At 32.1% G+C, this 64,129-nt stretch overlaps 5 protein-coding genes across 9 annotated transcripts; 3 read left to right on the plus strand and 2 right to left on the minus strand.

Annotated features, from left to right (window-relative positions):
• Nucleotides 1-1,376: 1,376 nt before the first annotated feature.
• On the minus strand, nucleotides 1,377-7,002 carry LOC110708712 (lipoyl synthase, chloroplastic-like). Of its 3 annotated transcripts, none has more exons than XR_002508791.1 (9): nucleotides 6,674-7,002; nucleotides 5,641-6,022; nucleotides 5,022-5,185; nucleotides 3,871-3,961; nucleotides 3,597-3,754; nucleotides 2,898-3,069; nucleotides 2,624-2,734; nucleotides 2,040-2,185; nucleotides 1,377-1,909 (listed from the first exon to the last, which is right to left on the minus strand). XR_002508791.1 is itself a non-coding variant. In XM_021886913.1 (8 exons), the coding sequence occupies exons 2-8, from the start codon at nucleotides 6,004-6,006 to the stop codon at nucleotides 2,093-2,095; spliced, it is 1,155 nt and encodes a 384-aa protein (XP_021742605.1). In that variant the 5' UTR covers nucleotides 6,007-6,022; nucleotides 6,674-7,001; the 3' UTR covers nucleotides 1,377-2,092. The 3 variants fall into 3 exon arrangements, 1 of the variants encoding a protein (XP_021742605.1); XR_002508790.1 differs by having other exon boundaries at nucleotides 1,377-1,916; nucleotides 6,674-7,001; XM_021886913.1 differs by having other exon boundaries at nucleotides 1,377-2,185; nucleotides 6,674-7,001.
• Nucleotides 7,003-11,082: 4,080 nt separating this feature from the next.
• On the minus strand, nucleotides 11,083-15,127 carry LOC110708713 (F-box protein PP2-B15-like). Of its 3 annotated transcripts, none has more exons than XM_021886916.1 (4): nucleotides 14,969-15,127; nucleotides 13,200-13,460; nucleotides 11,777-11,895; nucleotides 11,083-11,676 (listed from the first exon to the last, which is right to left on the minus strand). In XM_021886916.1, exons 2-4 carry the CDS (start codon nucleotides 13,458-13,460, stop codon nucleotides 11,184-11,186), a joined length of 873 nt encoding a protein of 290 aa, XP_021742608.1. In that variant the 5' UTR covers nucleotides 14,969-15,127; the 3' UTR covers nucleotides 11,083-11,183. The 3 variants fall into 3 exon arrangements, with proteins under 3 accessions (XP_021742608.1, XP_021742607.1, XP_021742606.1); XM_021886915.1 differs by having other exon boundaries at nucleotides 13,200-13,481; XM_021886914.1 differs by lacking the exon at nucleotides 14,969-15,127 and having other exon boundaries at nucleotides 13,200-14,100.
• Nucleotides 15,128-19,657: 4,530 nt separating this feature from the next.
• Nucleotides 19,658-23,877, plus strand: LOC110708714 (60S ribosomal protein L19-1-like). The gene is made up of 5 exons (XM_021886917.1): nucleotides 19,658-19,930; nucleotides 22,119-22,241; nucleotides 22,456-22,769; nucleotides 23,423-23,478; nucleotides 23,570-23,877. The coding sequence occupies exons 1-5, from the start codon at nucleotides 19,819-19,821 to the stop codon at nucleotides 23,592-23,594; spliced, it is 630 nt and encodes a 209-aa protein (XP_021742609.1). The 5' UTR covers nucleotides 19,658-19,818; the 3' UTR covers nucleotides 23,595-23,877.
• A 1,389-nt stretch (nucleotides 23,878-25,266) lies between these two features.
• Nucleotides 25,267-28,823, plus strand: LOC110708715 (lipoprotein NlpI-like). The gene is made up of 8 exons (XM_021886918.1): nucleotides 25,267-26,079; nucleotides 26,447-26,513; nucleotides 26,609-26,648; nucleotides 26,957-27,089; nucleotides 27,226-27,297; nucleotides 27,782-27,862; nucleotides 28,072-28,133; nucleotides 28,219-28,823. The coding sequence occupies exons 1-8, from the start codon at nucleotides 25,804-25,806 to the stop codon at nucleotides 28,295-28,297; spliced, it is 810 nt and encodes a 269-aa protein (XP_021742610.1). The 5' UTR covers nucleotides 25,267-25,803; the 3' UTR covers nucleotides 28,298-28,823.
• Nucleotides 28,824-30,699: 1,876 nt separating this feature from the next.
• On the plus strand, nucleotides 30,700-42,855 carry LOC110708716 (phospholipase D zeta 1-like). Its single transcript, XM_021886919.1, has 20 exons — nucleotides 30,700-31,377; nucleotides 33,006-33,107; nucleotides 33,312-33,427; nucleotides 33,523-33,664; nucleotides 34,326-34,490; nucleotides 34,567-34,731; nucleotides 35,730-35,969; nucleotides 36,048-36,164; nucleotides 37,032-37,171; nucleotides 37,260-37,409; nucleotides 37,561-37,717; nucleotides 37,810-38,307; nucleotides 39,273-39,383; nucleotides 39,747-39,893; nucleotides 40,023-40,220; nucleotides 40,785-40,886; nucleotides 41,581-41,712; nucleotides 41,818-41,883; nucleotides 42,128-42,189; nucleotides 42,276-42,855. Exons 1-20 carry the CDS (start codon nucleotides 31,135-31,137, stop codon nucleotides 42,523-42,525), a joined length of 3,303 nt encoding a protein of 1,100 aa, XP_021742611.1. The 5' UTR covers nucleotides 30,700-31,134; the 3' UTR covers nucleotides 42,526-42,855.
• The last annotated feature ends 21,274 nt before the right edge of the window (nucleotides 42,856-64,129 follow it).

Genomic DNA, 64,129 nt, shown 5'->3' on the forward strand with positions numbered 1-64,129 from the left:
ATTTAAGTGCTAGAGGCAGGTTGCAACGTGGCGTGGGTTAGGGGCTGGCTGGTGGTGTGGGTTAGGGGCTGGCTGGTGGTGTGGTGTTTGGGGCTGGGGCGGCTAGTGGCGTGGGGTGGTGGTGTGAGGCAGTGATTTGTTTGATCAGGGGTTACTAGGTAGGGGTCGTTACTAAGGGTTACTAGGTCGGTTAGGGGTTACTAGGGGTTGTTACTAAGGGTTACTAGGTCGGTTAGGAGTTACTAGCTAGGTTGGTCAAAGGGTTAGTAGGTCAGTTAGGGGTTACTAGGTCGGTTAGGGGTTACTAGGTTGGTCAAGGGTTACTAGGTCGGTTAGGGGTTACTAGGTTGGTCAAGGGTTACTAGGTCGATCAGGGGTTACTAAGGGTTACTTGGGGTTACTAGGTCGGTTAGAGGTTACTAGGTCGGGGTTACTAGGGGTTACTTTGTCAGGGGTTACTAAGTCAGTCAAGGGTTACTTTGTTTGGGAGGTTACTAGAGGGGTTACTTGGTCAGAAGTTACTAAGTCAGTCAAGGGTTACTTTGTCTGGGAGGTTACTAGAGGGGTTACTTAAGTGTGGTTACTAGAGGGGTTACTGATATGACACCTTGCCGCACCGTGTGGCCAGCCACACCAGAAACGCACTGTTATGACTTTAATACGGAGTAGAAGAAATGAACATAATTTACTGTAAGAAAAAATATTCATATTTTTCCCCTAATAAAAATAGGGGGTATATTTATTAATTAGAATTCACATTAAAGTAGTGTGTATATTTATTAATTTTTTTTTTTGTGTGTGTGTAAAATAACAATTTATATTGAAAAGTTGCTACTATTTTTTTAAAATAATCGTGCATGGCACGGGACTTAAACTAGTATGGCTTTAAAGTTGAAACTATGGGTCTGTTCTCTTACGTTTAAATTCAGTTCAGCTTAGTTCAGTTCAGCTCCTAATTTTCTTCTCTTATAAAATATTCAGTTCAGCTCAGATCAGCTCAATTCAGTTCAGCTGAGTTCAGTCAATGAGAACAGGCCCGTTGTAATATATTGGAGAAGGAGGCGAAAATCTCCACGTTATAGAATAGTTTTTTTGGTGTTTAAAGAGCCACAAGGGCGGGGTGAGAATCTTCTCAGAATCTTTTCAAAATCTCATGGGATCGACAGGGAAGTTCTAATCACTTGAGCTAACCCTTACTCTCCCACATTATAGAATAGTGATTCTTATAATTACTAGTTTAACCAAAATGTGACCGCAAGACAAGATTTGATGCAAGCTTACAAAATATACGTATATGGCTTTAAAAAGGTGACAATGTTGAATGGCATGATAAGAATTGTTCTTTATATACACAATAATTTATGTATATGTTTAAATTAACAAATTTAGATTGTCAATTTTCAATTATAAACTGAATCATAAATGTTAGTACATAGCAACATATGTTTTTTTTGTTTTTTTTTTTTTTTTTTTTGAAAGCATTATTCTGTACTTAGTACATAGCAACATACTAGTATTCGACTTTACTCATACTTTAACTATCAACGAAATCTATTATCTTTCCTTAAAAAAACAAAAGGAAACTATTATAGGGTAGGAATGTTACTTAACGCATAGACAGGCACCACTGGTCTTTATCCGCCAAGATCCATCAGCTTTACCATGAAATCAAGATCTAAATTGTCATCAATGGGGTAATATGAGCTGCGTGGGATAATTCAATGTATCATAACCATCAACACCTAGAAATAAATTGGATGTCGAAGGAGACGTTACTTTTGCCAAACATAACTTTGCAAATGGCTTGAAACGGGTTCCCTTAACGTTTTCAAACAGTGTTATAAGTCATAGAAATGACTCGAATGAGTAAGCAGCTGATGGAGCAAGTAGATGAGCTGGCGAAATGTACCTGTTCACTTAAAATTCGAAAAGACCACTAGATTGACATTTCCGATAATAGATCAACTAAGACTAGCTAGATACGGAGTATATTAATAAATCAAATGAATTCAATAAATCTATTGCATAGTAGTTCACACCTGCTATAAGCATGTTTTGGCCTTATCCGTGATTCCTAACTTAAACTTATGAGCTACTCGTATAACTTTTTGCTCAACGTGTCTTTAGCTCTTTCTTTCACCATAGTCTGCACAAAGAGCTCTCCTGCTCGATATGATGAGCGTACCTACAAGGGAGGAAATAAAGAGAATCAAAATTCGTACACTCCAGGTGCCGCCCCCATAACATTCATTATCAGCATAATAATAATATTAGGTCAGATAAAAAATATTACACTTAGAAAAATGGATGGAGCATGTTTATGGTTCAAATGTTCAATAGATAAGAGTCTAAAATGACAGAATGACCAAGTAATCAAAGTGTTATCTCTAATAGATCTCTTATATTTTATTTATTATAAATATCATGATGGAAACATAATTAATTTAAGTTTCAAAGGGCGTTCAGAAATTCCATGAGGTTGTGGAGGCACATGACTAGCTTGAACACTACAGATTTTAGCAGTCCAAACAATTTAAGAACTCTTCGAACTTTCAGCAATATATGAGATAGAACTCAAAAGTACTCATCTTAATATTCAAATAAAACAGGGTAATATGCTTACAAGTGGGCCACTAGCAACATAGCGAAAACCTAAAGCTTCTCCATATTCCTTCCAAAAAGCAAATTTCTGAGGAGTAACATACTCTTTAACTGTGAGGTGCAATGGTGTTGGCTGCAAGGAAAAAAAAAAAGTTGAATAGCTTAAGTTCTCAAAGAACTGGTATAGCAGATAAAATTTCATGAAGGTAAGTAAAATTGGGATAAATATAACGTTTAAGTTGAACTTGGTGAGTACAAAAAATCAAAGCACAACACAAAGCCAATAAATTCGGAACCTGTAAATATTGTCCAAGTGTCAGAATGTCAACATCAATGGCTCGAAGATCAGCCATGGCTTCCTTTAATTCCTCATCTGTTTCCCCAAGCCCTAGCATGATAGAAGTTTTTGTGATCATCCCATCCTTGCTAAATTTTGCATGTTTGAGTACAGACATGCTCTGCTGGTACCTGCACATCAACTAAAAATCTAAAATCACTATAACAAGGTATATCACATATGTATGTGCCATGGACAAACATTTTGGTTTAAGGTATGACCATAACAAAATGTTCTCTTACAAAATCAATTAGATCATTAAAAATTGAAGAATCACACCATACTACCTACAACACAGATAATTCTGCTATTAGAAAACAGTGAGACTATGAGGAGTCCAAACTTGTTGGTTTAAGCTAGGTTTTTATAAGCCATTTCTCCAAGATTTCAAGTCTATTGGTTTGACACTTAAAAGAAAACCATGTTTGGTCTCATCACATTATCGGAAAAGGCAAACTATAGTTCCTGTACTTGCAGCAGGTCTGTTGCCAATCAGGTTCATTTTCCAATAGTCACATCCAATAAGTTTAAAGCAAAATGATTTAAAGGCCCACCATACTACGGTACTACCCATACAATTATGCAAGATATGCATTTAAAAGAGAGGCAATACTAGTATGTTGATACTAAATTGCAACAAAGAAATAAAAAAACTGACCCTGCTCGAGGATCTCTAACTATTCTCTGAAGCCGCTTGACAGTTTCAATGTTGTGAGCAAAAACATCTAATCCCGAGTGCACCAAAGTATCCACAGCCTTCAAGTCTCCCCTAAAATCAGAAGTCAAACATTCAACCATGATTTCAGGCTTGAGTGTCTGCACAATCAAATGTTTCCTCATCAAGCATCTTTTCTCTCTTGGTAATTGACATGGTTATAATTTAAGAGAACTGAAGAAAGGTCCACAATAAGCTACTAAAAAGTTCCACCTACCTTCATGGCTTTGACTGTTTGAGCAAAATGGCCACTTCCACCATCAAGCAAATCATCCCGATCAACACTAGTTAGAACGATGTAATCAACACTACAATGTAAATGCCCAAAGGATATCAGTACATAGATCAAAACATTTAGAGCTCAGATATGAATATATATAAGCAAACTGAAATCAATGTTCTTAAAATGAGCCTACTCTTTACCAAAGCATAAATTTTTTCCATGAAAAGGTTCTAAAGTGATTCAGACGTTGGCATCCTTACTCCAGACCAGCTGATCTATATTTACAGAGGGGCAATTGTCCTACAACACATCATACATCTTCCTCCTTATATATAAACCCAAATTTGATAGGTATGAGAAACATATGTTTTAAAAAAATCAAGCATCAGGCTGCACTGCTTATGAGAGATTTTCATGGAATGATCTTACAGTGCCAATATGCTAAGAGCTCCAAGCTAAAGATGTGGTGTTTAAAAATAATAATTATAAAAAAAAATAAAAAAAATAAACAGTTAAGGCACTTTTAGAGAGATCTTCAATGGGAGATGGCAAAAAGAGAGTTTGACAAAAAGCATACAAAAATACATACTTCTCTACATTGATGGAGCTTCTACAAGTGCATGTCAATCAGAAGAGCCCTAATTTAATGAAGACGTTGATGCTTTAAATGTCATTCAAAATCCTAATATACTTTAGACAAATCAACAAGTTTCCAAATCCTAAGTCTTCTAACCTTAATCTTATATTCTTTCATTGCTATAATCGTTAATGAGAACTAATTAAAGCTTGTTGGAATTCCTTGAACTTTATTGGTAACTTCTACTCTTAGGTTTGGATTTCCAACTGAAAAAAGGACTAACTCTACATATAGTGAGGGTTCCTTCAGGTATGCATTACTAGGCTTTAAATTTTGCCTTTTGTAAGCCCTATATTGTCAAGGGCTATTTAATCAAGCACCCCAAGGAACACTTTTTTTGGTGAAACATTTACCTTCAAATCATAATAATTAATAAATGAAACAATAACAATTTTTAGTGCTTACATATACCAAAAGGCACAATGTAATGCAAAAAGAAAGTAAGGGGACAGGAATTGAATAAACTAATAAGAAATTTACCACACAAAAAAAAGTGTATTATACATACCCCCAGCTTACAACAGCGGAAGCAGTATTCTCTGGTTCCATTGGATCAGGTGGCGCAGGATTTTTGCTAGTTTTAACAGCACAAAATCTACAACCACGAGTGCAGGTATCACCAAGAACCATGATTGTGGCAGTTGCAATTCCATCTCCACCTCCATTCCAACACTGTAATGTAAATTTCAGATAGATGGTAAATGATCTTAATACTTCATGTGCTAATAAACCCCTGGAGAAATTTAAAGACTATACTTCTAACTACACTCATCATTCCCTAAGCAACATTATTTCCCAATTTTATAAAGTAAATTCTAGTAGGATTAGTTTTTAAATTAGATCTTCGTATGCCATGAATATATAAATAATTTAATGCAACAACAAACAATTTGGCATGAAGCAACAATATCCTACAGTTCTTGGACTCATCGTTTAAACTTAAGAACCCATGTCGGATCCTCCAGACATCGACAGGAGCAGGACACTTCAACCCTTTATTTTCAGCCAAAATAATGAAAAATTTTCAAATAGCAAACACTTGGACATGTTACCTGAGCCAAACTCTCCTTTCCCAAGATTACCATACAGTCACAGATAATCATCGAAAAAGTAACAAAAAAAACTACCTCTCCAATGTTGGGGCACTGGGCTTCCTCACAAACAGTGTGGAGATTTAAGCGAGAAAGAGACTCTTTCACCTCCTTGAATTTCTTCCCCTGAGGAGCTTTCTGCCTCAACCAATTCGGTTTCGATACATTTGGGTCTCTCCCTGTGTAGGATCCCATTCCTCCTGTATAAGGACCCAATTTCAACTTTGTCGTCTCCTCAGATTCTGGCAAGTCTGCACTTATGGCCATTCCAGATGAAGTACTCAGCTTCGACGTAACTTTGCACCTTATTTTAGATGGTTTGTAACAGGCCCGTCCCTGAGCCAGGCCAGGAGGGGCAATCGCCCTCGGCCTAGAGAGAAAATGTCTAATTTCTAGTTCCATCAGAAAATTAATGACTCTGCAACTCATTAGCAACCAAATATGATTCAATTATCAAATTAAGCTCAAAAAATCACATAAAAAATTTTAGGAATAAAATGTCTAATTTCTAGTTACATCACAACATTAATTAGTTCTGCAACACATCAGCAATCAAATATGATTCAATTATCAATTTATGCTCAAAAAATCACATACTACGTAATAAATTTTAGGAATAAAATGTCTAATTTCTAGTTACATCACAACATCAATTAATTCTGCAACACATCATCAACTTTCTAGTTACATCACGACATCAATTAGTTCTGCAACACATCATCAACCAAATATGATTCAATTATCAAATTATGTTCGAAAATTCACATAGTAATTTCAGGGATAAAATGTCTAATTTCTAGTTGCATCACAACACTAATTAGTTCAGCAACACATTAGCATCCAAATATGATTCAAGTATCAAATAAAGCTCGAAAAATCACATAATTTTAGGGATAAAATGTGTAATTTCATAACAACATAAACGAGTTCTGAAATACATTAGCAACAAAATATGATTCAATTATCAAATTACGGTCGAAATATCACATAATTTCTACCCTAAGTGTGTAATTAATTACATTACATAACAGAAATAAGATTGGTTAAAACATGTAATACTCGTTATTACCTTAGTAAATTGAAGTAATGAGTGTTCCTGTCAAAAAAAAAAAAAAAAAAAAAAAAAAAAAAGAGTAATGAGTATTGCCGAAAGCTTCAGGTGATGAAGGTGCTGAGTTTTGCTGGAGGAAGACGGTAAATATGGCTGTGTAGAAGAATACAAGTAGTTTTTATTATTGTTTGTCAAAAAAAAAAAAAGTAGTTTTTATTATTATTATTATTATTTTGGGTTTTTTACATTATACCCTTTTAAATCCAAAGTTCTACAAGGTGCCCTTGAAACTTGAGTATTTGGGTTTTTCTACATGGTACCCTTGAGACTTGAGTTATAAAATAAATAACTCTAACATAATTTGACTCAAATCGACACTATCTAAATGATCTACTTATCACTTCTATATTTATAATAGACGGAGGAATCACCAATCTTCATTATTCGCTATTTAGTGAAACTTTTGTATGATTATTTGAGATGAAAGATAGGAACTCTTTTTTGCTCCTACTTAACTAAAAGAGCTTGTTATAGAGGGGACTCAAGCTGTTAGTCCTTTTTTTTTGCAATAAACATGCTATTGGTGTCTTTGAGGCAGCTAAATAAGTAATTTAGATGGTGTTGGTTTGAGTGAAATTAATTTAGAGTCATTTATTTTACTACTCAAGGGTACCATATAGAAAAATCCAAAAACTCAAGGGTATAATACAAAATAAACTACTCGTAATAACTTAAGGTCACCTTATAGAAAGTTGAATTTAGGAGGGTACCATGTAGAAAAACCCTTTTTTTTTTTACTACTCCCTTTGTTTTTAAATATTTGCTTCACTTTTCATTTGCGAAGTTGTGGAAGAAGAATAGGAATTATTTTTTAAAAAAAAAAATATTAATTTGCGCATTGAAAAATGTTCTATTTAAGGTTTTGGGGGCTATTTTAATTAGTCTTTAAGGGTCCAAATTGAGTTCAAATTTGGCAAAAATATAACTTAACTTTTTCAAATACACCATATACTCATGAGTTATTACTAAAATGTACTATATACCCTTAATACAACAAGATAAATGGAGTTTGATTAATTATGCCGCCACAAAATCACCCCAAACCCTTCCCCTACCATCGAAATCATCCCTTCTCTTCCCTAACCCTTGAAACCACCCCAAATATCCAGAATCTGAGAATCATATATATCCATATGATTGGTTTTGGGGTGGGGAAAGGAGATCTAGGGTGGTTTATTTTGTGGGTAGGGCAAGGAAAGGTAGTTTGTTTCGAGCTGAGGGTGGGGGAAGGAGTCTGGGATGGTTTCAAGGCATAAGTAATTCTAAAAACTAAAAGAGCTTACATTTTTTAGTCGCTAAGGATAACATTTGGTGCATTTATGAGAAAAATCAGAGATACATGGTGTATTTTAAAAAGTCCAAGGGTATGTACATGGTTAATAAACAAAAAAAACTCGGGGATATATGATGAAAACATCGTATTTTATATAAGAGAGAATTAATAAGGTGTTATATATATGGATATCATCTCTATATGTAACACCTTGCTAATAATTCTCTTTTAGTTGAGGATCCACTTCATCATATATGGCCAAGTTCTCCACCATTATGGACCTGGAACCTTAGTGGGAATAATTGTATGTGCCTCGGTGAATCTTAGCAAACCAAGCTCTTCATCATCATTAGTCATAATTCAACGTACATAATTACAAGTAACATACATTTTTACAAAATTTACAGAAACGTCAACAACATCTGAAAGCCCCCTAATGATTTACACCATGCTTCACTTTTGATTGCTGCAATTTTTTGTATGTACCATAATCCTAGACGTATTCATAAGATGGTTTGCTAAGGTAGGAGGAAAAAAAAAAAAAAAAAGGACAACACATTACATATATAGAACTAGTAATATGTCCCTCAAAAAAAAAAAAAATCCCTAGTAATATGTACTACTACGTACATACTATCTATGCAACCTTAAGAATTTGATGTTGGTTAGGATCGATAGTGATCACCTGGCTACACATGGTCTGACCACCCTTGTAGAGGCAAGCAACCGTAACATTACTAACATGGTCGATGTACTTGCCTTGTCCATCAAGAGGTCCGTCTTGTGACGAAGGTCGTAGCCTCCACAACCCAAACCCCTTTCTTCCTTGGCTCGCCGGTGCTGGCATTCTCAACTAATAACGCTAACTCTTTAGCTCTTTAATTTGTGTGTGTTTTCTTCCAAAGTGCCAAGATATACCAAGGTTTAGAGCATTTTACTCCTTTTATAGTAGGTGAAGATTATTCCATGGACTAGACTAGACTAGACTTGCTTGATTCTTACAAAAGTATAAATAAGATATGCTAATAATTTTAGATTCCAGAAAATGAAATAAATAATTATTATGAAGTTTCTAATATTGATTTATCTTGATTTGAACTACTCACTCCCTTACTTTTTGCAAATTCGTAATATGCTCTTGAGATTACCCAAATCAACACTTTTGTTCATTAAATTGTTGACTGTTTAAAGACGACATTTGGCCATCATCCATTGACGTAATGGTGTAGGAGTAAGAGCATCATAAGTATCATTAATTTTATTTATTTAGATATTTTCATGTAGCACCAAGCTAATTAAGGGTCTGTTTGCATTACTAAATTGAGTTGAACTGAACTGATTGGAGCTGAAATGAACTGAACTGAACTGAGCTGAAATGAATATTTTATGAGAGAGGGAAATTAGAAACTGAACTGAACTGATTGTAGCTGAATTACTGAACTGGACTGATTATAGCTGAACTGAATTGAAATTAAGTAAATGTGAACGAGACCTGAGTTAATCTTAATCCAAGAGTATTTTATAATATGTCATGCACTCATGCATCATTGTTGTGTTATGTGTCCAAGCAACAATGCAACGGGCCAAGAAAAAAATCTTGGACTAAGATAGAATTTTTCAATAGGATCAAAGTGCAACACAATAACTCATAACAATAAAATAGTATTCATAAAGGGATTCCAAATTCGGAATGAAAGAATTTTGATGTCTCCTTAATCTTACTTTCATGGCCAATTCACTCCCGAAGGGCTACAAAAGCTTACTCAAGTTGTAAAACTTTGGACCAATTGTCAATTTAAGCATCTTTTTTCTCTAGAACTCTTTGGCTTAAATTTTACCTAGTAGTCCATTAGATATTGGAGAATATATTCTTGTACATCGACTTCTGACTTTAGGCTGGATAAACACGTATGTTATAGCATATGTTCTCCTAGTAATTAATGTCTTAATCATCAACTACAAATTTACAAACGATTAGTACAGTTTATTTACCAAGCTTGGATTGCTTTAATATTGCCACATCTTGGAGATATGGTTGGTTGGTTGATTATTGTTATTGATAGAGTATAAAATAAATTATGTTATTTCGATCACTCCCCCTCAAACAAATTATACTCTATCAGTTATATCCTCACAAATACTACGAATTATTTATATTATTAGTGACTGTTTTACAAATTATTAAAATAAAAATGTTCAATGCCTATAAAGTCCCGTTAGTAAGAATAATTTTAATTCAACATAAATAATTTCATTTCAGTAAAAATAATTTTAATTCAGTTAAAAATAATTATAATAAAAATCGCTAAAAATAAATTCAGAAAAAATAATTTTAATTAAACAAAATTAATTTAAATTTAGTATCGTAAAAAATAAGGTGATTTGAACGGAACCTAATGTATTCACACTCAATAAAGGCCAAAGGGCAATCTTGAGATGAGACAAATTATGAAATGAATAATGAATTTGGAAACGGTAGGGGAGTAGGTTAAGATGCTTTGCTTTTCCTAAAGATTTGGTACCAACATTACAACTTTCTAAAATGAATCAAGGTCTTCAAGGCCTAATACAGTAATACGATTATTCTTGATCATGTCGATTTATTATTATCGAAAGCGTTAGTATAGATCGAAAGATTCGAAACTATTGAACAGCACTTTGTTTACTAAAAAAACACTTGAATGGAATTAAAAATTCCTATAAAGGTGAATATGATCTAGCTATTTAATTAATGCAAATTTAATTATTATACTATGGATATTTCCTGCTGCATGCTAGTAGAGAATGAATTCGAAGCAAACTAAGAGAATCACAAGTGAATTTTTGAGTTGAGAGTAAATGGAGAAGGTAAGGGAATTCACTACTTCCAAGCAACTGCAGGATAATGGAGTTTGAAATTGTGATATCAAAGTCACAAAGTGAGTTACTCACCACTTTCAGTCCTCCACCAAGCATGTTTGGTTATTTAATTTATTACTAGTTATATGCATACTTCGTATATAATTAACCCTCATAATTTAAACTATATGTAAGAGATGTTCTACTTATGATAAGTATTAACAACTTATTTTTTTTATATGTTAGTAGAATGTTATTGTGTGAAGTAAAAATTCATAAAATCATTAACTTCTTTTATAGATTGTACAAAAGAAAATTCTAATAGCTTCAAGAAAAAAATTGAAACCTATCTATAGACTATAGTAAAGGCCTTATTTCAATCCCTTCAACAATAAGGCCACCCATCAAATGATGCCCTTTAATCTCCTTCATACTCATCTTCACAACCTTACCATCTCTACAAGAGTCACCAGACTCACCATAAAAGAAGTGTCCTAACTCGATTTCCATCCATCCATCACCGCGTGCACCTGGAAGTTTTAAATTACTATCCTCCGACCCATGATTGACCCTTGATGCAAGAATTTCCGTTCGATTATAGTATATTAACCATTGCATTTGATGCTTCTTTCCTTCATCTTGGCGAAGATACACAGTATTATGGCTCACCACATCACTACCCACTTCAATTGATACTTCCATAGGCATTATTTCCAACCCATATGCACGTTTAGACACTTTGAAAATTAGATATGCTCCATAAGTTGTGTTTGGTGATAGCATATTAAGTTTCAAATAACCTTGGATATCTAACCATGATGTGGTTCTTAGTTCCGCGCTTTCCTTGAACCTGAAATTAAGAAAACACATAAGCAAGATATAAGATTAAATCTCGTTTACAACTCTATTTCATTAAAACTTTTGACGAGAATGGACTAGAGATAATAAACCTTGATTGAGGAGTGTGTTTCCAGGCCCAATAAATTGGGTCATCAGCCCATGCAATTGACAGATCTCTTGCTGATAATACATAAGATTTGAGTCCAGTAATCTTGTCTAAATTAAAAATCTGCATGGCAGCTTGTCATATGTTAGCTAGACATATTATAAAAAACAATAATTTACTTTTGGTTAAAATTAATTTGAATTCACAAATATTTTTTACATAAACTGATAAGATGAATTGACGTTACATAACATGCATTAGTGCTTGACATTTTGACAAACCATTTACAAGTTTACAGCTGCCTAAATATTATAATCACGAAAGTGTCATAAATTATGATTGATAACTAATTATATGAACATATGACAATATGGCAAATTTTCAGAAGCATATAGGGTATATGTAAAAAATAGATTTATAGGAACAAACAAACATGAAGGCTTTATTATCTTCCCTTTATTCACTTTTTGAGTTTTTCAGATAACTCATATCAGATAAATGGACTAAACTAATAAATTGGGCTAAAATAAAGGCTAATAAGAAGTTCAAAACCATTAAGGTAAGTGAATTTTGGATGAAAATAACATTAAGGTTCTTTTATTTAAAATAAATGAAGCACATTAACTTAACAATATGGCCATTAAAAAAACAAAAACAATATGGGCCATATGTACCGGCCACTCTTGCTTGTCCACAAATAGGCCGACTATATTTCTTTGGTTATTTAATGGTAAAGAGAAGGCCCAACTTAAGAGTAGTGATTCTAGAAAAAACCTAACTAAAATGAGTTTGGTGAAATTCGACTCTTGACCTCATGCTTAAAAGTCGAAAAACTAGCCAATTAGTCTAGTTATTTATCTCATCCATTCTATATTGTACTTGAGATATATAGAAAATATATATTCCTATGATATTATATTATTATACTTCATCCGTTTTCTCTTACTTAATCTAGTTTGACTTTTACACTATTCATAAATATACCTTTGACTTTCTTTTTGTGATTATAGAGTATGAAAGAAATATATAAAAATATTGTCATCATATAGGATTTGTTTGAATCATCTCAAAATCCTTGCCTAACACATTATCTAATTGGTACGGAGTATGATTTTACTTATGATGGATTGAAAATGTTAATGATTAAATTTATATATTAACAAGTGTAATAAACAGACGTAGTATAAAATCCATCATATAAAGGTATATCCAGCTCTAAGTGAGCAACTTATATTATGAGTAAAAAAAACAAGTAAACCGAGAATAATCATGTACTAGTACTTATCATTTATCATGTATATGATGTATGCACCTAAATAGGCTAAATTAAGGCACATTTTAACCATAGAATGTATTTAAAATAGACACTCAAATGTAGGTAGGGTTAACAAGTAAGATATGGATAAGGTAATTGTTTCTTAACTGACCTTGTTACCACCATCTATGAGAAGAGAGTTGCAAAGCAAAAAGAACAACTCTTTTTTTGAATCCCACTTAAGCAATTCCGGACCAGCCCTTGAAACTATCTCATGGTAATCTGATGGTAGGAAGCTCTCCCATACACAATCCAACTGAGCCACTGACCGGAGCTCGGAACACACCGCCGTAGACCGGCAAACATCCCATGGAGAGGAAAGGGAAAGAATTGTAGAGACACAATCTTCAGGCAGCTCATTTAAGCTCATCATCTTCATATTATGTTACACAATCTATTATATATCCAAAAACTATGAATTATATACAAAATAATAATGTAACTATATACTATAGTTTAATTTGTGCATTATTCAATTTATGTGTGCCTAAGCTATTTGATTCAAATAAATCTGCTTGCCTTAGCTTGTTTAAGACAAGCTGATTTTATTTTATATAATTTTTTTTTCAGTTTTCTCCATGTGCATAAAATGTAAAGTGGGGTAGTTTGATAGAAACTTGAGTGGCCAACTTGCATCATGCAGCTAAGTTTTGATGATATATTTGCATGGAGTATAAAAGTATTGTACAACGTAAATAATACGATTGCGAAGTTTTCCTCTAGCTAGACATCGACCCTTGTTGATTTATTATGACACATGCCTACGTGTACAAACGCATAAAGTTATTGACTTTTGTTTTAGGTGATCATATACATATAAATTATACCAAATTACGAGTATCAATTAAGCAATAAGGTGTTGGTTCATTTGGTAGACCTTTTACCTTAGATCTTCAAAATACGTTATTTGTTCCAAAAAAAATAAAAATAAAAATAAATTAGAGTTTAATTAAAGGAGTATTTAGTTAATTAACCTTAAGCATTTTCCTCTCCCAAATAATAAATAATAATGATAATAAATTGATTGGAAAATAAAGAAAAAAAATCTGGTAGTTAGTTTTATACTTTTGACTCATAAAGCCATAAAGGCCTATTGTATCTATATGACAAACTTTAAGTCATTTTCATTTAAATTTATGTACTTGGACTAGTTTATTATTCTCATACTAATGCACGTAATAATGTAATAATAATAAAATTATATATAATAACGATGTGTATTTAATTCTTGCACATACTTCCTTCCAATCTTTACCTTAAGATATCAAGATTTAAACAATTTGTTTGATTAGAAATACATAAATACTTTTAATTTGTAGCACCTTGCTTACATATGAGCAACTCCAATCATATCGTAAACAACTAAACAACGACAATTAGTTGTAATTAAAATTAAAGAGACCTCAATTGAAGAGTTTGAGAGTTTGATTACAATCAAGCCGATCAGTAATAGTATTTTCTTTACCCATTGGCAAACTAAAATCACAATTTAATTTGTCTATAAACATAACAATAGAAAGTAGTATGTGTAAAGCAATTTGCAACTAATCAAACCACAAAATAATTTTGTAGTAATATTAAATATGGAGTGCAAAGTATATTATGCAATTCTTTAAATACATGTGAAAAAAACCTGATTAAAGAATTTCTCTATTAAATAATAAAATCTTGCGTTTATGAATTTTATGACGAATTTTGCAAGTAACAACATCTAAATATTATTTTAAACGTTAATATGTATATATAAAATAAAATATATATATATATATATATATATATATATATATATATGTACGTACAAATACATTTTATAAATTACTCCACATGAAATGAAAAAAAAAAAGGAAAGTAAATATGAGTAATGTTAATGAACAAGCTTACCTATGATTATTATTCTTCAAGCCTTCCCTTTTGCTTGTACTCGTAGATCATGCATGAATGACTTGATTATTGATTATTGTTAGTTGTAGGAATTGCAGCCGTTGACAATTTAACAAATAATAATGGATGTTTGAATGTTTGAAACACGCAACATATTGTACTTAATTGATAATAATGTTGTATTAGTTTGAATGTTTAACGGAACCTAAATATAAAATAATTGCCTAATTTTTTTTATATGGGTAGATGGTACATCTTATGATGAGCTCTTTTGGTATACATTTGATGAAATCATGTTGTCATATGACGACATTGATTTTTAAGTACCATTACTACCATGCATCACAAATTCACAATGGATGATAATTACGCAATCAATCATGCCCATTCAAACTCAAAACTTTTTTTAAATCATATGAGATCCCACTACCGGGCAATATCTTTGTTTTTTACAAGATTTAGGATATGTTCACATTTACTTAATTTCATTTCAATTCAGTTCAGCTCCGATCAGTTCAGTTCAATTTAACTCCTAATTTCCCTCTCTCATAAAATATTCATTTCAGCTCAGTTCAATTCATTTCAACTCCAAGCAGTTCAGTTTAGCTCTAATCAGTTTAGTTTAATTCAGTTTAGTAAATGTGAACAGACTCTTATTATCTCATAGATCTACCAAATTAAATGCACAATTTTTTGATAAATACTCCCTCCGTCCTTTTATTATAGTTGTTTACTGTTCCTTTTTTGGCAAATCAAAATTAAACTTCCATTGTTAGAATCATTTCTTTTTTAATAAGTGATTTTTTACAAATTTAACCTCATTCTCCTCATTTAATCTCAAAATTATCCTCAATTCTTACTGATTTTTTGTGCCAGCAAATATTAATCCACCAACATGTACTCTCTCCCCTCATTCTTCTTCTTCTTCTTTTTGGAATTTATTAACCTCTTTTTTCTTTTTCCACTTGTTATTTAATGCACTTAATATATTTTGATACTTTCAATCACAGGGTTTAAGAAATATAAAAAAAATCTTAATTCACGTGAAAAATGAGAGATGAGATTCTAATAAAGGATGGAGGGAGTATTACGCAAAGTGTGTAAGAACCTTCAAATTAAATTTAAATTTATTGAGATTATACATTACTCCCTCCGTCCCTTATGGTCAAATTTAAGATCCAAAATGATAGTCCTATAACTCCCGTTTGCCTTTTCCAAGTACTATTAATACGAAATATTAATTTATTTATTTATTTTAGCAAAATACCCTTCAATTTGCAATAATTTTTGTGCAAATTTAGCTTCCCTATGTAAAATTTGAATTTTTATAGTACATTTATTATGTTATCTCTCTACTTTTTTGCATGTAAATTTACCTTTTCATTGTACTTTTACTACTTCTTCTTTAAGTTTTTTAATTCTCGTGAAATTTTAAACAAAAACACTCAAAATTAAGGAGAGTGCTCACGTTAATTTGCCACATAAACGTAATTTGTTTATCTTATAGCATTCTTGTAAACAACTGAAAGTATATGAATAAAAAGTAATTTCTACGATGCAAGTGAGATACAGCTGAAACGGAATGGAGAATCGGAGACATCCATTTCTTAATGACGTCAAAATCGAAAGAATTGTAAATACGGAGTACGAGTAACAAAGAAGAAGGGTTGAGATAAGTAGCAATATTGTTCACGTTAATAATTGCTAAAACCACTTGAAAATGCTCATTAGTCATTATCTATTTATTTGTACAAAACATTCAAATACGAAATAGTTGGTTTTTACATGAGGAGGCCCAAGGCCATTAGTTGTTCAATTAAGGCATCTTATAGGCCACTCCATAATTAAGAATTACTTGTTTTATGCACTTACTGCGTGCCAAATTGGCTCTTTCCATTTCCAAATGATAAAGATAGATGTTGGCCAAATTGGGCAAGTAGTGCAAAAAAATAAGATATTTAATTGTGATTTGTGACTACATATATTGCCACCAGTTGCTTGGACGCAATTGCTATCCATTGTTTTGCTATCAAGTCCAATGGAAAAATTTGTCAAATACAACTATCAAAAATATCCATTTTATGGGTTTTAGTCTTTTTAGTTTATGTTTGCAAAACACAACCTAAAAATACACCCAACTTTAAAACTAAATTTTGTCAAACACTTTAAAATAAACTATAACTTTAATAATTTTCCCTAGCATTTACTCATCGATAGCAACACATGTACTGTCGCTAAAGCTGTTAATTCGGGTAAACGGGTCGGATTTTGGTCAGGTAAGAATGGGTCGGGTCAATTCGGGTTAATGTCGTACGCTATGCGGGTCGGGTTCGGGTTGGGTCATGCTTGTGTCGGGTCACATCGGGTCATACATCTTGTCGGGTTCGGGTCGGGTCATGCTTGTGTCGGTCACATCGGATCATACATCTTATCGGGTTTGGGTCGGGTTATATTTGGGTCGGGTGAACAATATGTCGGGTTTAATTTGGGTTAAAACGGGTTAGGGTAATTCTCGGGTTTGAGTTGAGTTCGGTTCAAGTTAATAATTTGCGGGTTAGAATCAGGTTGAGTCATTCTCGGGTTAGAGTCGAATTCGGTTCAAATCAATAATTTGCGGGTTATAATCAGGTCGAGTCATTTTCAAATCGGGTCATTCTCGAGTTCATGTCGGGTTCAGTTCAAGTCAATAATTTGCGGGTTATAATCAGATTGGGTCATTTCCAAGTCGGGTCATTCTCGAGTTCAAGTCAATAATTTGTGGGTTACAATCAGGTTGGGTCATATTCGGGTTCAACTAACTATAAATAGATAATTATCATTTTTATCAAGCTAATTATTTCCTTTGACTATAATATATATGGCAACATACTAGGGAACTATAGTCTATAATTTAGGAAGATAATTATCTCCTTTGACCATACAACAAATATATACTGTATTTAACTCTTAAATTTGGAGATGATGCTCCTTTCTTTTGCTGGCTTGGACCGACTTGGTCTCCCTAGAAAAAATGCTTTGATCAAAAATAATAAGGTGGTTTAAATTGAATTTAAGGTGATTTGAAATCGGGTTAGGAACAATTTAGGTTGAATTTAGGTCGGATCAATAGCAAGTTGTGTTAAATTCGAGTCGGGTTAGTAACAGATCGGGTTGAATTTTTGGGTCGGGCTAGTAATAGGTCAGGTAAAATTCGGTCGGGTCAATAACAAGTCGGGTTGAATTTGGGTCGGGTCAATAACAAGTCGGGTTGATTTCGGGTAGGGTTTGTAATAGGCCAGGTCGTGTTAAATTCGGATTGGGTTAGGAACGGGTCAGGTTGAATTCAGGTTGGGTTAATAACAAGTCGGGTTAAATTCGGGTTTTGAGGGGTTAAATCGGGTTTGGGTCAATTTCGGTTCAAGTCGGGTTCGGTTCAGGTCGGGTTCGGTTCAGGTCAATAATTTACAAGTTACATTCAGGTCAAGTCATCTCCAGGTTAGTTCATGTTCGGGTTCGAGTCTCACATACTCAAGTCAACTCGGGTCTAGGGTTGGTTTCAGGTCGGGTTTGGGTCACCATTTTTTTGGGTTTAGATGGGTCGGTTAATAATCGGGTTTAGGTCGGTACTTCGGGTTGGGTCAGCTTTTGACAGCTCTAACTGTCGCAGTCAGTCAGCCACAACCCACATGCTCACATGGTTGCATCAAATATTAAATGACTATTAGCTACCACAACAAACTAAAATTACAAATTGAACATTGAGATACAAAGTCATAATATTTGGACATCAAAGTTTAATGTCTTTTCTCTTTTCATTAAAGTCTCCAACATATTTAAGCCTTTTAGTTTTCAATAAGGACGAATTTAAAAATCTTAATGTTAAAATTTTGCATCAACCTACACACTTGCGTCACCATTGCTCCAAATTGAAATAACTAAACAAAAGTTTTAGAATCTAAGGGTTCGTTTGGCATCGTTGTGGTTTTCTGTTTTTTGGTTTTCAAACTCATACGATATATGTTATATAATAAAACAAAAATTAGACAAACCCATTAAAATCATGATAATATTGAAAACTGACAACAGAAAAGTATAAACACCTTTTTCTTGTTTCCTTTTTTGGTTTTTTGTTTTCGAAAAAACAGAAAACTTAAAACAAAAAATAATGCCAAATAAGCCCTAAAATTTTAGTTTTTGATAGAATAAATAACCTTAGGTCAATATCAACACAAAGATAAACCATAAAAGTCACACAAGGTTAAGGGGCATCAAGATAAGAAATTGCTACCCATTAGAAACCATAAACAATTAATTTCACTTTTCATTAAAACATACAAATCAAACACTGCATAATATATTTATTTAAAATAACATTACGCGTAAATATAAATATAGCTTAAAAAGCTTTTCACGGATTGTGTCTCAATCAGTTTCATAATTCAATCTGTCCAAAAAGAATCCAAATATACGAATCATTTTGGTTCCAATTTTCAAAGATGCAAACACGAGTAATACAAAACGAATATGAATCTATTGATTCCAAATCGGTTCTAGGATCCATTGCCTACACCCGTTTCTCTTATACGAAGTATAAGTATATAACCCATGTTAGGATACCAATTCCATGACAAATAACAAACTTAAAAAAAAAACCCTTCATTTAAAACAAAACCCCAAAGCCCATATTAGAAAACACAACCAATAACAAAACCTAAAAAAGGCCCATTGCTTGAATCTGAATCCATAATTAGGGTTTCACTACAATTTGGGTTAAAACTTGTGAACCACCACTCTATAATTCCTCCAATCTTCGCCGCATTCATCTTCATCACAAAAAAAAAAAAAAAAAAAAAAGGAGTGAAGTTGCAGAAATGGTGTCACTCAAGCTGCAGAAGCGGCTCTCTGCTAGCGAACTCAAATGCGGGAAGAAGAAGACTTGGCTTGACCCCAATGAGACTAATGAGATCTCCATGGCTAACTCTCGTAATTTTCTTATCTTTCTCTTTTCTTATTTCGATTATCATTGTTATTTTTTTCATTTTCTGTGTTTTTGGTTTGTAATTTGTGATGATAATTTGTTGGTTTTGATGTGATGGATGATTAATTGGGTATTTTTTTGTTTTTTCTGGGGTTTTAGTGTTAAAGGGTTTGTTTGTTAATCTGTGTTGTATTGTAATGTACCTTGTTCGAGTGATTTTTGTTAAGGGTAGATTCTATATACTTCAAATTTTTAGTGAAATGCGATTAGTAGTTGTAATTTCTGGGTTTGGATTTCCTGTTTAAAGCGAAGAGGTTTCAGTTATATGATGAAATGATATTGATTGAGCATTTTGAGTGGATACATTTGAATAACTAGGTTGAAATTAGTGAGGAAAGAGTTTTTTTTAATTGGGTGCAATGTGATTTTTAGGGTTTGGTTAGGTTATTTATTTGGAGGAAAATTAGGGTTTATGTATTGCACTTAGTTCTTCCTGGAATCATTATTGATGATTTTGAGGATTTTATCTGTGCGTAAATGAAAATTTATCCGTCATATCTTCAATGAGCATTCTCCTTCTCGGTTTAAAATTGAGATGAAGGTTTGCTCTTGTTTCTGATAGATAAGACATTTTTGTGTGGACTTATGTGTACTGAGATTGGTGAGGTCTTTGATCATTGCATTTGGCAAGGAAAGTCTGTTATTTCATATGAAGTTTAACACTGTTAATTGAAGTTCTCGAGTTAAAAGAGCTATTAAGGACCAGAAATTGCGTTTTGGTTGATATGTTGTGAAACCCTTGACATTAATGTAAAAAGATTTTATCTTGGCTAGCACAATGCGAGCGCAAATTCATTCAAAACTATAATTTCACACCTCTATTAGTATGTGCATCAGTGCAAAACTGTTTATGATATAATGATTATATATCTGTGTTTATGAGTTGCTTTATGATTTACCGGTTCTTAGTTTTGTAAGATACACATTATACACTATAACGTGATTGAATGTAACTTTTCTTTAGTTAGCTCTTTAAAAATGCATGTTGTTATGTTCATTGCACTTAACTATACTTGAAATTGTTTAAAAATGTGATTTCTGGGATGTTAATAGTGCGTATAATGAAAAATATCCTTTCTGCTTGAGCCATCTCTTTTTGGCAATGGAGATGTTCTCCAATGATATTGGATGATAATGTGATAGTGAACATCAGTAAAATAGCTGTTACTTGTCTGGAATTTCTGCCTTCTGATTGTATGTACTGTACTTTTATCATTGGTTATTTTGTTTCGGAAAACAATTCTGTCATTTTCTCCGCACTTAGTTATTCTTGGAATCCTAATTATGATTTCTGAGATGTTTTAGTGCGTATAAAAATCTATCCTTTCTGCTTGAGCCATCTCTTTGGGCAATGGACATGTGCTCCAATGTAAATGGATGACATTTTAGCTAGTGAACATCAGGAATATCATCTTTGCTTGTCAGTTGTTTCCCTCACTTATTCACTAGAGGGTCTTTATAGAACTAGTGGTTATGGCTGTTATGAAAATAAATAGATATTGAGATGAAATCCTTTCTGCTGGAGCCTTCTACTCTTTTGAGCATTGGGGTGTATTTATCTTTGTATACGTTATTTCAGTTCTTTTTTGGGGTATGACTTCATATGAATCAAATTGTCATTCTTTGTAGTATTGCTTATTAGCGTATCTTTATAAATATTGATTTATTATTTTCTCGCCCTAAGTTATTCTTGGATTTCTTTTGAATTATGGTTTCTGAGATGTTTTAGTGCGTAAATAAATTTATCCTTTCTGCTTGAGCCATCTCTTTGGTCAATGGACATGTGCTCCAATGTAACTGGATAACATTTTCACTAGTGAACATGCTATTGCTCATATACATAAATGTTAGGCGAATGTTGTAGGTTGGATTGGAAATTTTAATGCAAAAACCATTTATGTATATAACTTGTTGTAATTTCATGATATTTGCTACTTTTATATGTTGATCTGTCTAGTATTGGTAAACTTATATTGATGTAACCTGTGATATGTGACTCCTTACAAGCATAATTTAACAGATCTTCCTATATGTTTGGGGGGGGGGGTTGTTTTCTTGCTGTGAGGATAATTTTTATTATGTGGTCTGTTGCCCTACTTAAGGTGTGTTTGACTTAAAGCTGATTCATTTCAGGACAAAACATAAGGAAGCTAATCAAAGATGGATTTATCATCAAAAAGCCATCAAACATCCATTCCCGTTCCCGTGCCCGCCGAATGCTAGTAGCAAAGAGAAAAGGGCGTCACTCTGGCTATGGTATGTGTCGATACAGTACATGGCTACCATGTTGATTCTTATATGTGTTCCATCTTATTAATTCCATTTATTAATATTTTGCACAGTAGTTTTCTGGCTTTCTACAGCTGCAAAGCATTTCTGTAAAATGCTTTCCATAAATATGTAACATGCACTAATTGCCCACCTTGGTTATTATTGGTCTTCTTTGACAGTTATGCTATTCTTATTATAGGTAAACGTAAGGGTACCAGGGAGGCAAGGTTGCCTACAAAAATCCTTTGGATGAGGAGAATGCGTGTACTAAGGCGTCTGCTCCGCAAATACAGGGAGTCCAAGAAAATTGACAAGCACATGTATCACGACATGTACATGAAGGTCAAGGGCAACGTCTTTAAAAACAAACGTGTGCTGATGGAGAACATCCACAAGTCAAAGGCTGAAAAGGCAAGAGAAAAGAATCTCTCTGATCAGTTTGAGGCTAGGCGTGCGAAGAACAAGGCTAGCAGGGAGAGAAAGATTGCAAGGAGGGATGAACGTCTTGCATTGGTGAGTCCTTTCACTTGAAACTAACTTGATTTCCCCAACTCAATGTTATTGGCCTTTCTATTATTTTAGTGAGGTGGGGAGAGCATGGAAATGTCCCCTAATATGATATAGGTTTGCTTTGTGAAATCTATTTTGAGGGGGTTATGAGTCATATGACTATGTGATTATCGTTGGGCAAAATTTTGGGATTTTAACTTGTGATGACTAACATTCAAGATCCTTTAAATCATGAAACTTACAAATATAGCATGTTGATCTAGCATCTAGGTTATGAACTTATGATTAGCTTCTGAATTTCAGAAAATGTGGAGGAAAATATTCTCCCATGGGGTTATGGTAGTTGGACAAGTTGTACGGACTTATGGGAGGTGTAGATAGACAGAGTTAGTAGGGGGGTTCATCAACCTAGGTTAAACGTGCGATTAGGAAAAGTGCATACTACTATGTGTGTATATGGCCCATCTCAAAATCTTTTCCCTTGGGTCATCACGGTATTGTCACCTTGTCTAGCCGGTGGTCATCCTCATTTACCTTGCACCTCAGCAATGTTGTACTTAATTTAATGCACTGATATGAATTGTATTTTATCATTCGTTGCAATTTTTTACTATGTTGTTTCATCTTCTGAAAGTTAAATTTGATGTTTTATGCAGGGGCCTGTAGAGAAAGCTCCAGCACCAACACCAGCAGCTGCTCCTAAGCCAGCAGAGTATGTTTTCCCCTTGTACCTGTGATTAATATAGCCTTTGATTTTTTAAATTCATGTCAATTATTAATTTTTGCAAATGATCACTGTGCAGGCCAATTAAAAAATCCAAGAAGTGAAGCAGATATTGAAGTAGGTTCTTAAAATTCTGTTTTTATTGGAGCAATTGTGAAAAGACTTGATTAATTTGGATCACAAATTTTGGCCTCTGAAGAAAGTTTTCCGCTTTTTTTCATTTTATTTATTGCAAGACAAACTATTATGTTTGCAATGGTTGATGTAGTTGCCAAAGACACGAACTACTGCACAGTTTTGGTAAATTTGATAATCAATTGGAATTTTTGTAATGTGCTATGAGCTACATGAGTGTTGGTTACATAATGCATTCTATTGGCGTTTCTTTTTCTAGCTGTGCTGGTAAATCACTAATTGACCAGCTTGTTTTCGATAAGGATTTGTGTTTTTGTTGTCTGGTCAGGCTTGATGACAATTGGTAGGTGTAGCCCTGAGGCAGTGTCTATGGTGTTCTTACGTGCTGATAGTATACTGTTTTGTGTGGCAGAAGAGTTGCATTTTTCATTTCAATTGAGTTTGAAAATTCCTGGACATCTATGAATGATTGAAGTGATAAGCATGTTTATTACGGAGTATTTATACAAGTCATACTTATTATAGAGCGATGAAAGATTTCAGGTTATTAAAACATTTGGTTGTATATTGAAGTAATTAATTTATACAACTGTACAAGTGAAGGGAACGATGAATCTGTGAGTCCCGCATTAATAAAATTTGGATGTGGTTTTGGTTTAGTTATGTTTTTGTAAAGTGGTGGCAAAAATTTCGGGAGTTAAAAGTTGCAACTTACATAATGTACGAATTGCTGTTTTAGCTGACTCTAACAACCCTGAATAGGCCCTGGGCTGTTATTTTTAATCGCAACATTTGGGGATCTTATTAGATTACAAAATAATTTGATCACAAAATAAAATTTAAGTTAAAAATGTATATTAGCAAAGGTGAAAAAGAAGAGGTGATATAAATATATAATCCTAATTGTTATCTACTTGTCTTTATTAAGACAAGGCAGACTCGTAATTTTTAGGGGTGTAAATGAACCAAGCCGATCAATAAACTAATCGGGTACGAGCTCGGTGAGCTCATTTATGTTCGTTTATTTAATAAAATGAGCTGAATTTGAACAAATTTTGAAGCTCGTTTAATAAATGAGCTTGGACGCGAACATAGATAAGCTCGTTCAAATATGTTCATAGATAAGCTCGTTCAAATATGTTCATGAACAACTCGTTTATTTTTTTTTACGAACTACTGGTTTATTTATGTTCATGAATTATTGATTTATTCACATTTGTTGATTTAATTCTTAAGTTTATACGGTGTGATTAAGATTTAATTATTATGTTACTTTTGATATTTTCAATTGTCAAAAGTACGAAGCTCGTTTATTATAAAAGCTCATTTATTATTAAGCTCGTTAATGAATCACTCATTTATCAACTCGTTTAATAAACGAGCTGTTCATGAACATACATTGTACTAAATGAGCTGAGCTTGAACATATTTTTGAACTCGCTTGAAAGCTCGGGATCGTGCTCGAACTCGCCTGAGTTAAATGAATTGAACATGAACAAGATAGTACTCGGCTCGGCTCATTTACACCCCTAGTAATTTTCAATCTATATAATAATCAACATTTGTTGTTATGATTAGAAATAGCTTATCATCAATATCTTAAAATGCAAAAATAATACTTGATCGTTTTCTTATAATAGACAACAAAGTTATTAAATCACAACTTTTCAAACTCAACTTCAACAGTTCGGTTCGTAACAGCCCAACTCAGCAGCAGCAAATCTGCAGATGTTATCATCAGAGATAGTAGCGGAGCCCACATCAAGGCAACTATGTTCAACCTCAACAACGCCAAATTATTTATAGCGGAAGGTATGGCTCTTCATAAAGGAGTCCAACTATCTTTTCAATGTGGCATTCAAGACAATGAAATTGGAGGTGATAATATATTAGTCATCAACTCAATAAAAGGAATTCAGGCAATATCTTTTTTTTTAAAAAAAATAAAAAAAATCACAACCTCGTTCTGTAAATAAACTGAGCATATTTGGGCTTGGATTGAAAGATGAGCAATTGAATAACAAAACTTTTGACAGCCCAAAGTTAGGTATTGTAGTTACAGCTTAGCCTTACGCGCCTTATCTTTCTTCCCTACCCAATTTCTCTCTCTTCCTCTGCCTTCAAAAAAACTCAACAACAATAACAAAAACCTTCAAATATTTCACAAATTCAAATAAAATGAGCATAAATAATACACTCAATCCAACAATCAAAACTATTTCAATCTTCTCCCCCAAAACATCATCCAACCTTCAACAATTACCATTTCCAATCACATTTACTTCCAAACCACCCACTAATTATTCACAACTTTCTCTCTCCTCAATCTCTCTCACAAGGAGGACCTTTCTTCCTTCAGTTTCAGGCATTTGGGATGCTCTGACCGGAGGCTCCAACAATAATCCCCGCGAAGCTGCTCTTGCCATTCGCCGCGGTATGCAGCTGTTTAGACAGGTAATTTATTTTTTTTACGCGAACAAAGTTGTCCCACATTGAAAAAAAAAAGAATAATTTCCGGCAATGGCAAAGTTGTCCCGTATTGAAGAAAGATAATTGTTGTGACATGGTTGATTTAGTTTGTTGATTTACATAAACTCTAGGAAGGTAGTAGAATGGTGAGATAATACTCTCTCCATTCTACATTAATTAATTAACATTAGATGTTTCTAATGTATTGATTACTATAGGATGGAGAGAGTGTTATAATTCTGCTCCTTTTTAGATTTTCTCTTGATATAATTCATCTTAATAAATTTATTTATCTATTTGAAGAAGTTTTTTTTATTTATTATTGTTTTTACTATTATTTTAATTTATGAAGGGTGATGTAATGGGGTCTGTTGTGGAGTTTGATAAAACAATTGAGCTTGATCCTCGTCAAAAGGCATGTATGTTTTATAATTTAAGAAAGGAAAACGGTTAGTTTGTAACGAGTTATAAATAAAACGTTCATTAATTATTTGGCGATGTGGGTGTATTTCAGATCTTTGGCAAAGAGGATTGTCTCTTTACTATCTAGACAGGTATTATCTGCTTACATAAATCCTTATTTTTCCTGGAAAAATATGCTTCTAATGTAATCAACTAATTACTCAATATGAATATATGATAGCTAAATAATGATGAACAATGTCTGTTAGCCATAAGCTTTGCAGTTGTAGAGCATATATACGAAGTATATCGATAACACCAAATAGTTGATGCAATCCTCTTTCAAACACTTGACTTTTAGAGACAAAATGTGGCAATTTTGAACATTTGGTGTTTGAAAAGTACATGAAACTGTCTTTTTCTTGGAGTAATTTTGAGAGAAATTAAATGCTTTTGATAGATTTGAAGAAGGCGCGGAGCAATTCAGGTTGGATGTAGCTCAGAACCCAAATGATACAGAGGAGTCAATTTGGTGCTTCCTTTGTGAAGCTCGACTTTATGGGGTTGATGAAGCTAGGAAACGATACCTTGAGGTTAGTTTGTTAAAACTTCAGCACTGAATTCTTGCAATTGAATGCTTAAATGTCTATGAACACTGGTGTTACAGATTACCACCAGTTCTGTTTTCTGTGTCTGATTAACCATGACTGATTTCAACCATTTTCTTAGGTTGGTAGAGATCCAAGACCGGTGATGCGCCAAGTCTACGACATGTTCAAAGATGGTGGTGATCCTCAGAAGGTACTAGTTACAAATATAATTGATTCAGTTTTTCTATCCTTTTGTTTTCCTAGAAGATTAACTTGACTGATAACCAACTGTCATAACTGGAATAAAATGGTTTTTGTAATTTCTTCTAGCTAATTTGTTTATAGACATTGCAGTATGGCTTGCTAAGAATTCTTGTATGTGGGAGTGGGACAAAATGCCCCTTTGCATTACATGAAACTAGAAAGAAACTATTACTCTTTGCATTCCAAAATTTGCGCTTTTGTTAAATGATTTTATCTAAAGTTAATCAGAAATCTGTTTCTTCTGTATTCTGTCAATAAATCCTGTACATATCTGCTTAATTCTGAATCAAATTTCCAAAGAGCTTTAATTCTGGAGCAATTCTTAGAGATTATTTGGTGGGGTGGGGTGGGGGTTTGGAGGGTATGTGATCTGCTCATGCTCCAGTATGTATTAATGAATATACTCTAATCTACGATTTCTTTCTTTGTAGCTGGTTGATACATTCTCAAACAGTCGAGATGGAGAATATTTTTATGCATCTCTGTATGCTGGCCTCTATCATGAAGCAATGGTATTGACTATTGAATCCCTTTATTCTCATGTGGAGTACTATTTCTTTAGATTATAAAATTGTTACAGACTAACCTCTACCAGCTTCAGAAAAACATGATGTGAAAATTTCATGTTGTCAATGCATATTCAAGTGTAATTAATTACGATGCTTGTATAAGTTGTATCCCTTAGTCCACGACAGCCTCAACTGGGTTTCTGATTGTGCAGGGTCAAGAAGATGCAGCTAAGAAATATATGGTTGCTGCTTGCCAATCCCCTTATGCACAAAGGTCTATCACCATAATCCATACCTATAAATTTACAGACTGCTTTTGTTATAATAATCTAAATTTCTTGCCAAAATCTTCATTTCAGGTCTGATGATTACATGGCTTCTTTAGCCAAGGTCCATTGTATCTGTAGAAACTGGAGCTTAAATCCAACTTCAACTTGAGACCAACATTTGGCCTAAGCTTATTATCATATTCAAATCCACCTTAGATCTGTGTTTCGACATGAAAGACGATGTAATTGCCTTGAGTAATATATGAAGAGATCTTGGCATAGCAGTCAAGACATTTTTACTTGCAATTGTTGAATATGCAAGGAGTTTGGTCATGAATTACCAAAATTTTGGCAATTCCAATTTTAATTAATTACGATCCCCGAATACATTTATGTAGATAATGTGGATGGCTACTTTGTTTTTGAAAAACTTCGTTGTAAAAGATCAGCTATAATTACAAATTTACAGTATCCTCCCACCTCGATCAGTTGTCAAAAAAGGAACCAAGTTAACGTTGCTAATTTCATCCCATATCAATTTATTATATTATTAAACATTAAAACTTAAAATTGTAGAGCTTTACCCTCGTAAGAGGGAGCCCTTCCAGAAATTCTCGACGGCCTAGGTCAAGCCCAGGCCGAAGAGGGGGTTTGGAAATAGTTTTCAACCAGCAATTGACGCGCCTCGGTTATTACCTCACTAGCTGCGTCATTGCCCCAAGCGCAAAGATAATTTCTATTGAGTTCAAAGTTTGTTTTTATATCCCTTCTTTGCTTGCAGTCTATATTCATCTGTCGATGTGGGATACTTTCTGGTGTATATCATGCGCAATAATGAACATCCTCTCTTGAGTCTTTTCACGATTTACGGCCCATTAAAGCAATTGTTGTAGGTTGTTATGACTTATGACATTATGAGTATTGTTTAATTTATATTGAAGGTTGGTAATCAAATTAAATACTGTATAAACATACTTAGAGCAACTCCAATTGTTGTAGCTAGGGACTTGCTTGCAATTTTTAGGAGATTAATATATTAAATAATAAAATTTATTTGAGAAAGTCAAACTTATTTAATTAGCTAGCCAACCATTAAGATACAAATTAGCTAAAATGAAAGATAACTTAAAATTATACGTGGCATGACAAGCTAATTTTACAATTAGCTTACCATTAGTATGCTCTTATCATTCATATTAAGTTTTTTTTTTTTTTTTTTTTTTTTTTTTTGCGGATTAGATACTTTAAAAGTGAGACGAAAAGGATAAGAGATCATCATCCTCAAAGTGTCTATAGTAAAGATGGACCCCCCTAATTTTAAAGTTAGAATGTACAATTTTGATATGTTTTAAGTTTTTTTTCATCCCGGCTTTGTTCTCTATGTCTATTTGATATGTTTTTTTTTTTTTTTTTTTTTTTTACTGTGATCTAGTATAAAAATAAAACCAAAAAAAGTAAATAATACAAGTAAGAGCTAGGTGAATAGATCGAGAACAAATTGAATTTTTTCATCTTTACATTTATAACTAATGATTTTACGTCATCCGGGAATATAATTTATTGTAGACTTATTTCACTACTGATAGATGAAAGCTACAACATAACATGAACTATGGGAACTATACCCCAATTTTTAAATAAGATAGGATGAGCCACTCACAATAATATTGTTATTGATTAATGAATTATAGGTACATTGTGGGACATCAATCATAGGCCATATCAGCATATTCGTGGTTGATCAAGCATAACATACTTGGATATTCTTAAACGCGATCCCAAAGTTCCCTCGTTGGCATATGCCTGTATTATATGCTATGCCCGCCAAGGCGGCAACATCACTGCTACGCGCCTACATACAAGTTACAAACTTGTCAAATTTGGCACCACAAGCACGTAAGACCGTAGGCCTTAGGTTAAATCGGGTTGATCCATACGGCGTTTCCGTTTGATAGAAGACTTTTTTCTTACTCGCCACATAGAAGCTTCTAAAATCTTTTTATTTAGTTCATCTGAATCTTTCTCGGCTCTTAATTTAAAATATAACTATTAGTATTTTTTTTTAATTTAATTCATATAATGTATTAAACCACATTATTATGTTTTGCGGCCTATTTGAAAGTTGAAATAAAATGATAAAAAAAGGAGTTGCCGTAATTTGATAAGGAAATTCGTTTGTTTACGGCAATGATGGTATATGATTCTAGTTATCGAGTACTAAATCAAATATAAACTTATTTTGCTTAATAACCAAGGTTATGAAGTATAACGACTATAAACAAGTAAAAAAACATCCGAAGTGACTTATTCATAATAAATGTGACTAGTACTCAAGGCAGCGATCCAATTATATTAATCCAATGTCTCTTAATTCCACTCTTCTATATAAGACAACATACTTACATTTTTATATAAATATAATGTACATAGTATATAAAAACTTATAAAATAAAATAGGATCCGTATCTATATAATTTTTTGTGAAAAAGAATCCGAATCCGTATCTATATAATTTTTTTGTGAGACAAATTTGATCAAAATAGGATCATTATTGTGGTGTATTGTATTAATTTGTCCCATTTTGTGATTACAAACTTCATCTTGCATTTGTGTCAATCCATAAAAGAAACCAACAGAAAACACTTTGGCTAAACACCGAAAATGATTAAATTGAATGAGAAAAAGTCGAAATAATAACAAGTTTAACAACTACTTGTTGTCTTAAAAGAATATTCCACACAAATCATCCCAAAATTCTTTCGTAAATTCCAAAATACCATCCCAAAAATCCAAACAAAATCACACGAAATTACACGTGGCAACTAATGACACCCACCTTAAAAAAAACAAGTATATTTCTCCGCAATATGGCGCACAACAAATCCTCCTCTTCTTCCCCCTCCATTTTTTTTCTCCTCCACATTATATTATACAAAAGCGACACTACAAAATTATTCAAATTCTTCATAATTTATAGTAATTGTTTGATTGTTACATTGATTACATATGTCGTCGTCGGCAACGGAGAAGTTGCTCGGCGACAATGAGCGGGTGCACTACACACCAATGCCGTCGTCGGTTAAAACAACTTTATTACGGCAAGGCTCCGATATTACGGCGGCGATGAATTCTCCGATTTTCGAGGAACTTCCTAAGGCGACGATATTGTCGGTATCAAGGCCTGATGTTAGTGATATTACTTCTCTGCTTCTTTCTTATACTTACACCATTGAAGTCCAGTACAAGCAGGTTCACTTTCTCTCTCCTCTAGTTTTCTCGTAAGAAAATGTTGTACCAAAATCGATGATGTTGAATTATTTAATTTTTGTATTTTTTGTTATAAATTTGTTTGTTGTTCTGTAATTTTGTGTGATTGTAATAATTCTTTTTGTTTTATTTATTGAAATGGTTGGAATAATTTGCAAAACTTTATTTTTTAGGTTTAATTTTAATGTCGTTTAGTATCTTGGAAGTATATATTAATAATTAATTACCTAATAAATATTCTTGTGTAGTACTAGTAGTAGGTAATTGATGCTTTGCTTATAATATTAGTAGCAGATTGCCAGATTGTAAGTTTAAGCTCCTTAATTAGGTAGATTTTTGATGTCTTGGTTATTATATTATTTAAGATTAAGCTTAGTTGGTAGATTATGTCTCATATTACTCACAACATTTTGAGTGGACGCGATTGCAAACATAATTTTGACTATCGATATGTTTTTTATAATCTGTTACATACGATGTTTGCAAATGGTCCATTCGATATCTTTACATATTAACTTTTGTTTCCATATAATATAACATTATATAAAAAGTTAATATAGTATTTTGAATATATACATTCAGATAAAGCCAACCATATCTTACATACTACAATAACTTTGTTTTCATGTAATATAAGTAGTAAAAAAAATGGTCAAAGTGTTATGAGTAATACAGGACTATGGAGTATGATTGTTTGAAGTTTTCTACTTGCTTGTTGATTGTGTCACTGGCAAACTAAGAATTAGAGGCATGTAAATATATTATTGTGGTCACGACTGAAATTAAATAATGGTGCTAGATTATGTTGCCGGATTCATTATCTTTGTGCAGTCGTTAGTCCTTACTCCGTAAAGTAAAGTCTTTGGTGATAAGAATTTGTTGTGGGCATATGACATGTATATTTATCAGGATACGATTCTCTTCATTATTCTTGAATGTTGAATGCTACATAGACGGCCTTGTGATTTCTTTTTGAAGCCATGTTTGCTTTAGTTACACGCGAGTATGTATCCAAGTGCAAGACTCGACCATGTTATGAAAAGTTAGCATGTTTAGGTCTAAAGCGAAGTGTACTCTTTTAGAGTGTGAATTTCCAATAAGCATAGTTTTATGTGAGGTAAAGTCACTAAAATGTGTATTTTTGTGATAATTTTGCATGCTGAGTGTTCAGTATCTCATATCGTGTATGTACTTGAGTTAAAATGAAGAAAGTTCCAGTGTTGGACAGGAACAGTCAGATGTTATAAGGAGAATTAGGACTAGTTGGCCAATTTTCAAGTGCACTTGCAGTATTGGACAAACTTAGCTGACTCCGTATAAGACGAAGCATACATGAGAAGGTTATTTGTCCATCTGCTCTTGCTAAAACGCAATGATAGAAAAGTCATGCATGGCGCATCCTGATTCTCTTGTGCAATGGTTTTTTCCATGATATGTTCTGGTCAATTTTACAGTTTCTGAAACTCTAATTGTGCTCATTATTCTGAGCAAGTTTTTGATCGATATGTATTTGATTTATGTGGAAGACATTCTTCTAGAGTAAAGTGTGCAATTTTCAGTTTCTTTGTACCAATTTACTATAGAATTCATCAGACTTTTTATTTGAACAGTTCAGGTGGCTGCTACAAAAGAAAGCTACACAAGTTCTCTCCTTGCACATTTCTTTGAAGAAACGAGCAATCTTTGAGGAATTTCATGAGAAGCAAGGGCAGGTATGTATTTAATATCTTTTAATCATTTTGTTTTCTACCTTTAAGTTAAAAACTATGAACTTTATTTTGTGCCTACTAAGTCATTCTGTTGTCATTGAGCTCTACTATGATTAGTCATGTAGGATTAGGGACCAATAAATTAACGACTGTACTTTATGCTTTTATGAAGCTCTGATATCTTTGTAATTTATGCACGTTGCAAAGGTGAAAGAATGGCTTCATAATCTAGGAATATTAGATCATGCAGCAGTAATGCATGATGACGATGATTTTGATGATGATGTAGTTCGTGGTCACCAGGATAGTAGTTCACGTTATCAGTGAGTGGCTCTTCGTATCTTGTTTTTCTTTACAGCTTCAGATTTGAGGATTTCTTGGACTCTGTAACCTGTATTTAAACATGGTTCTCATGCAGCAACATTCCCTCTAGAGCTGCTTTTTCCATCATTAATCCATCTGTTGGAAGGCAAGAGTTCGTTGCAGACAAAGCAAAGGTCGCAATGCAGGGATATTTGAATCATTTTTTAGGCAACTTGGAAATTGTAAATTCTCGACCGGTGAGTTGAGTATTAACTGGAACTTTGTACAGCTGAGAATGAGAAAGCATTTTCTCCCCTAAAATCTAAGCATTTCCATTCTTATTTCATTAGTGGCATATTTTTTTAATAGTTGGAGACTTGGAGTCAATAACCCTTCACTTATATGTGATTATATGTTTAAATCCAGAACAACAAGTTACAATATGTATGCTTTGGAACATTTTCTTATTATGTGTCCCCTTCTAGGCTTCTAGTATAAGCTATTTTCTTTTATTGCCTTTTAAACATTGGTCTTTTTTAACTTCACTCCTAAAATCTTTGGCTCTGTCTTGAAATCTTTTATTAATAATGTGTGTTGTGCCTCTGAATTAGAGCATAATTCATTTGATTCACCTTTCTTATGTTGACCTGAATATAAAAGCGTTTTCATGGTCACTAAATTGGATTTCTTTTGAGAAAAATAATTACTTCATTGAGTCTATAGACTCCATACACTGATACACATGACTTGTATTGCCATTTTGCTGCAGTGTATAGATAAAGTGCTATTGTGCATCCCCTAAATTGTATATGCTTAAATCACTGGTTCCTTCTCGAGGATATATTATTAGTCGGTATCATAATTTGTGCCCCCTATGTTTCTCTCTGTCCACTTATCATTAGAGTTCATGAATTACAGGTGTGTAAGTTTTTGGAGGTCTCCAAACTATCATTTCTACAAGAATATGGCCCAAAGTTGAAAGAGGATTATGTGTCAGTGAATCATCTAGTGAGAATGCCAAGGAAAAATGTCACCAGACACTGTTTTCCTTGTCAGTTGTTTGGTTGTTGCCGATGGCAAAAGGTGATTCATGTTTTATATTGCTGTGACTTTCTGTGTATTTTACAGCCAAATTGAGCTCTATTATACCTTTATGCAGGTGTGGGCTGTGCTAAAGCCTGGCTTCTTAGCCTTTCTAGAAGATCCTCTTGATACGAAATTATTGGACATAATTATTTTTGATTCATTACCATCCTCATGTAATGAAAAAGTATATCTCGCTTATGAGATCAAAAGTCGCAAGCCCCTACATTATTCATTTCAGGTATGTTTTCCGACATAAAACCTTATCGTAACCGAAGGATTTAAGCTTGTATCCTTGTTAAAATGCATTTGGTTCACACCCACAGACAAAATCTTGATGTAATATTGTCACTGTGATTGCCTGTTGGTGAGTGGTCTTGGTTGAAAATTACACTACAGTTGATACAAGTCAAAAATTAAACGTGTCAATTGGATGAATATCTGAGAGAGAAACATGAATTTTACCTGCTGAGAAAAGCTGTGCTGTGCAGCATGTAAAATTTTATGGTCTAAAAGGCTGTTCTTGCCATCCAGGGAGATCAGCATGAATATATTGTTATTATTGTATCCTAATTGGGAAATTCATGAGTTTACCTAAGCTAGTAGATGTAAACTTCTGTAAACTGTAACCTGGCTGACGACTAGGTGTCTCACTGTTTCATACTCTTCTAGACCTCTAGTCCTCCTGTTCTGCTTTGTTTTTCTTATTTGAATTTTCAAGTTACTAACTTTGTCAGTTTAGTCTAGTGATTTAAGAATATCTGTCTGGGACTATCAGGAGAATTGAAAACCACAACCTCCAAATGCAAGCCGCCACCACCACCACCACCACCCCTTCCCCTCTCTAATTTTTGGGCAAAGTTTCCCACCTTTGATTGTAAAAGGTTCAGTAAGAAAAGAACTGTGGAATTTAGTGTGTACTAATTAGATTATGTATATTAGCAAATAATAATAATTGTCAAAGAACCAACTCAACCAAAGGTGATGATTGGAGACCTAAGTTTGGTTTTACATTCTACTTGATGTAGACAAAATGTGCATCGGAGTTTCAAAATATCTAAACCTTCTAACTAATTGATGGTTTCTTACTAGTCAAATGTTTTAGTACAGGCAAACTTTAGTTGTCTAGGATCTATGTGCTCTGACATGACATAACCTTTGATGCTTTCTTATAGCATCGATGTGCTTCTAAGCCTTGCTAACTCTGTATTTTTCTTTGGAATTGTCTCAACTCGCTAGATCTCCTGTGGTAACTGGAGTGTAAGGCTGAGAACTTCCAGCAGCAACAAAGTCAAAGACTGGGTAGCTGCAATTAATGATGCTGTTCAAAGGCCACCTGAGGGTTGGTGCCATCCTCATCGTTTTGGCTCTTTTGCACCTCAAAGGAAGATTGAGGATGGGAGCGAGGCTCAATGGTTCATAGATGGGGAATCGGCGTTTGATGCTATTGCTACAGCCATTGAGAGTGCTAAGGCAGAGGTTGGTTCCTAAAACAGCAAGATCATTGGCTGATAATTATTATAAGATTTATAACCAATGCTCAGAATTTTGTTGCAGATATATATTACTGGTTGGTGGCTCTGCCCAGAGCTATATCTGAGGCGTCCTTATTCAAATCATGAGACCTCTCGGTTAGATGTCTTACTTGAATCAAAGGCGAAGGAAGGGGTTCAGGTACATATTTATTTAATAGTTTTTTCCTCCTCTTATATGGATATAGTTGATGGTTTCTTTCTCTGTGGAATTGACCCTCTGTCATGTGCATAATCTAGTAAAGAGATTGACTGACTTTGATTCTTGCGTTGAACAATTCTTAATAACATTTACTATCCTTTTTACTTGAATCAAGTTAGAAGGGTATGCTTCGCTAATGAGGGGTTTGTACTTCTGTGAGGCACCATCTAATCTACTAAGTCAAACACTGAAATATATATTGAAATTGATGGGAAGGAGGGGATGGAAGTTGGTATTTGTGACTGACCACATGCTGGGACGAAGGAAGTAGAAGTTTTGTGTTGAACCAAGTAGAGCTGAAATAATCATATAGTGAGATAATTGAGGAGCTTGTACTTCATGTCACATGAATCAAACTCTGAATGGGTGCTAAAAGGGAGGGGATGGTTGAGTAGAGAAAAGCAACTTTAGCTAACTAATTTTTCAATTTCAAAAAGCCGCGTTGTTTGTTTTATTTTAACTCTATTGGGATCAAAATTTTCAATTAAGTAAGGTCAATCTAATTTCTAGTGACTTACCATACTTCTCAAGTTTTTCATTGCTGTGTTAACTAAGCTTGACTTCTGTTTCTGACAATTATCCTCACTCGTCAACATCTTCAAGTTTCAGGTCTTGCACTTTCAAGTTTTCATGAATTAAAAAATTTCCACATGCAGTTTGTTCACTTGTATAATGAGAGGACAGTAGGAAACCGTTGTGCTAAGATGTGCAGGGTTGATATTGTTTCTTGAATTCTTAAGAATGAACAACTAACAAAGTCTTAGTAGTTTCTGTATTGTTTATTTGACTACTATCATTGCTGTGCAGATTTATGTGCTTCTTTACAAAGAGGTTTCTATAGCTTTGAAAATTAACAGTCTTTATAGTAAAAGAAGACTCCTCAACATTCATGACAATGTGAGAGTGTTGCGCTATCCTGACCATTTGGCAACTGGAATATATTACTGGTGTGTAGCCAAAAAAATACTTATTAGTATTGTCTTTCCAAATTTATGCATGCTGTAAGCCAATTTTGTAGAACTTGCTTCTTGTCAGGTCACACCATGAAAAGATCGTTGTTGTTGATAACCAAATATGCTTTATTGGAGGCCTTGATATGTGCTTTGGACGTTATGACACAGTTAGTCACAGAGTGGGTGATCTTCCTTCCCAAATTTATCCAGGAAAAGATTATTACAACCCCAGGTTTCACACTGTTTTTGATATTCTAGATAATCTTAACAATTATAATCTTTCCAATTACTTCTATTTCAACACCAAGTTTTCAGTCTGCTCTATTCAAAAATTATTTTGTATATTATATATGTCTTTCTATATTTATTATTTATTGTTATAGAGAGTCAGAACCAAATTCTTGGGAAGACATGATGAAAGACGAATTGGATCGCCAAAAATATCCTCGTATGCCATGGCATGATGTTCACTGTGCTCTTTGGGGACCACCCTGTCGTGATGTTGCTAGGCACTTTGTTCAGCGGTGGAACTATGCTAAGGTAGATTTTATAATTCTTTGAATTTTTGTTTTGGCATGTATTTGCCAAAGTTTACTTCTGAGTTATGACGTGATTTTCCATCATCATGGCAGAAAAGTAAAGCTCCATATCAACGGACAATACCTCTGCTCATTCCTCGTCATCACATGGTTCTTCCCCATTATTTAAGAAGTACAGAGATTAACATCCCGAAGAATGAGGAGCGACATAGTGAAAACATAAATAGACAGGGTCTTTTTTCTCCAGAATCACCAGAACTGGATGTCCCACTGCTTCTGCCTCGAGATTCAGAAGCAGTAGATGCATCAAGATGTAATAATACCGTTCAAAATATTCAAAATAGCTTTGATTGGAAACACGATGAACATGGAAGTTCATCTTTCCATGATGCTAAAGCTGAATCTGTAACCCATTATACACAATTTGATGAATTAGTCGATCAAGCTCAACCTGAAAACATGTCTGATCAAATGCTGTCCTCTTCTACTCTGAATTCAGTTGAGTGGTGGGAAGCACAAGAGCAAGGTAAACAGGTTGATTTCACAAGTGAACCTTCCCAAATTGGTCCCCGTACTTCATGTCATTGTCAGGTATCTTCTGATTGCATTATTGTGATGCACCTGGTGCTGTTCTGTAGGAAAATTGCTTGACTTTAGTGGAGATCTGTGAGATAAATGATGACTAATTGGCAGTTTCTAATATGTCAAATTAAAACATTTAGTAATATAACTACCACCTATATTTCAATGTTCAGGGGGTTGCTGTTACAGCATATATAGTAGAAGCTGCTTAATCAGAAATTCAGAATAGTACTGCATGTCCGTATTCTAGCACATATGATCTTTTCGTAGTTCCTTGAATGATGAGATATCACTTATAGACCTTGCAAAACAATCTTGTCTTTCTATCCAAAACCTGTTTATTAAAAATCAGGGGCTGCTTCCTATCTTTTTAGCCTAATCTCCACTCCCCAGCTACTATTTAGCTCTAACCTCTTGCTCTTGCTCTCGTCCTCTCTAGTTACTTGGTGCTCCCATGACTGATACATATCCTACACCTCAATCTGACATGAATACTTGATTAAATGAGTACATTCTTTTATGTAATAGGAAAATCAAAAATATTAATAATCTTTCCGTATCCAAGGGCACTCATGCTAGATACTTCTAAAAGGTTCAACACCTGTGAAGACATATAGCTTTTTACTTAATTTTCATATCACTGCTGTATGTATCGTGGCTCATTGTAAGTATGCTTTAGGACCTCTTTGAATGAAAATTATCTGTATAGGCATTATGCCAATTATGGTGAAATTTGCTCAAGGTAACTTTTAATTAACCATAATCACAGGTGAAGCAAGGCAGTATTGATTGAAAATGACATAGTCACATAGATGTTCAAAAATCAAAGATATTCATCTTCTGTTAGGCATTGGGGATTTCAAATCACTTTTGAGCCTTTTCCCCTCATTATTTGTTGAAGTTTTTAATAGTTTAATGCTTTTACTAAATTGACTAAATTCTGATCTCCTTCTCATTGCATTCAATGTGTCTAGATTATCAGAAGTGTTAGCCATTGGTCTGCTGGAACAAGCCAAGATGAAGAAAGTATTCACAAAGCTTATTGTTCCCTTATTGAGCAAGCAGAACACTTTATTTATATTGAGGTAAACTCATTGAACAAGTGAAATGAGGTTGTCATAGAAAAGACTTCATCATTCATTATCTGGTCTACAGATTAATGATTATTATTTCAGATTCTTGGTATAACAGTGCATTACATTTTGAATGTCAAGCAGCTCTATTCACACAAATAATTTTGATATGTACTCATTTTCTTGAAATTAACTGCACTACTATACCCTTCTCTCCAGCATTTGTTTTAGCATGTCGTGCTCTATAAAACACCTTTTATTTGTAAATATAACACTGGTTTGTTGTAGTGAATGTTAACATTGCTATGCATGCTCTCTAATATCTCTAGATATGACTCCTTTGCTTATTCGTTTCGCTCATTTTTGCTGCTCCAGAATCAATTTTTCATATCAGGCCTTGAAGAAGATGACATAATACAGAATCGAGTCATGGAGGCTTTATGTAGGCGTATACTCCTAGCACAAAAACAACAAAAATGCTTCAGAGTTATTATAGTCATACCTCTGATGCCGGGATTTCAGGTATTAATTGTCAATTTCATCCTGGGTGGTAAAAAGTGCTGACTAATTCTTACCTTTTTCTTTTTTTTTTTTTTTTTTTTTGAGGAAGACTAATTCTTACCTTTGGCTTTGTTTTTTTGGCAAAATTAGGGTGGTATGGATGATGCTGGTGCAGCTACTGTAAGAGCCTTAATGCATTGGCAATATCGAACCATTTGCAGAGGAGAAAACTCAATATTCCATAAACTTAAGGCTGAACTTGGTACGAAGACAGATGATTACATTTCATTTTATGGCCTTAGAACATATGGCAGGCTTTATGAAGGTGGACCTCTGGTCACCAGCCAGGTAATTCTATTATGTCACGTCCTGGCTTTTGAAGGGTTTGACTGCTTTGTCTAGGTATTAGGTATTACTATCCCTTGCAATACTTATGACTTAGGATTTTAGGAACAATTTCCCTCCTCACAATTTGCACTCCTTAAAGCATTGAAGGAATTAAATTTCCTTGGGTGGTTACTTGTTTTGATGAAGTCCATGAGCAACAAATTCTACCAATGGTATTTGTGTGTCTACCTATGATGAATCCTATTCTGTATTTGAAACTGCATTCAATCAGCTTTAGTGCATTCTGGGAAGGAAAGAACCACTGAAAACAATGAAAATAAGTAGTTTTATTGCATTGTTTTCGTCATGTATAATACATTTTGGCTTAGAGAGGAACTTTGTTTACATTGACTAAATGAGTAATATCTGATAAGCAAACCAAATAGAGCAACAGAAAGTAATTTAATCATCTCAAAATAGAAATTTTCATGTATGAACAAGATATGCTGTCAGCTTATGCTTTTTACTGCATAAATCAAAGATAATTGTTTTTTTCCCCTAACTTGCAGTCGTGTGATTTTTCAGGTATATGTCCATAGCAAGCTGATGATAATTGATGATCGTATTGCTTTAGTTGGGTCATCCAACATTAATGGCCGGAGCTTGCTTGGATCAAGAGATTCTGAGGTACTCTTATCTGCTTTTTATTTAAATAGGAGCTGTCTTACTCTGTCAACAAGGTGGTTTAATCTACACAATCATGAGTATAAGAGTTTAAATGCCTATGAAGCTGTGACTACTGAAGATCCATTTCTCCATTTTGTATCCTTTTATATTCTCTTATTGTGCCACACCACTTGTTGTATCTGTTAAAGCACCAATAACATATCTATAAATTGATGGTGAGTCAAAAAATCAAGAGGAGACAGGAGTCATAGGACACAAGATGGGACATGATCTTGCCTAATATTAACACTGTCTGTTTCCAAAGTGGGGAAAAGAAAACTACTCCCAAGTTTGTAGCAGTTAATTGAGAGGAATAAGTTATAAAACCTGAAGTGTCACAATTGCTCATAATTTATGACAAGGGGAAAAAGTTATTGAAGTTTGCCTGAGGATTTCAATATTGGTTTTGACAAAGAAGCAGTGCTTTGAGATTCACCTATTGATTAAAGCACTTGCCCATGAACTTTCACTTAGGTGATAACTGATGATTGGGGATATTGTCTCTTACATGACATTCTTTTCATAATTTTCCAAAATTCGTTGCTCTTTTTCCCTCTTTTCTAGGGCAAGGTGTAACAGCTGTGATCCTAGTCCAGTTCAAATTCCTTAGTATGGGTATCAGACATTAATTCCTAACTTTATCAACTGTGTATAGATTGGAGTAGTTATCGAAGATAAAGAGTTTATAGAGTCATCTATGAATGGACAATCTTGGATGGCCGGAAAATTCAGCTCAAGTCTCCGACTTTCCCTATGGGCTGAGCATCTTGGACTCTCTTCTGGAGAGGTAAGATTTACTTCACCGTGCTACTCTAAGCCATTGATCCAGTGTTGTCTTCAACTATAAAGTGGTGGTGGAATTCTATATAATAATTCGATTTTACTCCTTCAGATGAATCAGATCAAAGATCCTGTGGCTGACAAAACATACAAAAATTTATGGATGGAAACTGCCAAGGTTTGTGAAACAATTTATTTAAGTCCAGCATTTTTCTATATTTCTATTGTATAGAACTATAGTTGAGAAGTAAATATGTACAAACTGTTCTGAAAAAGAGTGGTGCAATCAGGTTTTATGCCACCAGATTACTTGCACCTTTCCGATAGTTGAACTGCAGTTGCCTTGGCCTTTTCACTCATGCATATATTCCTTGTTAATACACATTTTAATCATATGTTTTGTCTATCTTTTTTTTTCCCAGGCGAATGCTTTGATTTATGACGTCGTCTTTGGATGCGCACCAAATGATCGTATACACTCCAAGTATGCTTGTTCTTCAACTTGAACTTGTACTTGCTGAGCATAATGCTGCTTTTGTGTTGTTCACATTATATTTTCCTCTTGTGCAGGAATGCTTTTAGACAAGAAATGTCGCAGTTGACAGAGAGTATTGGTTATACAACCATAGATTTTGGTGTAGCGCCTCAAGTGGTTAAGTTTAATGAAGATGGGATGCTTAAGACATTAGATCCTCTAGAGATGTTGAAATCGGTGAAGGGTAACATTGTTTGCTTTCCCTTGGAATTCATGAAGGACGAAGATTTGAGACCTATGTTCCACGAAGGAGAGTTTTATACTTCTCCTGAAGTATTTCACTAGCATGCTTTACATGTTCATGGTAAGCATACATAAAGCGGTTAGTTGTGACTTGTGAATATGATTTAGTTGTTTTTTTTAAGAAAAATATTGCGAGTAAAAACTTGAAAGTTGGGTGGGATAGTCAGATAGACTATAGTCACTATACTATGGTTGTGTAGGAAATTCTTTGGGTGTTAGGTAGAACTCGTAGAAGATTCAATTTTTAGGGTCCCTCTTGTACAAGCGTTTATTCTATACTAGTTTAAAACTCGTGTAACATAGACAATTATTGATTTTTTGTTTTACTAGCTTGACAATAATAATGTACAGAAAATTTTGAATTTTGTCTAATGAATTTGACAATAATAATAAATTTGAAATCACTCGACTTATCCATATTCAATTATGTTATGTGTGGGAGGTTATCCCACATAGAATGAATAAGATTGTGATGTATTGTTTATATTATAAACAATTGGATATGAGTTATGAAATGTGTTAAGTGGTGTTTTGGATAAGTATGCTTAAAGGCTAAGATATGTTGATAACTAAAGACTTCGGGCTTGTTTTCATTCGTTTATTTTTTATATCCTTTTGTCTCTTTTTTTTTCCCCTAAAAACTTTAGGAACTCATGATTGTTAGTACTAAACACTCTAGAGTGTATAAATCTTTGTATCCCAAAAACTTGTTCAATATAGCCTTGTTAGTATGGTGGGGCGAATAACGTTCTTAGTAAAGTGTTCTTCGTACACGCCTAGATCCATTATTTGTTTTGTTGTTCCCTTTAATTTCCACCAACAACTGAAACTGAAATGGTAGCTTCCGCAGTTTCAATGATTTTGGTGAAAATTCTAAAATTATTATATGCATACATGTATAATTTTTCCTTAATCAAAATATGCAGAGATTTGTTGCTCTTATACTTATACTTGATAAAATTGACCCATATCCTATATCCAATTAACTAAGAGCTTGCCCTATTTAATATCAGTGATATACAATTTATGTTTATGATATGATAATTTTGTAAATATATTAACAATGTCATCCAATCACCATCAATTGAGGAGCCTATATTAATGAAAAATTGATTTAAAAATGTCATGTAATAAACAGTTTTTGTTCATTACTGAGAGAAATTGGTATTTTTTTTCATTAACAATTAGAGAAATATAAATTTTAGTCATACAAATAATTAAGTAAAAAAAAAAAAGTCAAATAATATGAGATGAAGGGAGTATTTACTAACAACTCCATACGTTAATACACAAAATTACAAGCTTCAAAAGCTAAGCGTACATAACTACGAGTACATACAAAACAAAGACCTTAGATTTTACCTCAATCTAAAAGGACTTTCCCTAAAAAAAGGTGAAAAGGACATATTTTTGTTCTCACGGAATATTGGAGTGGTAATGGCAATAGCAAATTAGCAATGGACTTTGATGAAGAAAATGAATGGGCCACAAAACTGTCAAAATCACAAATGCATTAAAGCCATTAATATATCATTGGCTTTTACAGAACAATAGTAGAATGACAATTGGGTCCATAGGAGTTGGATGTCATGTGATGTGGGCCAGCCCAAAAGGCCCACTTTTACCCAAAAACTTAAAAAGACGGTACTACCTACCAAATACCAACATTTCACTTTTTCTTTTACACGTTATTTTTTCTGCCTCACAATCATCATCATTTGTTATCAGCCGAGTGAGCCATGCTACAAATCGAAATTTCTTGCGAAAGTACGGTATGAAGTAATACTCTATAAGATTCTCATTCTCAACTAATTGTTTTCCTTTGGTAAGTAACTAGTATTGACAACTTTAATTCTTTATGTCATCTCAATTGATTGTTGAGATGGCACGACTCAATTTGTGGCTTACCTTTAATGATTTAGGGCCTCTGTTCAGATTAACCGAATTGAACTAAATTGTTTATGAGAGAAGGAAATTAGGAACTGAATAGAAATTAAGCTAAAGAGAACAGTTTCTTAGTCACGTTACTTAATACTAATATACTCCTTGTTCACATTTGATGTTTCTTAATCGAATCACTGAATGTGGGGATGTATTAAGAAATTCTTTGTGTTCCTAATTTTCTAAACTTTTTCTATTAAAGGTTAGTGTTCTGTGTAAAGGAGTAAGTGAGATCCATAAAGTGGGTCGTTGTAGATAAAATTGGAGAATAAGCTTGTAAATGAAAGTTGACAAACATGAAAAACAAATACAAATGGATTAGATGCTTCCAATGTTCCAATTAACTTAAGAGTTAGGTATGCCGAAAGATATTTTTAGCTCATTTATTCATGTTTTTGTTAGACTACGTATATAAATACATCTCTTTATTAAGAGGACAAATTTATCATTCTATAGCTTATGTAGTTATGCGTGTCATGCATGTAAAGGGCGGCTAATCTAACCCCCTCTCATCCATTGACTTCAACAAGTTTAATTAAGGTATGCATCAAAGTCAACCAACAAACAAATAGCACCTTTACCCCTTTGCAACATATGAATTAATAGCCCCTTTGTAACTCTCAATTATTCGATATATGTCAAAGGGTAATTGACCTGAAATTCTTGAAAAAAAAAAAGAGTGAAATAATGCCATATTTCCTTCCATCTAGAAGACTAGAAACATGTCAATGAAAAAAAAGGCTCATTTAATGTAAACACTTCATGATAGCAATTTTTTCTTGAAGATTTACCAAAACTCAAAAGAACTTTTGTGGTTATTAGGTTAAGTACCATTACACGATAATATAAGTTACAATATTTTTGAACTTAATATAGTTGTACGAATATTAATTAAAAGTACATATTTATTTAGTATTAGTTTAAGATGTTAAAAGTTTTGATCTATAATGTAGTCCAACATGCTTGTGGAACACATATTAGCAAATTTGAGTATATGTTATCCGATATAATTTATTGATGTCAACTTGTTTAGAAATTAAGTCTTGATTCATAATATTAGCTTACTTGGAAATTAAGTCTTGATCTACAACGTAATTTAATGCCAACTTATTTGGAAATTAAAATTTATACTTTTAAAATTCTTTAAACTAATAAAATATTAATGTTGTTAGAGAAGACTCATAACATTTTTTTAAATTGTATGTTTATGTCATTATGTGTTTGTCCCTTTAAAGTTTGTTTTGACTTTATACTAGGAGAGTTAGAGAATTATTGAACTTGTTTAAAAATCAATTATATGACGTTTTAATAAAAAAAAATATTTTAAAGGAATCAAGTTACATGTCGACGATAAAACTACTAATACGCAAAGATACAAAAACTCATTATATTAATACTCGTACGTTTTACAAAAAAATATACAATATATGATTAGCTTATGGAGTAATACATTTTTAATATACTCGTATAGTCGAGTATAAATTCTTAAATGGACCTGGTTCACACTAATTTATTGTGGACCACTAACATTAGAGAAAGTATGGTTGTTTTATTAACAAAAAAAAGGGTCACTATAATTTTAAAAAAGGTCACTATGTTGAAATAAAAATCATTTTGGTAATATATAGGCCTAAGTGGTTATTTTTGTAATGAAATATTTTATATACTGATCAATATGAATAATAAAGGCCACTATGCTAAAATTAGGGTAATAGCGTCGTATTTCAAGTTCACAATATTATTAAACGTTGTAGTAGTTTTAATAAAGGTTATTATGTTAAAAATAAGGTTACTATGTTAAAAATAATGGTCACTATATTCAATATAATATCAGTTGCGTGTGTATAGACCTCGGGTCCGCAATAATATTATTGTGGATCAGGTCCACGCAAGTATTTTTGATAATCGAGTATTCAAAACATCTAGACACCTTTTACATGTCAACTTTCTCTTATCTTTAATTGCATTTTCTCTTTGGGAAATGAAAGTCTATCTATGGAAATAAAAATAAAAACAATCTCCATTATTCCTTAGTCCTTAACTCCATGCATGCAAGATCTCAGCCTAAATAAAAAGGAAAATGAAAATAATTAAATCTAGCTTACTTTTTTTACTGTAGCATTGTACTCATAATTGGTAAATGATTTAATTAATTATCATATATTTACAACAATATGCTGCAAACGACTTCTCAAAAATTCAAGATATTTGCAAATAATTGGGAAGTACGTACATAATAATATACACAAATTTAAAACAACGATGCAATAGATATTTGTCGAAATGCAACAACATTTGCAATCAAACAAATAATAAAAAAAAAAAGGGACACTACAGGTTGGAAAAAAAAGTCATGACACTGCCCAAAATAGATTTACCCAGCTAAGCTCTAAGATTTTGTGTTTCTATAAATAGTCAAAATGTAGGTCATCTTCTAATTAATAAAGATTATGTCACATTTCTAATTTGGGTATATTTTAACTACCCATTAATATACGGGGTACAATAAATCTCAAGATTATTCTAGTTAATAATATGATTAATACTCCGTATTAGATAATAATAGCAAGTGCACCTTCTAATTGACGACAAGTTCTATCTTCTTGGAACTTCCATGAAGCATGCATGGTATGTAATTAACCATGTTGTTAAGTATCTTTTTGGCAGAAATATCCCGAAAGATTGGCATCTTACATGCATCTTAAGGGCAATTATAATTAGTAGTGTAATATTATTTTGGTGATCAGGATGGGGTGGTCTAATATAATCGTGTATTTTTTTCAATCACGTAAAGAGTTTATGCTGGTGTTATTTATTTTTGCGCGAATGTGATGAGTTGTCCAGTGTTACTATGATTGTGTAATTGATCCCGTCAAAAAAAAAATGATTGTGTAATTGATTTGGGCTAAAACCTTAATTACTTGGCCTAATGGCCCATACAAATATTTTTTATTTTTTTTTAGCTTACTTGATTATGAAATTGACCAGAGTTTAAACGACTTATTACAGGCTGATTTTAAAACCACAGGTTTAGTCGTATATATCCCTACACATATATTGACTTTTGGGTGCAAATTGACCTGATACATGATCAGCTCTAAATAAATGTAGAACTTGCGATAATCAAATTTCATCTCAGGTCTTACAATATGATACCTAAAAATTCCAAATAAAATTGTTGGAAAATTGTTGTATACTGACCCTTTGGGAGTGGTTATCAGTCAATAGTCAGTACTAGTTTAAACGACTTATTACAGGCTGATTTAAAACCACAGGTTTAGTCGTATATATCCCTACACATATATTGACTTTTGGGTGCAAATTGACCTGATACATGATCAGCTCTAAATAAATGTAGAACTTGCGATAATCAAATTTTATCTCAGGTCTTACAATATGATACCTAAAAATTCCAAATAAAATTGTTGGAAAATTGTTGTATACTGACCCTTTGGGAGTGGTTATCAGTCAATAGTCAGTACTAGTAAAGCATTAGCAAATTAGCAACACCAAAAGTTAAAAAAATTTGCCGCCCCATTTGTGTTTGTTGCTTAATTATAATTACGTGGCCTTTCAGCATCCTTTATTTAGATTCCTTCCAAATACTTAATCATCATCGATTCATCATCATCCTATTACAAAAATAGAAAGAAAATTGAGAGAAAGAGAAAGCTGCATTTTTTAGTTCAAATTCCACTATCTAATATCCGTCACTAATGTATTTACGGAGTATATAAAAGGGTACAATTTACTCACTTAATGAACCTATAGGGTATCGTGGACAGATAACATTTAAACTAATGGATACAGTTTAGAAAACCGAATAACACAGCTATACTAAGGCACTTTGTAGAAAAATCCATATAATTAAATATTGTAATACGTAGTTTATCACCTTCAGTGAAACACATAAGAGTAACGTTGTTGTCAATGGCCAAAACCAATCCATTACAAAAAAACATAACTTTCACAATAAAGATAGTAGTAAGGAATCAAAATTATTAGAACAAAAGGTAACATAATTGTCGATTGAGATGATCCCTAACAACGCGTATATATATGTATTATGTACGGATCCATCAAAATTAATTAAAACGATTGTCTAATGAAAGTGAGATCTCATTGCATACATGATCAGCTAAATTAGGGGTCTTTAAACCAATAAATCATGTTTATTGCATTAGTTTTAGAAAAATGTAATTGGCACCGTCCTTTAGATCACCTCCCATGTGAGTTGTGATATCACTTACTAGTTGACAACTATTTGTGTTTACGTAGTATGCCATTTGTAATTTCTTATCACGCTTTCTACTGTTTAAATGATGTTGGATTTTATTACTTTAAAAAATAATAATAATAATAATAATAATAATAATAATAATAATAATAATAATAATAAAATAAAAAAATTTAATTTAGTTCACCAAAATATCTAAGTTATTACTCCGTATTTCAGTTGTCATGTGTATTTATACAATATGTTCCTCCAAAAATATCTAGCCATTTCTGTTCATGTCAATTCTTGGATTTTGGAGTTTATTTGGAATTTAGTTGATTTTATCAATTAATTTATGCAAAGATGTTATGTAATGCTTAATATGTTGAGATTATTTGTTTATTGTTAGCAAAAGGGGGCAATTTTATTAATATATAGGGACTGAAATTGATAGAGAAAGATTTCACAAAAGGACATATATAATCAAGCAATAATTATACAACAACATCTCAAGTTTATCATCAACTTATTGAAATCCACTACCTCTCCTTTGCCAAATAATCTGTTTAGAAATTAACCTTCGTAAATGGGTGTTCAAAATTTAATTCTTTGAATTATTTATATAGTCTTTGAAAATATTATATACATCGAAGTAAATTTAATATGTTCGGACATGATCCATACAAGAAATTATTTTTCTTTTATAAATGTGTAATAATTATGAAACTAATTAAAAAGATATGGTGAAAATCATCTAACATTAGAAAATAGATGGACGAGAGAGGCAACTAAGGGCCTAAGGATGCATTATATTCATTTGAGTTAACCACAAATTCAGGTACTCAATTCTTCCTTTTTTCACCGTTTAGGTACTTAATTTTTTTTACTTTGCTGTTGGGTACTTAGTTAAGAATTCCGGCCAAAAAAATAAATCAGCCTAAGAATTCAGTACCTTTGGTTAAAGAATTCAGTACCTTGTTAAGAGAAAATGGCCCCCACCCGATTAAAAAAATTCGCGGGTCACCCTTAATTTTTTTCCCTTTCTCATTCTTTATTCCCTCTTTTTGCTCCCTTTATTCTTTCCTTTTCTGGAAATTTTGCTGCGTCATTGTTGAAGAACACGAGCAAGCTTAGGCTCGACTCTGGGGAAAACGACACCAAAAGCCGCCATTTTTTTTAGGTAAGCTCAATTACTCATGGATTATGTTGATATTTTGATTTAAATTTTGAATTTTTTGCCCATTTCTTGATGTTATTTGCGACCTAGGGTTTTCGATTTTTTGGGGGTTTTTTTGAACAAATTGATGATGTCGATTTCTTATGTTAAATTTGTTGCTTTGTTGTTGGATTAAGCTAGCAGCAGCAAGGGAAGAACCTAGCAGCAGCTTCTGTTTCTGTTTATATATATATCTATATATATATATTTCTAAAAAAATCTGGGAAAACCTTGTTGAAGAATTTGTGCCTAAATAGACATGGTAAATGAACCTGTTTTGATGATATTTGTTGCTAGTGTACTGCTACAGCTTCTGCGTTGCTGTTTTTGTTTTTTTTTTTTTTTATTGAAATTGAATCAGGGAAAATCGTTTTGGATGAATTTTGTTAAGAAAACATGGTGCGTTGCTAGTGTTTTGCAGGTGTTTTTATGGCATTTTTTGTCCAAGTTCATGCCCCTTTAAATAGAGTAATAACGGCTAGTTTATGAGTCAAAGTTAAGAATTTTTTTAAAAAAAAAAAATTATTTTTTTAATTAGGTATGGTTAGTGATGAGTTAGTGGTGAGTTAGTTCACCTGAAAATCACTTTGAGTACCCAAAAGCAAAGCAAAAAAAATTGAGTACCTTAAAGATGAAAAAAGGAAGAATTGAGTACCTAATTGTACTCTTAACTCTATTCATTTGAATATAACTTAGTATATATCTTGTATTTATTGGAACAGTTTACTTATTAGCCGAGCTTTAACTAATTAAAACTAAATTATTTTAGTTGTGAAAACTTGATTATAAACTAAAACTTATAATTTGGGAACTTGTTTCCCTGAGTAGCCCTATATCTTAGTGTGACAAAATGATTACATCATTTACTCTTAACAAAAATGTGATTTATTTTGCAAGGTTCAATAGGAATATATTAGGTTACCTGTACAAATAAAATTAATAATTAAAATAAATAAAATAAGAAAATAGAGGCAAGGGCAATGAATACAAAACATTCCGTATGTCAAAGTATTATGAATGATTAATACTATAATAAATATGGATTGTTTCAACGTGTCGTATATCTGTATTTATACTACCTCCACTCCAAATTACTTGCAACTTTGGAATATTTTATATCTCACAAATAATACCCAAAAGTTGCGAGTAATTTAAACCAGAGATAATATATAAATTGATGGCACAAATGCATACTCCACATATTGGCACTATATAAAATCCTACCACAAAAATAAAATTGATATGTGGTTCTCTAAATTCTATCAAGTAAAGAGTTTACTTGTAATGGCCACAAGAATTTGTTTAATTTTAATGAAGTTGTTAGCTAGCTGTTCATGCAAACTTTTATTGTTTATTTGGCTCCTCTATTATCTGACCAATTTCTACTTTATGAAGTGATGCGCAATTAGTGGTGGTAAACGAAGGTCAATATGCATGATTAATTTCTAAAGAAGTGCTAATTAATTAAATTTTCTTCCCGTTAATTATGGAAGAGCATTAATCTTCCTCATCATAACATGCAACAAATGCATTTCATAACTTATCCAAACATATATTAATAAGGGTAATGTTATATGCAGCCCTAAGGGCTGCATATAAGCATTTAATATACTTCCTTTTTTAGTATTAAGTTGGGAATTTATCGACAATTCACGAGTAAATCGGTGTAATAAATGGTTATTTATTGTTTTTCCTTTCCATTTTTAGCTTCTTATATGCAGCCCTTAGGGCTGTATATATCTTTTTCCTATTAATAATTAACAATTACATACTTAGAAGAGGAGTTTGGACCAATGAAATCAAACTATGTAATATATTATATACATTTTATGCAGGCATATCAAACACATGAAAAGCTACATTATTTTCATTAATTAAATATATAGACATGCAAATTTTTTCAATCATTTGGATCAAGATAACAATAAATATTAATAATAATAACTCAAGATCTCTAGGTTGCTTCAAATCATATAATAATTATTTTATTTAAAAGGAGAGGGACCAAAATTAATTATAAGATGGATGTATTGTGAACAAAAAGTTCTTTATCCGTTAATATATAATATAATGGAGCAATTTATAAACAAGCAAGTTAGATGGATATATGGATATCATGCATAGCCGCATAGGTCTTCATGAAAAAGTTTGGTTACTTGAATGTGCCCTTTCAAGCCTCTAAAAGGGATAAAATTATTTGTAATAATGTGATGGCCGGATGAACCGAGGAACAAAATAAAAAGTTAAATGAAACAACATACTCAAATCATTATTAAACTATATATTTGACTACGAATGAAGTTTCAAATTTTAAATGTATAAGCTAGTAAGTTTATTAAATATATATACACTCGTAAGTTAAATTCGGTTGAAGATCAGAGATCCTCACTATCTTTAGTTATGTTAAGTTGTTCACTTAATTTTTTTTTAAAAAAATCTATGTCCTAAAAGTTAGAATCATAAATGTAATAACAAAAACATTATTTCTGAAAATTGGAATTATATACTTAGTTATTTATTTATAACTATGGGTTATTTACCGATGTGAATGGTTATTGCAACATCATCACATACATACATGTATTTATCATATCTAATATGCAATGATAATGAATTATGGGTCGATCAAAATATATCAATTATAAAATTTAAAGAAGAGAATCAATAGGATATTACTAGAGATATATATGTTCAAAAAAAAAAAAAAAATACCTCTAATTTTCATTATTTGTAACTTTAGAATATTTATATTTCACAAATAATACCCCAAAGTTGCAAATAATAAATACCATAGGTAGTATATACTCTTCTCACCAACATGCTTGAATTAATCGAAGGTTATAGGATGATAACACTTAACACCTGCTTCCTCTGTTCTTTTTTACTTGACCTGTTTCTTTTATCACGCCTGCCAATGCTAAACTTTAACAATCAATAACTTAAATTCTCCATAATTAAAAATTATAAAAGTTATATATTATGATAGGCTGATAGCACTTATTAAGACGAATCCAAAAAGATCATACATGAATATATTTTTTCGTACATATTATTCACAAAAGACGGTCAAAAGAGGGGTGGTGAATAGTGTAAAAGTCAAAGCGGGTCAAATAATAAAGAACGGAGGAAGTATATATTATGTATAGTCAAACCTCATCTTTCCCCTTTAAAAGTGACACGAGCATAAATGAACATAGTACTCACTTCTACAAATGTAAATTATTCCTCCTAAGTTCCAACCACGACACATTAGCATCACAAACATCATTCTCCACTAAGCTAAGTCACTCACTAATATTGTTGTTGACAGCATTTACCGACAATCACATTCATTATAAACTTTACAGTAATTTTTTTCTTCAATAAGAAAGTTAGAATGTGTATGGAATAACTGAAGTGACAAAATTGGTGCCAAAAAACCTACTTGTATTTATATGTCACACACACAAACAAAAACACGTCTCTATTACTTGTATTCTGTATTCATCAATGTTCACTGCACTACTGCACTAAAAAGGCATGGCACAAAAGTCAAAAACATTAGGCTACTTTTAAGGAGGACAGATTTATCTTAGATTTGCATCAAAACTGAATATAATACCCTCTCCAATTGTAAGACTTAAGTGAGTAATTTTTAGAGAGAGTATTTTTTGCAATGTATATCAATAAGTTGGTATCTAAATTTAGCGAAAGTTGCTAAGTTTAGATACTCAACTTTGAGTCTCATCTGACAAAAAATGTGAGCCCTTCTCAATATTCTAATATATTTTGTAATTTATTTAATCTTTACCTTTTTATTTTTGTTTTTTTAATCTTACAATATTTGATATTAAAAAATAAATGGATTTGGTGGATCATAAATTGAAAGTGACATTTGTATACTTTAGAGAGTCTCACCATTGAGAAATTAGATTTTACATGAGTTGTTAAATTGAGAAGTGGATGTGGTATCACCATTGAAGGTTAAAAACAACTCATTTTGTATTTCAATACTCAAACTTGAGTCTTATCATTGGAGATGGTCTAATGCATGGACAATAATATGCAAAATCTCAATTATTTTGTACTTTGAATTGTAGATCTTCTTAAGGACATGTTCTCATTTACTGAACTGAATTAAAATGAAATGAATATTTTATGAGAGAAGAAAAATAGAAACTGAACTGATTTGAATTGGTCTGAACTAAACTGAAATTAAGTTGAAGAAAACAAGCCCTAAACTAGATCAAATCAAACAGATCAAATTATTTATATGAATAACGATTAAGAGTCTGTTTTGATTGACTGAATTGAGCTAAATTGAACTGAACATTTTATGAGAGAAGGAAATTAAGAAATGAAATGAACTAAACTAAACTGAAATAATCTGAAGAGACAGGCCCTTAAACTAGAAAAGAAATTCAAAGAGTAAATCGAGAACATTTGTAGCCTAACGATGCTTGTTTTATGCACTTAAAAGATAACCTAATCAACAATAAATAACACAAAGATAGTTTAAAATCGAAGATAAGGTACTAAAACTTACTCCATAGTTTAAAATCGAAGATAAGGTACTAAAACTTACTCCATTTATCACAAACTCAAACAATAAACAGTGAAGAAAACATGATTTACCTTTATAAATGAAAGACGCAGGAAATAATGAAATAATATAGAATAAAAGGACATACGAAGTTTTATTTATACTCGAATACAGTTAGGGTATGTTCTCATTGACTGAATTCAGCTGAACTGAACTGAACTGAGCTGAGCTGAACTGAACTAAACTGAGCTGAACTGAACTGAATTGAAATGAATATTTTATAAGTGAAGGAAATTAGGAGCTGAACTGAATTTCAACATAAGAGAACAAACTCTTACATTTAAAGTACATATAGTTCAAACTCAAATACAAGTAACATATTTCTTCAAAAAAAAAAAAAAAAAAAGTAACATATAAAAAAACTAGAAAAGAACTCAAAAAATAGGTTGTGTGTGTCCAATGTGTGGTTCCTACAGGCGTTGGTACCTTGCATCGTACAGCCGTTTCGCGAAAAGAACATATTACACACATGTAAAGAACATACTGTTGTAATGAAAAGAACATACTATTAAAAAGCAATGAACACATATCTAAAGTAAAAAGAACATATTTATATTAAAAAAGAGTAAAAAGAACATATGTTCATGTTCTTTAATTGTCAGTGTAATGTACTTATTTGTGATATAATGTTAATTACTTATTGTGAAATGTTCTTTGATTTTTTTTTTTTAAATTATGGTGAATATACATAAATCATGTTCATTACATAATATTTTCATGTTCTTTATAAATATTAGGGATGTTCTTCGATGTATAAAAAAAACATAAAATTGGATGTTCTTTACAAAACAGTTATATGTTCTTCACAAAACAGCTTTATGTTCTTTAAAAAACTACTACATGTTCTTTTCACGTTTTTTGCCTGTACCTTGCTAGGTACAGGCGATTGTACCTTAAAATTTTCAGTGTCTCTAACTTATTTTTTGGGGGCAAGAAGAAATCTATCGAAACGATACATTTTCACGAATTTTGCAGACTCGGCTACTTACATGTCACCAATAATTGAGAATAGAAGGAAGAGGGTAATTAAGGGAATTTCCCTACTCCCAAATCAGGGTTTTAATCTCTCAACTTCTCAAGTATAAGTAGTTGATGTGTTTTAAACTTATGATTTCAAAGTTACCAGATGAGTTTTTCCGTCAACTCTATCAAACTTGCGTAATTAATAATTAAGTTACCGTTTGTAACTGCATCATGAGCAACGTGCCAACGTAGGTACTTTTTGCACATGTACACTCAAATACACCATCTAATTTGGCGAGAGCAAGCCTCAAGAAGGTTGGACCATCTTCTTCTGACAAGAAGAAAATTTAACATTTTGTAAGAACCACAATCGTAGACATGTAACTATGTAAGTACTTAGGCTAAGTTTATCCCCAAACCAAGACTCTTAATTTAGACTCTACCATGTCAGCTTTCCACATAGGTTAAATTATTTTTTAATTATAAGACTCATACCAGACTTTCTCCACTTTTAACACGATATCCCAAGACTCACTCCAAATTCACTGTTTATATATCTATTTGTTTTATAAAAATCAACAACTTTTTTTAGTTGATGAGTTGGCAGCTCTTTATTGGCCAACAAAAAAAATCAGATTGCCTTTTGTAAATTTGTAGAGTCTTAAGATGAGTTTTAGAATCCAAAACTCATCTCAAGACTCCCCATAATCTTGCACCACTTTATTGCAAAAATTATATAGTCTTGTATATGAGTCTTGAATTAAGACTCCACTCAAGACTCACCAATAAACTCACCCTTCCTTAACTGTTGTCCTTAACTGTTGTCCCTCGAAATTACTATGAACTTTAGATTTTTGGTTGTATACGGAAAAGCTAGGCATCCAGATTCACGTGAAACATGACCTAAGTAAAACATGGTTGATTTGCACCTAAAAAATCTCCTTAGATTTTGTAAAAGGAAATTTTGTTCAGTGAAAACAATTTTTAGGATAAAAAGGAGAGAAAACAAAACCAATTTAGTGAGTTGTCTATGATATATAAATGAAAGAAAAGGCAAAAATAATTTTTGACTCCAATAATGCACTACGTGTGTGTTACATAACTTACACTTTCGTATAAATGGCCGGCTTGCCATAAGTTGGTATGTTAAATGAATTAATATGAATATATGATACAAGTTTCCAAAACATCTTTGCACTAGCTAGTGCAATTCTTTGTGTTTGACAGTCTAAACAACTAAGACATCTAAATTTTCTAAAGTTCTATAAATTAAAGACTATACATACGTACCGGCCATGTTATGGTATGTCTAATTAATACATGTATATTATCATAAGTAAAATGACTTTTTTTTTTATTTGTTTTATTTATAGTACGTTAAACAAGTTGAGTAACCCCTCTACATTATAATCCAGTACTATTTCTTCTCTATCTCGATCCTCTAATGTGGTCAGCTTACATGTGAACTACAATATGGTAGTTTTCAACATCAAGTGTTGATTATACCAGTCAGTTGGTCATGGCGATTAACATGTGAATTTATCATAAAATGTTAAGCTAGATTCATATTTAGAAATAAATTAACTTTTATAATAACCGTACCCTAAGAATTGTATATATCATTACTTTATTTGTTTAATAAATTTGCGTATTCTTTTTTTTTTTTTTTTGGTATATATTCACCCTTGACTCCCCTTAAATTGCTAAATAGTAAGCTTACATAATTAAATTAGGGCATATAATGCTAACCCTAATATACCTTACCTTAGCTTTATGATGGGCACACCCTTAACCACGCAAGGCACGAGAAAAATGGTCCAAAACAGACATGCAATACGTCAATGAGACTACTAATAAATAAAAATAGTTAGTTATGGGTTGGCTGGAATCCTAGCTAGTAGAACTACAAACCTAACTGCCTATAATCTACTACATACGTAGCACAAACTTACAATTCTTCACATAATTCAATGGTGTACTTTATTGTAACGAGTCGATCAAGTCATCAATAATGAGCGCGATTTTTACGCGTCTTACTATCTTTGTCACCACATTAACAAATTAAACTAACTATTTTCACACAACTTCTAGTCTTGGAAAAAGTTATGCCATTAAACAAGATTATTAGAGAGTCAATAACTCATATTATATCATATTTTTATATGATCATTAGACTAGCTTAGTAGCCTTTGTTATGTAGCCATTTAGGTGGTCAACATTGGTGTGTGCCCGAATTGAGAGATGTTACGATTATTATTTTTAATACTGAAATGTTTGCACATGTTAGTTGAATAGGAGATCGAGTAATTGTATTAAAATATATGCATAATATTACACGTTATATAAATATTCAATTATTATGTAGGTGAAGTAAAATAGTACTCATAGATGATATCATGTTGATACCAACAAAAAAATGTACTCCATATTAATCGATCCATCTATCTCCAATTAGTTTTACGATGAAACCCTACTACTAGCTAGCTTGGTATATATTGGGAAAATACAAGTTAATTTGCTAGATAAACGAAGTTTTGTTAATGTGATGACATTTTTGTAAATATATTGAAAAAACAGGTCATTTATTCAGTACTTTTGGTGAACTGTGTAATTACTGTTTGCAACTTGCTTTTATTTTTTGGTGAGAAAATTACAAATGTACCTCTCAACTAGTACATAAAAAGACACATATACCCCTCCACTAATACTTGAAAAGACAATTATACCCCTCATATATATTGTATTCCATTGTCCACCGTTAAAACTAACCCAATGCATGGCAACAAGTAAGGGTTTAGGGACTGAGTCATAAAAAGGGTAATCACGCCGACCTCCTAAATTCCCAACCTTGTGTAGTGGGGTATATTTTCTGAAGTGAAACATGCTCATATTTTACATACACATTCAATGCACAATGTACTATTTTCATACTTATGATGAGATAGAGCACATATCTTTTTCTTCCTATTAATGGATTCAACTATATACTCTATCATATGAAGAAATCACACGGTTTATCCGTTTATATAGATCTTGACCACCATCCCCAATTAAATGATGGGCCAATATGGTAATATGGGCAGAATAATTGAACTTGATTGTGTCTCACTAACTAGCACTTGTACTATCAACTAGATGTCTAAAGCCATTTCATTTTCAAAGAAAGATATTTAAATATGTTATGTTGGTTTTTCAATTACTTCTCACCACATGTTTCATCAATCCCTATAGTTTGTCTAATATAATAATTGGCCATTTATTAAATATAATAATTAAATCTTAAATATTTTCCATAATATCCGTCATTGGTTTGTTGTATCCTGAATAAATAATTCAAAGATTGTAATGAAAAGTGGAGATGTAGATACATACCTTAATAATCAAAGGTACATACCTTAATTTTTTAGGTATCTAAATCCATTAGTATACTCCTTCAATCAAGAATCATAGTCATATATTATATATAATACACGGTATTATTTATTCTATGGTGCGTTATCTTTACACTGAATTTTTAATTAGCCATGAACTTATCGATTTAAACTTAATGGACTTGACCTTGACATAATCAAACTCATTAATCGTGAACTTAATATCTGTCTTATCTAAATAATTAATTGAGAAAAATTAAGACTCAAGGTCGGTGTTGAAAACAACTTATTTGTTTACCTTGCTCTAATTTTTTAATATCATTTATAAATGTGTTTAACATTAAAGTGTTTCATATTTCATCTAGTATCGACATGTTTGCGTTGTTAGAATTTATGGGGATTGAGACAACATGATAGAAGGATTACAATTAATTCTAAATAAAAGGAAATTTCACAAGGCCACAAGCTAGAGACAAACGTGTACATTTGTAGATCTTAAAACTTCATTATAAAGTGCATATTTTTATACGTAGAATGTTATGTGAATCGCATCAAAAATATCAAGCAAAGCAAATCGTTTTGATTTTCAGAGACGCAGGAAAATCTTCAATTTGTCACTACAAACTGGAAAAATCTTCCATTTGTCGTATAATACTAGAATATAATATAACACTCAAAGCTAACGTAATTATGGGCCCAAAAAATTCGACTGTCTTCATCAATAATTAATCAAAAAATATTGATAAAATTATCACCTATAATCATTGACCACTTGAGTGGTTATCGATAAATGTTCAATTAATAATAGAATTAGATCAATTATTAATCCAATATTATCTGTAATTAAGAACTATTTTCTGTCAATATCTTACGGAGTATAAAATAAAAGGCATATACTATAAATGAAGATTACATTTTAAATAGTTTTTTTTTTTTTTTTTTTTTTGGAGGGACATTTTAAATAGGTTGTGAGATAATGACTTTTGACTAGTGTATTTACCAAATTATGTACTTTATGTTGCTACTAATTAGCCATGTGTCATGTATATGGTGGATATTTCACACAAACATTACATTACAAATAAACATATAATTCCAAATTATCACCCAAAGTTTTGTAGTCCTTTTTTTTTTTGTGTCGGAAGGATGGCTAATGTTTAAATTAAGATTCCTTGCCAGGCTTTTTTTTTTTTCTTTTTCTTTTTGGGCATTAATCTGATTTTGTTGGCCAAACGAAGATCAGCCACAAGTTTTCAAGTCAAGTTTGTTATTGGTTTTAGGGCTTGTCACTTCAGCTTAATTTCAGTTAAGCTCTAATCAGATCAGTTTAGTTCAGTTCATTTCAGCCCTAATTTCCCTCTTATAAATATTCATTTCAACTCAATTCAGTTTTGTTTATAAGTTCAGTTCAGTAAATGTAAACATACCCTTAATGATACTCTTATCTACATTATTATAATTCGTAAATAACTTGGTATCAGAGCTAGTATTAAAAAATATACGTCGTAGTATATAAATTTGGCTAGCTCGGTTAAAATTTTGGAATACAATATTCAATTCGATAAGGGGAGTCAATAACATAAGACTATTTTTTTAAGCTGAAATGAATTTGAAATTATTTGAGCTGGATTAAAATAAGTTTAAAAGATTGCATTACATTCCCTTCATCATCTTAAGTTAATCATCACAATTTCCTTTTACATATCTACTAATTTGATTGACACACTTTAATATAATCTTATAATTCCTTCGTTTAATCTTAGTAATAATGTTTCAACTTTTACGCTAGCTCACAAGCTATGCTTAGATTATTGGATTAATGATTATACTTAATAAAATTATATTCATAGGAGATGTTGTATAAGTGTTAATTTATACTTTAAAAACTATATATTAACTATTATAATTTTTATTTATTGGTAATAAGTGTTATTAATGGTTGAATTCATGTGGACAAACGTAAAAATAAAAAGGATCTTGCTAACGAACGCCCCCGGCGGGCGTTGGATAAGCAATTAAAAAATTGCCTAGAATGATATTAATTTGGGAAAGTATGACAAAATCACGCGTCAATCAGTGTAATTAATGTTAACTTTTGCCAAATAAAAAGTACAACTAAAATAAATGAACGAGTCTATTAATCTGTTATGAACACGACCACTTAAATTTTATAATATTTATACTCACAACCAAATATTAGGATTATTCAAACATAAAAAGCCATCATCTTACTTCATCACTTCAATTAATAAACACATTTTTTAATATACTTTATTTTAAAACCTAATACAAAAATGTAAAAGCTTATGGAGAAATAAGTGAGCAACAACTTACAAAAGCTTAATGTGGAGAATAATTAAAATGAAACAAAGTACATGAGAATTCTTCCACACAATAAGAATTTATACAAGAAAATAAGGAAATAGGGTTATACCAATTTTTTTTATATAGGAATTATTTCTCTCAATCTTTACCCAACACTAGGAATGAATCATCTAGTCTAAGTCAATGATCGAGCTGATACATTTGAAAATTGAAGCTCCATTAGATTTCGTGTCCCTCCCCTCTAGCTCCCCCACCCTAATAAAGGGTGTTGAAACTTTCTTGTGATGTTGATATATAATTTACAAATTAATTACCCTTTTGATACTTATATTCTTATTGTGAATTTTCGATAGTGATGATGTACGAAACTGAATATAATATGTACTTATGTTGTTATATTTATATTGATAATTTATTAAATATTAAAGATGATAACAACATTGCATTATCACATCTTAAACTTAGTTTTAATTTTAACATAGTTGACCCTATGCCCCTTAATCATGATGTAGGCTTTAATTTTAATTTTTTTTTTTTTAAAAAAAGGTAATTAGTCATTTAGTTGTATCAGCCAATAGTAAGTTAGCCACTACTTATATTTTGAAAAAAAGTTAGCCACTAATTAATGGGCAATGCAATTCTTTTTTTTTTTTTGATAAAAAACCACAAAAAAAAAAATAATAATAAAAAAAAACATAACGTCTCATATACAGTAGCTAAAAGCAAGATGGTTTAAGAGAGTGAGAGATAGTCCAAGTGGTTAAAGTTTCAATTTCGGTTCAAGCCTTCAAGGTAATATGGAAATCAATTCTCATCACTCGCCCTTTTGACTCTTTAAACGCCAAAAAATATAAACACATTTACATCCCTACCTTATAAAAAGTAGAAAATAACTCTTAACAATAGTATGCTACCAACTATACCCTTAAAAATATGTACAAAATTGTGTACAAAAATGTATATTTACTTTTTTACTCTCATTAATATGTTTACTCTCATTAATATATTTAATTGGGTTTTTTTTTCATTAAACAAACCATCAATTATTAATAAAAAAATTTTTTTAACAAACTTGTAATGCCCTTTTTTTTTAAATAAAAAAATAATAATGTTTTGTACTTCATATGTTATTATTGTTATTTAAAAAGGAAAAAAATTGTATGTACGAAGACTTTGTTTATTACCACGAGATGATTTATTTTTACTCTTTCGCGGTTGCTCTTCTTATTTACAATTTTGTTGTCCTTTAATTATTACAAATATTGTTAAGGTTTATTAGCTTTTTAATTGTACATTATTTGATGGCACGCACATAAACAACGTAGAATTTAAATGACATTCATATTAAATAATGATATTTGAGCAGATGTTATCAAGAGGTATAAATAACTTTAAAATCCTAAAATCGAAGGAAATCGATGATTGGAAAAAAAAATGTATTTAAATATGGAGAGAATTTAAGAAGAAAACTATAACTAAGTGGTTATTGCTTTAGTATTAAATACATATATAGATATTAGATGGTCGTAGAACATTGAACTTACATTATTAAGTTTTTAGCTACAACGAACGTTTCACATATTATTACTCCGTATGACCAAGCTCACAAAAAAATCGTTTGAAGAAAAATACGTTAAGTATTATTGAATCATTTTGAAATAACACTATCAAACTTTTGAGGGTTTTAAAAAATAATTATCATCAAAGATTTTGGTGACTTTTTTATATTTCTACAAAACCACTATGTAGGCACATAAACCAAAGGTGTAACTACGCGCTAATACAACTTCTATGCAAGAGCTAACTCTTTCGCGCGCATCGCGCGCATAGGATACCCTAAATAATGTATAGGTCCAATAGCCCATTAGGATTGATTTATTTATGTTAATCATCCTTATTTTATTTGCCGATGTGGGATAGTTCAAACATATATTTCATGATAATATGGAATATCTCTTTAAAACTCTTATTACTTGTATTCCTTCAAGCCAAAAAAAAGTACATTCATAACAAGGGCAAATTTGATATCCTTAAAAGTCAAATAAAATGATTTAATATAATGATTTAGGCTATGTTGGCTTTACATTGCTTTTTATTTACTGCACTAAAATTAAATTATTGTTACTAAACATAAATATCTTTAAATTACTGGTCAAAATTAACCGAATATCTATTTTGTTCAGTATAGTTACTACGTATTTTTTGTTTAATAAAATGAACTTAATTTTGCTGAATTTAACTTAGGGCCCCGTTCATTTCACCTTATTTTTGCTGAACTGAAATTATTTTTACTGAAACAAAATTATATTTGCTGAAGGTAAATTAATTTTATTGAACTGAAATTATTTTTGCTGAACTGAAAGTATATTTACTGATTTTCTACTATAAATTTTCTTTAAGAAAACTAAATTTTACTGAACTGAACTTATTTTACTGAATTGAAATTATTTTTACTGAACTGAAATTAATTTTATTGAACTGAAATTATTTTTACTGAACTGAAATTATTTTTACTTAATATTATTTTTTAAGGTGAAATGAACAGAGCCTTACTTTTTATATAATTTAATTTATTGATATATTATTGCATAATGTGATGAAAACCATACCTAAATACACGTACTTTCTTTTAAAAGTAAACATGTTTTTTTTTGAAGATTTATAAAAAGTAAACGTAGAAGTAAATATTGTTAGATTTAAGTCAAAATATATTTCGTATTTAGTGTGGTGACTGGTGAGCGAGCTGATGACCATTTCAAAGTCTTATTGCTACATAATGACAATTTCCACTTACTCTGTTTTGTTGTCAACATTTTTTTAACTGTGCTTCCGTCACCTACTCACCTCACATTGATTTAACTCTGTAACAATATTTACTATTATTAGTAACCTACTTACAAAACCTTCATTCCGTTAAATCACTTTAATCACAGTTAATGAGAACCACTCAATAATTGTAATTAAAATCTACATTAACGTTCAAATTAATTACACCTTTTTGACGACTTACATAGAAATTATGGTAGCACAAC

The sequence above is a fragment of the Chenopodium quinoa genome, unplaced genomic scaffold (genome assembly GCF_001683475.1).
Source record: "Chenopodium quinoa cultivar QQ74 unplaced genomic scaffold, ASM168347v1, whole genome shotgun sequence".
In the NCBI taxonomy this organism is placed as follows: domain Eukaryota; kingdom Viridiplantae; phylum Streptophyta; class Magnoliopsida; order Caryophyllales; family Amaranthaceae; genus Chenopodium; species Chenopodium quinoa.

Bases quoted from the DNA above. Each gene is read 5' to 3' on its own strand.
- LOC110708714 (XM_021886917.1), top strand. From the start codon at position 19,819: ATGGTGTCACTCAAGCTGCAGAAGCGGCTCTCTGCTAGCGAACTCAAA. The intron at 19,931-22,118 runs GTAATTTTCTTA...GATTCATTTCAG, and splicing joins GATCTCCATGGCTAACTCTC to GACAAAACATAAGGAAGCTA. The intron at 22,770-23,422 runs GTGAGTCCTTTC...TGTTTTATGCAG, and splicing joins GGGATGAACGTCTTGCATTG to GGGCCTGTAGAGAAAGCTCC.
- LOC110708713 (XM_021886915.1), bottom strand. From the start codon at position 13,466: ATGAAGATGATGAGCTTAAATGAGCTGCCTGAAGATTGTGTCTCTACA. The intron at 11,896-13,199 runs GTCAGTTAAGAA...GCTGCCATGCAG, and splicing joins TCATAGATGGTGGTAACAAG to ATTTTTAATTTAGACAAGAT. The intron at 11,677-11,776 runs GTTTATTATCTC...TCTTAATTTCAG, and splicing joins AAACACACTCCTCAATCAAG to GTTCAAGGAAAGCGCGGAAC.
- LOC110708712 (XM_021886913.1), bottom strand. From the start codon at position 6,006: ATGGAACTAGAAATTAGACATTTTCTCTCTAGGCCGAGGGCGATTGCC. The intron at 3,070-3,596 runs GTCAGTTTTTTT...GTTGATGTGCAG, and splicing joins GTTAGAGATCCTCGAGCAGG to GTACCAGCAGAGCATGTCTG. The intron at 2,735-2,897 runs GTTCCGAATTTA...TTTTCCTTGCAG, and splicing joins CACTTGGACAATATTTACAG to CCAACACCATTGCACCTCAC.
- LOC110708715 (XM_021886918.1), top strand. From the start codon at position 25,804: ATGAGCATAAATAATACACTCAATCCAACAATCAAAACTATTTCAATC. The intron at 27,090-27,225 runs GTTAGTTTGTTA...CCATTTTCTTAG, and splicing joins CTAGGAAACGATACCTTGAG to GTTGGTAGAGATCCAAGACC. The intron at 27,863-28,071 runs GTATTGACTATT...CTGATTGTGCAG, and splicing joins GCCTCTATCATGAAGCAATG to GGTCAAGAAGATGCAGCTAA.
- LOC110708716 (XM_021886919.1), top strand. From the start codon at position 31,135: ATGTCGTCGTCGGCAACGGAGAAGTTGCTCGGCGACAATGAGCGGGTG. The intron at 38,308-39,272 runs GTATCTTCTGAT...CAATGTGTCTAG, and splicing joins GTACTTCATGTCATTGTCAG to ATTATCAGAAGTGTTAGCCA. The intron at 40,887-41,580 runs GTACTCTTATCT...AACTGTGTATAG, and splicing joins TTGGATCAAGAGATTCTGAG to ATTGGAGTAGTTATCGAAGA.